This window comes from Gossypium hirsutum, chromosome D04 (genome assembly GCF_007990345.1).
Source record: "Gossypium hirsutum isolate 1008001.06 chromosome D04, Gossypium_hirsutum_v2.1, whole genome shotgun sequence".
Taxonomy (NCBI): Eukaryota; Viridiplantae; Streptophyta; class Magnoliopsida; order Malvales; family Malvaceae; genus Gossypium; species Gossypium hirsutum.
The window spans coordinates 14,040,651-14,112,739 of NC_053440.1; the positions used below are offsets into that span (position 1 = coordinate 14,040,651).

Sequence of the window (72,089 nt, forward strand, 5' to 3'; positions counted from 1 at the left end):
TCAAATAAGCAGAGCAAATTTATGGGAACGAAGCTTCGCCAATGGCGTTCTCTCATCGAGTTCAAGTTCCAGAGAGAGCTTATTGTTGTTTTTTTTTTTTTTGCTGCGAGAAACTTCATTACAGAGAAAATGAAAAAAGATGAAAGACCAAAAGATCACCATATTTGGCCAAGAGAAGCTTTGCGAGCAAGGAGCTCTCTAGAGTAAAACATTATGTTCTTCGGGAAGAGAATAATTAAAAGAAAAAAAAACGAGAAAACAAAGAAACAGAGCTTTTGGTTAGTTGAGATTTTGAGAGAGCAGTGCGCAGAGAAAGAGAAGCGATTCGCGCGGGTCTCAATTGCATTGCATGCAAATGTTGCAATATATCAAATGATGGCAACGTAATTGGACTCCAGAGTAATCTTAAACTTACGCTTTGGAGTATCAAAATTTCGGTGCTACTTTTGTTTTTGTACGGTTCGGACCTCCTGGGACGGATGGTTTTCACATAAATATTTTTATGATTTAAATATTTTGGAATTTAAAATTTAATTTCTATATTTTACTTTTGAGATATTGAATTCAGTTATTATTTTTATTTAAAAATATTAGTTTTTTATTTAATTACTCCGTTAAAGTTAATAATTTTAAAGGTAAAATAATTTTTTATGCCTTTAATATTCATATTTTTATCAATTTGGTCCTTACCTTTTAAAAGTACATAAATTTTTTTATATTTCAAATGAAAAATATTTTTTAATTTTTAATTTTTAAAAATAAAAATTATGAAAAAAATAAAAAATCTTTAAAATTTCCAAAAATAAAAAATAAAAATGATTTTAAAAAATAAAAATAATTCAATGTTAACTAAACTAGATCGAACTGGCCAATCGGACTAGTTGGACTAATAACCAATTAGGATATCAGTCTATTGAGAAGTAAAAAATCGGTTAACACACAAACCAATACGGCTTGGTTGAATCAAGCTAAAAAACGGATTGAACCAATTTCAAATTGGTCTAACCATTTGATTCTCAGCATGACCGGTTAAAAGTAAATAAGTGATTAAAAAATAAAAAAATCAAAATATTTAAAAAACTATAAAAATTGATTCAACTATCAATTCAATTGGTTTTTTTAACTCAGTTCAACCAATCCGTATTAGTTCACGAGTCAACTAGTTTTTTTTACCTCTCATCAGATTGATACCCCAACCGATTTATAGTTCAGCCGGCTTGGTTCGATTTAGATAATATTGAATTTTAAATTTTTTATATTTTAAAAATAATTATAAATTCTTTTCATTTTTTTAATTTTAAATATTTTTATATTTTAAAATATATTTTTTTAAAATCAATTGACCTACAAACCGATACAAATTAGTTGAATAAGACTAAAAAACCAGTTAAACTAGCACCTGAACCAATTTTTATAATTTTTATTTTTAATAATAAATTTGCTCTGAACTCGTCAGATGGATCTTTTAGGAGCCAATTGGTCAGACCAGTTCAAAATCAGTTCAACTATTGGCTTAATCAATTTTTTACCTCCTTTCAATCAGACCATATTGATTCGCAAGTCAACCGGTTTTTTACCTCTCACCGGATTGATATCCTAATCGGTTCCCAATCCAACTAGCCGGTCTAGACTGGTTTAGATAATATCTAATTTTGGATTTTTTTTGTTTTTAAAATCATTTTTACTTTTTGAATTTTAAAAAGTTTTTATTTTTTTCATAATTTTTTTATTTTTAAAAAAATAAATTTTCATTAAAAAAAGTATAAATTTTTATGTAAAATATGAGAAAATTTATATTTTTTTAAAGAGTAGGGACCAAATTTACAGAAAACTATAGATGTTGAGAGCTAAGAATGTTGTTTTACCATTGACATCATTATTTTTAATGGTAAAATTAGACGGAAGGGCCAAATTTTTTAAATAAAAAAAGTATAGGGTCTCAATTTCTCAAAATTAAAGCATAAAAATTAAATTTTAAATTTCAAATTAGTATAGAAACCTTTGACAATTTTAAATTAATTTATATATATTTAACTGCTTTTACTTAAATATTTTAAAGTGTGCTTTAAAATAATTTTTTATGATACCTCTACGTTTAAGGGTATTGAGTTGATTAGCAGAGTATATGCAAGATGAAAGTAATGCAAAATATAATCGGTCGACTAGTAAATTTTGAATAAGAAATTTATTTGATAATTTTACTAAGAAAGGCCCATTTCCTACTTTATTTACGAAAATGAGCCATTTTATTTATTATTTATCGGAATGGGTCGAAAATACTAAAACGCGTCCACGTAGGAGCGTTTTAAGAAAAAATTTCAGCAAAACGCGTTCCTGAGGGAGCGCTTTTGCCATGTCAGCAAAAAACGCACTGGCATGGACGCGCTTTGTTGACATGGCAAAAGCACTCCCTCAGGGACACATTTTAGCCCGTGTTTTTGACCCCCAACGGTCATTTAAAATTTTGACCGTTAGGGGTCCAATGGTAAAAAAAAAACTATAAAACCCCCTCCTATTTTTTTCACACAAACATTTCTTCTAAAATTCTCAAAAAAGTTCTCAAATTTTTCCCTAAATTTCTCAAAGTTCTCTTTAATTAACTATTTCCTTTAATTTTTTTTTCTAAATTAGTATTTTTTATAATATCTAAGATATTTGATCGTGTTAGTAATGGCCAAGGAATTAATTCGTCTTGATCATAAACATATCTTCGTCGAACAAATGAAAATGGTAAGGGTTAATTTCAAATTTTGAATATTATTTAATATTTTTTTCATTTATGTAATTTTAATTAATTTTTATTTTATAATTTTTTATAACAGTCTGTAGATTGGGTGTTACAATATTACATTCGTAATATGTCTGGTCCTCTATCACCGTTGATAGAAAATTACTTGAGGGAAGCGGGTTTTTGGCACGTGGCCAATATAGGCCAAGGGTGTAAGCTGGACTCGAAACTCATCAACGCGTTCATAGAGAGGTGGAGACCCAAGACGTGCACATTCCATCTTCTATGCGGGGAGTGTACTGTCACTTTGAAGGATGTGCAGTTACAATTGGGATTACCGGTGGATGAGTTTATATTTACTGGGTCCACTCAATCTGCTGATTGGGGAGCCATATGCTACGATCTTTTAGGTGTGATTCCGGATAATATTTACGGAGGTCAGATCGAGATGGGATACTTATAAGACACATTCCCGGAGCCGAAGGATGATTCAACTGAAGTAGAAAGAATACGATATGTTCGGGCATACATCCTTGAGATCATTGGAGGTTATCTGATGCCAAGCTTGTCACGAAACCTCGTACATTTGAGGTGATTGCTGAAACTCATTGATTTTAGAATAGTTGACGAACTTATTTGGGGGGTCTGTCGTGTTGGCAACATTGTATTGAGAGATGTGTGGGACGACGAAACCAAATAAATCTAAAATCGGAGGTTGCCTATCACTACTACAATCATGGGCTCGGTTTCGCTTTCCATTTTTACGTCATCGAGTAAACCACCCATATACATTCATGCTCATAACAAGGTAAAATTTATATTAGATTTTACAATTATTAAATAGATTTAAAATATAATTTTATGCTAAAATTTTATTTAATTAGGTAGAACCATTCGGCGAGTTATGTTGGAATACCTACCGCTTTTGAAGATATATGACTTTTATTAGACCAACGGTTGGAAGTGCACGTAAGTATTAAATGAAATATATATACATAACATAGTTGTTTCATATTTAGTATTATGTATATAACTAATATTTTTATCACATTCATATAATTTCAATAGACACCATACGAGGATTCGGTAATTCGGGCAGTAATTCCAGATGAGTTCTTTCAAGATTTAAACATTTGGCATGTTAAGGTCTCATTGATCAACTACGCTACTATCGAGATGCACCAGACGGATAGAGTGTTGCGACAATTTGGATTTCGACAACCGATTCCCGTGACACCTAAGGTGTTCAATGATGAGCACAAAATTGACTTACGACAATCGAATATGCATTTGTCGCTATTCTTCTCGAAATATATCGAAATGTGGGAAAATCAATATGATCATATACCTACTCGAGAACCGATCATCGTTCCAGAGTTAGCGTGTGCGCTGGATTACATGCCATGGTTTAATATCCATGGCAAGCCATATTTGTTCTTGGAAGAGTAGAGGCGTTGGCAAATCCGTGTCAAAAGGGAACAACGGGGCTCTTTAAATCTAAGGAGAAGGGATGACAGGGCGAATCCTGTTAGAGTATGCCCAAAGATCAATCATGAGATGGTTGTAATAACATACTTGATTTATCATGTTTATTAATATAAGGCGTTACCATTATTATTTCAGTTTCTTTACTGTGTGTATAAATAAACTGTTTTATAATAATGTCCTGAGAATAATATGATTATTCTTAAAAGGTCCTTAGTCAAGTATTATTGTTGGATAGGACAACGATAATACATTAAGACTAACATGTAGTTGATTTGTGATAAAGAGTTGTCATTGATATTGAGTGTCAGAATTGATACATGAATATGTGTGTTAGAGAACAACATATTGGACTGACCCGTTATGAGTATGTTTCTTGGATTATTGTGTAATTGTCACGACATTATCATAGTGATTAATATGTATATAATCCTCAGACTTGAGATCATCATAATCTCAACATCGTATACAGTCAAACGTACACCGTAACTGATTGTTCTATAAAGGCTAATGTTGGATATACCACAATCTATGTAGAGGGATATGGTTTATCAATATAGGATAAGTCCCACCTACATAATGAGAGTAATATCTTAGGCCACTTGATTGAGTGAGACTAGAAATGCATGGCCATGCTCAAATAAGCTGATATGAGATGTCATACTTATTTGTATATCATAGTCTACTTAAGATATCAAGGAACATGGAATGGACTATACAAGTGTGACTATTCGATGACTTGTGTTCAATCCAGAGATAAAGGACTTAAGGATTAGTGCATGAAAAGGTTAATCATAAAAATGTTATGTCGAATCATGATTTCTTGTGACTTAGGTAGCAATGATGCATTGCTAGGTGCCACTCATTGTTTGTAACATTAGAATCGTTCTAACATTACTGCTAACGTTACAAGAACCTACAGGGTCACACCCTATAGTTAAAATGAACGGAATAAAACAAAATTGGTATTGTGTTTGGTTGTTGCATGAATTAAATTAATTATAGAATTAATTTAATTAGGTAATCAAATATCGAACACATTACATGTACAAGGTTGTTGTACATATAATGATAATATGATTTTGGTTCGTATATAAATAAATATAGTTTACCGAAATCTTTATTATAATTAATGTAATTATAATTTTTGGTTTTAAAACATTATTATATTTATTTAATTTTGAGAAACCCTAAAAAAATATAAAGATATAAAATCCTGTTTTTCTTTGCTTAGTGGGTCTAGTAGCCATCAAAGCAAAGTCTTCTCCAAAACTGTTTGGGGATTCCTTCCGTTCATAGTCAATTGGGTGGATTACGTAGAGGTCGAAGTCATCAAAGATTGCGGCTTAGTTCAATAATAGATCAGATTACTCGTTGCCGAGGCATCACTGTCTACTCAGAATCACCATTCGGTAATTTCAAAACTATTTTTCACCCCGATTCGTTTCTCACACATGGATCCATGGTTAGGATCGCCGGGTGTTTTATTTTTCCGCTGCACCGTAGGGGTGCCGACGTTCCAATAGATCCATCAACAATGCCCACACAATTATCGGGCCCAACGCCTCAAGCAATGATGCCCACACCACAGCCCCTTCAGATTATGCCAGGTGAGTATCTTAGCCCTTATATGTATCCTAACCCTTATATGTTTCCTTTTCTCAGTCCCATGCCAGGTTGGAATGCATGGCCAGGTGCATCTCCTTTTCTGATGACTCTGACTCAACCGACGATATATAGGTCATCGTTGTAGGAGGGATCGCACGAGGCACCATCGAGGAGCTCATCTAATTTCCAATCCCCATAGCCTTATGGGATTCAAACACCTCTGTTATGGGTGATGCAAACACCTCTGCATTATTTGTTCTATCAAGGTGGGTCATCCTCTCAACATCCACACCCACAATCAGAACAACCACAACCCCCACCGAAAGCTGAACTAAGAAGGAATCCAGCATGTAACTGTCGACCACCCCCATGTGGCACTGATTCTAACCGGCACATGCATTGATTTTTTTATATATTTGTACAATCTATTTTTATATTATTTTATTTAACAAAATAAAAGTTGTTTTGAATATTTTAATAGTCAATTATTTTTATATTTTATCCTATTTAATAAAATAAAAGTTCGTTTGAATAAGGCAATAGAAATAATGTAATATAGTTTCATTTAAGCAATTATCAACTATTTCAATTTGGACATGTTCGAATTGTATGAACTGGGTTCCTACACCATCCGCACAACTTCTATTGGTTCGTTCTTTCTCAGATATCCATATTATCACGTATTCTACTCGAGCAAGGTCGAATTTTTGGTTTGCGACGTAATTCTCTATCCGGTAACAACTTAAATGAAACAAGCGATACAAACGGCCAAACGGAGATTCTGACAAGTTGCAATTGCATGAGAGCATTGATAACGAAGTGCATCAAACGTCCCACAGTCGCAAGTCCTATTTCTCAAGTGTACACGATACTACCCGCCAGTAATATCTTGGTTCGGCCTTTCGACCTTCATCACATGAAACCATAGGTTGTCGCGATCGTGACGCACTGTGTGTATGGTATTGGCCTGCGCCTTCGCCTTGTTAATTTCTTGTAATACCTTTAGGTACTATACATGACTCCCGACATTTGGCCTTTATAACTCACTACTCGCTTTGGAAATAGTACCGCCAAATGGAAATGTCTCCCACACAACTAAGGTTATCGACAAATGACACGTTCCTTTTAGAACAGAATTTATGCATTCAGCCAAGTTTGTTGTCATATGACCATATCGTAGGTCACCGTCGTATGCTTGTGTCCATTGATCGAAAGGATATTACAGAGGTAGATTGCACCTTCATCGTTAACTGACCGCAAAATCGCCAACATCTCATGAAAACGGTCCTTATTGATCTCGTACCCTGTCAATATAAGTTGGTAGCAAAAATTACATATCACTCTTCCATTCAGAATAAATTGAATATTACAAACAAAATTATATTAGTAGAGATTAAATACCCATGTTGGTCACTTGTCGTCGTTCAGTGGTAGATCGATATTGCCTGTAGTAGTTGGACGCAACGTGTCTTAGACAATACTAATGGTGTGTGCGATCCTATAGGCTTCCCTGTTGTTTAATTACAGCTAGTATTCCAGTCCCCCAATCTGATATAATGTAGATATCAAGTTAGGGACAGACATGTCTCGTCAACCTAGAAAGAAAGAAATTCCAGCCGTCATCTGACTCCCCCGATGACATGTCAAACACAATTAGAAGGATTTTCCCACCACCATCCTGTGTCACAGCTAGCAATAGCCGATGGGTATATCTACCATACATAAAGGTACTGTCAATTTGTACCAATGGCTTGCAGTACACAAATGCGTCCCGACATTGCTTAAAGCTCTAGAATAGACGCTTGAACACTTGGCATCCACGGGGTAAGTGATCCTTGTAGTACACAGGGCCCGTTTCAAGGTCTGTTACGCAACCTAGGACATACCTCTCCAGCACCTGACAACACTACCACACCTCATTATATGAAGCGTCCCACCTACTATGCATCTTTTCCAACCCCTTTTGCTTAGCTATCCAGGCCTTGCGGTAAGAGGGCGTGTGTAACACCCCTAACCCGTATCTATCACTAGAACAGGGTTACGGAGCATTACCTAGCAAACAAAACAGTAAACCATTCAATTCATATATCAATCCAAATATAATCTAATTTCATTTAAATACATTCATAGTGTCCCTTAATCGAGCCCTTGAAACCCTAAAAATACAATAGAAATAATCAGTGACTAAATCAGAAACATTTGGAAAGTTTAAGAAAAAGTTAGAAAAATTTGGACTGTAATGGTCACACGGTTGAGACACGCGCTGTAATGACCTATTTTCAGTAAATCGGAATAGTGATTTCGTAACCACAAATCCGAGCTAGAAAAAAATTTAATTATTTTAATATTGTGGTACGGTCTATATTATAATAGGAAGGTTGCATGAAAATTTTGATAAGAAAATTTTATGGTTAAAATTGATTTAAATGGATTAAATAAAAAATGCACTTTCGGGACTCCGTTTCAGTAAATCGGATTCATAAATATTTATTAAAAATATTTGCGAAGTTAGTTGTATGTCTAATTAGGTTTTGATTAGGTGAATTTGACTTAATTAGAAGTAATTAGGAAAAAAAGTATTAGATTGAAATAAATGTGAAAATTTAATTATAGATTAAAGAAAGAAAAAAGGACTAAATAGGTAAATATGCCATTATTATAAATTGAGGCGGTTTAACGTTGAAAAAAAATCTAAGATATTTTTTTAATTTAAAATATATATTATATTATATTTACTTAATTAATAAGTATGCTATTATATTATATTATTATATATATAAAACAAAAGAAATAATAGAAAGAGTAAAGAAATAGAATCGAAACAGAGAGAATAGGGAGAAAGAAAGAAGAAAGAAAAAGAAAAGAAAATTTGGGATTTCAAGGGTTTAAACTTAAATTGGTAAGTCAATTTAATTCCTTTTCTTGTAATTTTTGAGTTTTTATGATCCTAGAACAAAATACTATTAGGTATATGTTGAAATTTTGAAAATTAGTAGAATTTTTGAATGTAGTTTATATTGAATTAATGGATGAATTAGAGATTGAATTGATAGAAATTCAAACTAGGATTGGGAAAAAGATTAAATTGTGAAATAAGTTATAAGTTTAATGTAATGAGGACTAAATTGTAAGAAATTTGAAATTAGGATTTATTAGTGAAAATTTGAGAGTTAAGTTATAAGTAGAATTTAAGTAAAAATAAGGTATAGATTGTGATAGAAATAGAAATAATTGTAGTTATGAATTAAATTGAAATGTGAGCTAAGGTAAGAAATGATGAATTTATTATATCAAACATGTTTATTTTTGTTAAATAATATAGGAAAGTTATTTGATTGTTTTTCTCTAATATATAAATGTTATATGTTTTATATGAAATTGAAGAGAAAGAAAAGAAAGGAGAGGACCTAATTGAAGAAAAAGGAAAAGAGAAGACTAAGGAGTGAAGGAAGACATCATCTCAACCCTTTTGTTGTAAGCACTACAAGATTATTTTTTTAAAATTATTTTATTTAAATATCTATATTATAGTATAGAATTATTTAGAAATAAAATAAAATAATGTAAAATAAAAGATTATGGAACTATGAAATTTGTAAAGAAAATTATAGATGAAAATATAAGATGGTATATTGTTTGAACATTAAGTAAATGTTGTGACAAATATATATATATATGTGAAAAGGTGTGATATTTGTGAATTGTGAAATAAGCACTAAATTGTAATGATGGAGAAATGAGAAATCTTTTTTGAAATAATTCTGTAAAGTATTTAAATGAATAAGATTCAGTTTTAATGCCCAAGTAGATGTAATTTAGAACTACTAGGATATTAGTGGCATGCCATTAAGGAACTCTAGCGCGCTCTCTGATATTTAGCACGTCAGTGCTCTCTGTTTAGCACATCTGTGCTCTCTGATATTTAGCACGTCAGTGCTCTCTATTTAGCAAATTTGTGCTCTCTGATTATTAGCATGTCAGTGCTCTCTGTTTAGCACATCTGTGCTCTCTGTATAGCACTTTAGTGCTCTCTGTTCATTAGTGTATAATAATGCACCTCTGTATTTGTTCCGTATATCCGGTGTGTTCTATAAAATCTACTTTGGGCTAAGATTATGAGTTGTGAACAAAAGCTAATCATTAACATATTAAGGTAAGTTTTATAATTACAAAAGATATATTAAATTTTATTAATATATGGCATAGCTAAAGAAATTTATATGTTTGTAAATATGTATTAATGGAATGATTTTGAAATATTTTATTAGGATTTATTTATCTATTTATTCTTGTAGTGCTTACTAAGCCTTTACCGGCTTAACGCGTTTAATTTTAACGCGTAGGTACAGTTTGACTCGAAGAGGTAGAGTCGAATTAAAAGATCTCTCATCTCATCACATCCTTAAGAGCTTCAAAAGTAGGTACCATATTTTGAATTAAAATGGCATGTACATAGACAGTTCAGTTATGTTCCCATGTATTAGGAACTAAAATGTAAACTCTTAAACTTCTATCTATTTTGAGGTGCTTGAAATATTTTGATATATATATGAAATGAATTAGTGAAACTATAAGTATGTTTGCAAATATGGTTAGTAAGTTAAAATTCTATGTATAAATGCTTTAATTAAACAATATCTAGCCATAACCGTTCTGGCACCAAATGTAATAGTCTTATACCAGGTCTGTACGATTAGACCAGGTATAGGGTTGTTACACACGCCTATGTATCAGGCCGTGTAACACTGAAATAGGGACACACGGCCGTGTCCTAGCCCGTGTCCGTGCTTGTGTAACTCACTGACTTGTGCCACACGGTCAAGCCACACGCTCGTGTGCTAGGTCGTGTAACACTCGAAATGCAACCTTAAAAACCTACAAGGGACACAAGGTCGTTTCGCATGGCCGTTTGTCATACACGGATGAGACACTTGCCCGTGTCTTAGGCCGTGTGGACAAGAAATAGAAAATTTTAAGCCATTCCTTTCACCCAAATTAACCTTGAACCTACAAGCCAAAAACATCTATGAACAAAACACCAAAACATGACAAAACATGCATAATAAGACCACTTTCAATATGCCATAAATCCATACAGCCAATATGCGATTTAGGCACCGCAAACACAATTCATCAAATTCACCTAAAACATATGCATAATTGATCATTCATTTGGCATTTATATCGAACCTATTTCCATACCAAAACTTACTTCAAATGACCACAATGAAGCCTCATCATCACATACCAAGTTTGGTCATAAAACTTTGCATCAACTTGACAAAATAAACATCAACCATTTAGCATCAAAGTACCACAAACATACCAACCATCATGGTATGAAAATACCATTAATTCCACACTTCAAAATAACATTACAAGTCATAAACATTAACTAAACCTTAAACATAAGTCCACCTATACATGTCATTATAACTATGACCTAAAATGTCAAAATCTACCAATATTATAGCTAGATAGTGTGATAGATCTCCGACAAGCTTCCAACCTGACCAAGCTTTCGATAATCTGTAAAGTAAGGGAAAAACAACTACGTAAGCAATGAATGCTTAGTAAGCTCGTATAAACTTTAAACATAATATTCCATTTCAACAATGAACTTTATAGATAAATATAAACCTATACGAATACCTTAATATTTATCCATTACATAACCATCAACTCATAAATGAGTAAGTCTATCAACATCATATATATTTTTCATTCCTAACTTAATAGGATTTTATAAACATTATGCATTATCATTAACTTTTTCATAAAACTATGAATTATTTCCTTTACTTACTTTCCATTCCATTTACTAAACATAAACTTAAATAACAACATCAACTCACTAATTAGTATATTTATTCACATCATAGATAAGTTCATCCATAACATACGCAATTTCTCATATATAAGTACATCATTCAATTCATCAATCCCTTTTTCGTCATATCACATTTAAATAATGAACTTACCATTTCATTACCTTTTCTTACCAGTTTCATTTGTATAATACCAGACATAAGCATAAACATCAATCATAATCTCAAACTTGACATAAGCCTAATCACCATCATCAATACACAAGTTAGTACATTTATATATACGACTCTTTCGGAGTCAATCACATGATAAACCATTTTATAAGAAAATAAACCTTTTGAATCATACCAGCTTTTCATGAACATAAGCATATTCCCATTTTTGTCATTGACCATTTCATTGTATATCATTAATATTAAAAATGATATAATATAACTATAGCTTAGCATAAATTTAAGCATCATCCACAATCTCAACTGTTGAATTCATTTATGTTCAGATCAATATTCAATAAATAACAAATCTTTCAAATTCATTAAACAGATTACCTTAATAAGATTTTCCATTCGAAGAACGACTTACGGATAAGAGTACATCGTCAACAGCAGCTTCTAAGAGCTAAACAAAAGCTCAAAAAAGCTGATCCACCCAAATCACGCCAAACAGAAAGTATAACACGAGAGTTCGCAACAAATGTTGAACCTCAATTTACTTCGGTAATATGCCGATATCTCCCTCCAATACCATCACCACTCCATGTAATACCCCCTACCCGTATTTGTCGCCGAAATAGGGTATGACGCATCACCAGATTTTACCAAATAATTTTTTCGTATTACGAGTTAAATACTATTCATTTATCGAAACATGTCATGACGTCCCTTAGATGGACCTTTGAAGCTCAAAACATACATCGGGACCAAACTGAGATTAAATCGAAACCATAAGAAATTTTTCGCAAAATTCCAAAGTTTTTTTTTGAACTCAATATAACCCCTTTATAAATATCTAATCTTCCCTACAATTTTAAACCGAGACCAATCCAACACAACCAATCCATTTCAACATATTTTCAAGATAGGTTTAATGTATTCATAAGATAACCTCATCACATACCAAAACCAAAATTTGTTAGTCATACCAATGACTAACCATACATTCATTTCACATTAACATTTACTTTACTAGCTTATACATGCCATTGATTTCCAAAATAAAGTTTCTTTATATACCGAGATCTTGAGGTTGATAGTGTGATGCATCTCCGACCAAATCCAACCTCCGAGCTTTTAACACTACAACACAGGGGAAAATGAAATAGGGTAAGCACTTTGTGCTTAGTAAGCTCATGTAACAAGAATTATACTTACCTAATATTTTCAATACAATGCAATAAACATTCATACACCCATTCAATACATTATTCCCCTATCATGCACAAACTCAACATTCAAATTAGTCCAATAATTTTCATGTATCAATAATATATACCATGATTGATGAGCTGATCAATTCCATGATTTCCATTCCCTTGTTATTTTTCCATATTTATCCCGTTGAATTTCTCGGAATTTCGATGGATTTTTAGAGGTACACTTTAGTGTACAAATCCGGGTCCGTCAATTCATATTCATGTGCACACATTTCTATTTCAGAGAGCACACTCCCGCGAACCTCATCCTTACAGCGGGATTACCAGTCCAGGCTAAATCCCCTATAATATAAACTCATAGAGTATTGTCGGGATTACCAGTCCAGGCTAAATCCCCTGCAATGACAATTACTTTAATGAGCTTGGATCTGAATTACTAGTCCAGGCTAAATTCAGACCCTAATTCGGATTACCCGTCTGGGCTAAATCTATTTTCCACATATTCTTCGGGAGGGCTATATCAGGATAGGATCACCCATCCGGGCTAAATCCTTTTTACCGTCAATTCCTTTTCAAAGATCCATCGAATTTTCCTTCCATTCAACAGGGATTTCTTCCCATTTTTATCAAATATATCAATGTTTCATCAATTTTCATTCAATGAACATTCAAATCATATTCACATCAATAACAAAAATTTCAAACATTTAAGAAAATAATTCAAGTTACACGAACTTACCTCGATACTTGTTTGTAAACAAAAATCTACTAATCCCGAACTTTTTCTTTTCCTTGATCTAGCTTCGTATTTGAATTTTTTGGATCTAAATAAATAAATTTAATCATTAATCTACAACATTTCATGTTCATATGTAACATTCTCTATAATTCCATTATTATTTATAGTTCATTCAAAGCTGTCTCACTGAGTCATAGTCACTAAATTATTTATATCTTGAGATACAGAACTTCAATTTAAGATCTGATAATTTTCCCCAAAACTAGACTCACATATATTCTTACCATAAAATTTTCAGAATTTTTTGTTTAGCCAATAAATACAGTTTATTCTTTAAAGTCTCCACTGTTTCACTATTAGACAGTTCCGACCCCTCTTCACTAAAAATTAATTATCTCATTGTACAGAATTCATATGGTGTTCTCGTTTGTTTATTTTAAAACTAGACTCATTAAGGATTTTAAAAATATAAATTTAATCCCCTAATTATTTTTCTCCAATTTTTTTATGATTTTCCAAAGTCATAACAGGGGAACCCAAATTCATTATGACATTGTCTCACAAAATCTATTATATCTCATGATTTACAATTCCATTGCTTACACCGTTTATTTTATAAGAAATTAGACTCAATAAGATTTAATTTAATATTTTATTCATCCTCTAATTCAATCTCTACAAATTTTGGTGATTTTTCAAAGTTAGACTACTGCTGCTGTCCAAAACTGTTTTAGTGCATGATGTTAATTACCATTTTCCCCCTAAGCTTTCAATAAATGATAATTTCATCCCTACTCAATTAACCTCTCAATTGAGCTGATTTTTCTCAATTAAAACTTTATCCCATCACTTTAAACTACTTTATAACCTTTGGAAATCATAATTTTAGCACTAGACTTTAATTCCAAACCTTTTCACAATTAGGTCCTACAAATAAATTTCTATTGAAATTACCTAATAAAATCATCTCATAAACAAATTAAAGCTTCAATTTCATGCTATTTCATCATAAAATTCCAGCACATGTTCATAGCAACTTTCAATTTAATTCATAAAATCCAAAACTAATGAATTTAGTAATAGGACCTAGTTGTAAAAGTCTTAGAAACACAAAAATTACAAGAAAAAGGCAAGGATTAACTCACTTGGTGCAAAAATTATGAAAAAATAGCTTGAATAAACCCTTAGGATGTTTTTTTCTGATGAGAATGCAGAAAAATAAAGAGAATTCTAGATATTCCAATTTGGTCCCATTTTTATGTTAGTAAAATTTGTTATTTTCTCATTTTACCCTTATTTCACCAATTCTCCTAATTTTTCTTAGCTTATGTTGCCCAAAATATCTTCTTTTGGGCTTATTTTCAATTTATGTCCCTCATTATTTAACAATTGAGCTATTTAATCCTTCTAGTAACTTTTACACCTTTTTCAATTTAGTCATTTTCACTTAATTGACTACCCAAACATTAAAATTTTCTAACGAAATTTTAATACCATATTACTAACATTTCATAAATATTTATAAAAATATTTTTGACTCGGTTTTACGAGATCAAGGTCTCGATACCTTGTATTTACCCAATTTCTTCAATAATTTTATTTTTAACTAACCACTAAACCGGTAAAATTTTTCTATCTATATTTTCATACGATTTTCCTATCATACCAATATTCATGCAAAAATATTAAAATAAATTTATTTTTAAATCGAATTTGTGGCTACGAAACCACTGTTCCGATAACCTTGAATTTAGGCCATTACACTCCAAACCCCCGTAATACACCAAAACACGAATGTACTTTATCCCGCGTTCAATTCAAAACGAACATCAAAATTCAATATTATAACTCAAATAATGATTTATTTCCAACAATGGAATATATATACATATATACATCATGTTATACCATTAATAAATTTAAATAAATATTAAACTTTTAAATGTACGAACTTACCTGGCAAAATCACAGAAATGTCAAAGTATAGAGGCTATTTGGTAATTTTCCATTCTCCTCGATTTTTTCCACTCGATCTTGATCTAAATTAATAACTTAATTCAATTTATTAATTTAGACAATAAAACAATGTATTTTATGGAATTTAGCCATTTTTGATATTTTACAAAATTGCCCTTAAATTTTTACTTTTATTCAATTTAGTCCCTGAGCCTAAAACATGCAAATTAACCATTTTTATTGAAAGTTTCCACTAGAAAAATATTAATAGTCTCCATTTCAGCCCATTTTTGTAATAATTTCACAAAATCCTTATAATTTTATTATTTTAGCAATTTAGTCCCTAATCGATAAATTCATCAAAAATCACTTAACAAAATACTTTTAAATAACAACTAATATTTCAAATTCATCATTTAACATAAAAAATCACTAGATTCATCAATGAAAACATTCAAAATCTTTAATAGTTTCAAAATCGAAGATACGGGCTAGCTGGACCTAGTTGCAACAATCTCAAAAACATAAAAATTAAAAGAAACGGGTAAAAAATAGCTTACCCTGCATAAATTTTACCATGGCCGAACTTGAATGCTCTCCTATGGAACTTTCGGCACTCAATTCTCAAGTAAGAAGATAACCATATTTGTTTTCTTTTAATTTATGTTACAATTTTCTAATTTACTAATTTACCCTTTAAAAACTAACCAAATTTCAAGCATTTACTTAGCCACAACCGACCACTAATAATATAATTGGTATAATTGCAATATAAAACCTCCCTCATTTAATACTTAATCCATTTAATCACTCAAATTAAATAGTGATCCAATTTTACATCTTTTACGATTTAGTCATTTTTAATTAATTAACTATTGAAACGTTAAAATTTTTCAACGAAACTTTAATACCACCTTAATGACACTCCGTAAATATTTATAAAAATATTTACGGCTCATTTTATAGAAACGAAGTTTCGATACCTCATTTTCTAAAACCACTTGACCTTAGGGTTTTACCACTCGAACTTAAAAATCGCTTAAATAACATAAATTATTGAATAAAAATCTTTTTAAAATCACATTTGACTCGTAAATATTAAATAATAATATTTACGAACTTATTTATCGGATTTGGTGGCCCCAAAATTACTATTTTTGACAGCACTGAAAAATGGGCTGTTACAGCGTATACCTCAATTGGCTACGAATATTGGCAATTAAGACCGACACAGAAGTTCTGGAATCCAGCTTCACCATCGGTAGTATTAAGCCAGCTATCATATCTGAATCCATCTTAGGATGATCTTATGAAACATCTGTCAACGAAATACGTTAAATAATGCAACATCGAGTAATAACAGTACTATTCAAAAACCCTAAACACCAGTGATACTGTACCGACAACACACATATGTGGACCTTTGTACTTCTTTATCTCTCACAACCTTGTCTTTTTCCTAAGCAAAGCCATGATTTTCCATTAGCATATATCGTCTTGCACTGCACACTTGGTCTCGAACTTCTCGAATTTAGATTTAATCATGTGGTAGTTAACCCTATTCATGATGCTATATTGTTTCAATGCACCAAGAAAACTATCTTTACTAGAAAACTCCTTACCAACTTCTAATTCACCCGAATCCAACGACGAACTTGTACGGTCATGCCTTCTATGTGGTAAATCTGGAAACTCCAACGCATCATCTTCCAATAAATTGACATTATGCATGCTGGCTGGAGGCGAGTACGCCATAAATCGTGGATCTTCTTCTTCTTCTTCATCTGAACCCCTTCCACCGTCTTCAAGTTCGGTTGGAACAGGTTCCAGTTTAGAAAATAATGCAACTTTTGCACCATCGGGGCCGAGCTCTCGAGGTAGATTCATATCGGATTCATCATCCAATCCACCATCATCTGCAACGTATGAGGTCCCCTCGCCAGTGGACGTCATAGGGAGTACATCATCCCTTCTTGTGGACGTTTCATAACGTCCCCAATTAGATGTGGATTACCAATCACTAGAAGTTGATGTTATTCCCTAGTACGTATTTCCAGCATTGAACATCGACCCACGAGGTGCATGTCCCATCCATTAACCGAGTGTCGTGTAGGGGTTGTGTATTCTATACTGCCACCAAACACAGGCGCTTCCATGTTCTTCCTCTCACTAACGGAGTGTCAGACAGGGGTCGTGTATTCCTCTCGAATAGCAGTAGATGTTGAAGTAGCAAATGCTTCATTTGGCGATGAAAATTGTACATATAACTCAAGATAAGGTGATCCGCTAGCTAGATAAGTCTGCACCATCTCCTCCAAGCTACGACCACCTTTGATATCAAATGAGTCATATGTCACGGGATCAACCGAAGCACAAAATTGATACTTAATAGACGAAACTCTCATTGGCGTCATTCCGAAGATTTTGAGCGTAATTTTTTTACGAAGTTCTGTCAAATCTATGTTCTGGTTAAAACCAGTCGCACTGTGTTCTCCGATAAAAAAAATGTCGTTCTTGGTGTCACGGACCTCACCATCATAGTAAATAACAATACTAATACGTTCACTCATCTTCAATTTCTATTTTGCTTAATCTCTCTAATTTTTTCTTGCTGTAAATTATGCAACATGAGAACGAAATTTGGCTCATTTATAGCCTAAGGCCAAGCACGAACTACTGTAGAAAAAGAGTGTCCATGTTGGAGCTTTTTTCAGTAATTTTACTGACAGTGCATCCTGCTTGAAGCGTTTTTGATACTATTTTTTCAGAACCATCTTCTCAAAATTATTTTTTCAGGAACTACTGCAGAAAAAGAGCGTCCACGTAGGAGCTTTTTTCAGTAGTTTTGTTGACAGTGCATCCTGCTTGAAGCGTTTTTGACACTATTTTTTCAGAACCGTCTTCTCAAATTTATTTTTTCAGAAACTACTGTAGAAAAAGAGCGTCCACGTGGGAGCTTTTTTCAGTACTTTTGCTGACAGTGCATCCTGCTTGAAACGTTTTTGTCACTATTTTTTCAGAACCGTCTTCTCAAAATTAATTTTTCAGAAACTATTGTAGGAGAAAAAACAAAATCCTTCTTGTCAATATAATTTTTCCAAGACTCAACCCTAAACCCTTTTACAAAAACCCTAAAACCTAAACAAAATTATTTTCAAAAAATCCTAAACCTTAATTTAAATAATTTTCTTAAAAACCCTAAACCCTAATTTAATTAATTTACTTAAAAACCTTAAAACCTAAATTAATTAATTTCTTTAAAAAATTCTAAACCTTGATTTATTTTTTAAAATCCTTAAACCCTAAACAAATAAATTCTTAAATTATTTTAACATAACCCTAACCCTAAACCACCAAAACCCTAAACTCATAAACCCTAGGCACTAAACATGCAAATAGCCCTAACCCTAGAAAAACACGGGCTAAAATGCGTCCCTGAGGGAACACTTTTTCCATGTCAGCAAAGCGCGTCCATGTTAGCGCATTTTTTGCCGACATGGCAAAAGCACTCCCTCAGGGACGCGTTTTGCTGGAATTTCCCTTTAAAATGCTCCTACGTGGACACATTTTAATATTTTTGGCTCATTCCGATAAATAATAATTAAAGTGGCCCATTTCCGTAAATAAAATAGGAAACGAGCCTTTCTTGATAAAATGGTCAATTTATTTACCCATCCAACCTATTTAGTACAAGGAAATTGACAAGTCTATAAATACCCACCTATTTCTCTTTTCTTCTTTCTCAAAATCAATAAAATTTCCATCTCAATTGCTTTTTAATTTTGTAATTTTTATAAAAATACTTCTAAGATTTTGTGAAATTAATTATTATTTTTGTGATTATTGAACCGTAAAAAGATTAAATTAGTTGTACTCAACATAATTTAAAATTCTGAAAGGCCAATGAATATAGTGTAGATAGCTTGAAGATTATTGACTCATATGTGATATTTGCAATAATAAAAGTTATATGATACTAGAGTTGTTTGCCTGGAAAGATGTATACAAACTCACTGAAATTTACACTCATTGGTGTCACTGTAACTTTAAAAAAATAAACGTAAGATATAATTTGATGAAATACAAGAAAAAGATAAAGCCTTAACAACAATACGATTAACGCGACTTGATCCCAAGTCGGTGAACATCCTGACCTTCAGGCCAACTAAATAATAAACGCAATAAGAAAATATTATATTTAACATTAAATTTAGTAGCTTAAAAATACCAAATTTATTGCTAAACATATTGATGATATAGTTAAAGCGGTTGTTAGGAATTTTGTCCGAATACACTAAAATATTTACTAATTTGATTAATAATGGATACTGTTTAAAAAGTAAATCACTACATAGCTTAGTTTTAGTTGCACTGGATAGAACCTGAAGAAGAAACATAAGGTGAGTCGTAGCCCCTGGGGTCTCTGTTTCCGTTTCTGTGAGCTTTTTCAAAAACCCATTGGGGATAAGTACTTCTATTGCTAAATTAAACTGCACAACTATCTCTATCTCTATGTTTGCTGTTATTGAATTCAAGTATTTTTCTCAGGTAAATACCTCCTAACCAGAAGAGGGAGAAGAGCAAGTTCCTCTGTTGAGAAGAAGCTGTGAGATATGATCATAACCCATAATTTTAGCCATGTATAGAGGAGAGACCCCTGTTTTGGTCTTGGCATTTGCATTGGCTCCATTATCAATCAATGCTTCAACCACCTCTACATCCCCACCTTCCACGGCCATATGCAAAGCGGTGTGGCCTTCATTGTCCTGGCGTTCCAAGTCCAATCCCATTTCTACAAGCACCAACACCACATCCGTGTGGCCTTTTATGGCCGCCACATGCAGCGGTGTCAAGCCGTATTGGTCTTGGAAATTCATGGAACCACCATTTTGTAAAAGGGATTGCAGCCGCCTCTTGTCTCCACATCTTGCCGCCATCAACACTTCCTTTCCACGTTCCATAATCTCCACCATCTCATCCTGCCATCATCAATAACAACTCACTTTTCCACTAAAAAGCTTCCATTGAATTTCCAAGGTGCCCAGACGTTAAGATGATTATTAGTATATTTTATAAAAATGTTTTGTTAATGCTAAAAATATAACAATTTCGATATAGAATCATAAATGCAAAATTAATTATTTTCAAAGGTGTTAATTACAAATGAAACTATATTTTTTATATTCCCAAGTTTTTGATCGAGAAATGGAATTCCCTGCCAAATTTTAAAAACCAAAACTACTTACATGCCCCTTATCACGAGCGTTATCAAGAGCTGAACGGCCACGATCGTCGCAAATTGTGGGGTCCGCATCCAATTGTATCAACATTTCAATCATCCTACGGTTCCCATTAGCTACAGCTCTGTGAAGTGCAGTCCTCCCATCATTGCTCTTTGCATTCTTCTCCGCACCCGATTCTAACAACATCTTAGCACACTCGATATTTCCCTTAGTCGCCGCCAAAAGCAACGGCGTTCTGCCTTCTTTGTCTCTCCGATCCAACGTCTCCCGTCTCCCCTTCCTTAACAACGTCTCAAGGTCTGCCGTCCGATCGAGTGCTACTGCCACGTGTAACTCATTCCATCCTTTCGATTCCCACCGTGGGTCCACCTGATAAAATCCCACATTGCTGTTATTTGCATCTTCTTCTTGATCCTCACGCGAGCCTATCCTTAAACCCGCTTCGAGCAGCAAATTCACCATGTTCTCCGAATTGTTATCCAACTGAGTCGCGACTCCGAGGAGTGACTCAGCTTCTTTCGTAGATAAATCATACAAAACCGATTTCTGCCGCTTGATAATGTTCTTCACTGCCTCAAAGTCCCCGCGGCTAACAGCATGTTGGAGAAGAAACGGCCCAACAAAGGCGACCTTGAGCTTGATGTCCTGAGTGGGTCGAGTTGAGAGCCAAGAACTGACCAAGCCGTACTGATTTGAGCCATAAGAGTCGAGGTCGAAAGGGGCAGTTCTGATGAGGAAACGATCGGAATGAGAGCGAGGAAAAGTGGGGGGGATGCGGTCTTGAGGTTTAAGGATGATTTGGAGGGCAATATGGGAAGAAGGGGGAACGAGTCCACTGGGGGGATTAACCAGGAATTTATGAGGTGAAGAAGTTTGGACTTTGAAAGCAACTGGGGAAGAAGGGCAAAGGGATCTTAAAACAAGGTTACAACGGCATTTGGTGTTGAGAATGAAGTTTATGCGTACTTCTGACTCTGAAATTTCAACCAAATTTTCCATTGCAGATGAAGTTTATATGTGTTATTGCGAATAACTAACCAAGCTGTAAATTGGCGGTGAAGGAACAGAGATATAGCAGTTGAAATTAAGGGAAGTGTCGACTGAGAATTGTTTAGCTTGCATGTGATCTTTGTTTAGGGACGATATTTGTTGTTGTCTGACACATTGTTCCCACTTAAGCTTGCATGTGATCTTGGACAAAATGGGTCGTCCTTATCAAATATATTTTTAATATCTTTTAGAAAAGAGAAATTTATATCAGACAAAGAAATAGAAATTGCTTTTAAATAATAAAATTGTGCCAATCAATTCTAAACCATTGTATCAGTATTTAAAAAAACAAAAAAAAGATAAGATGCGCTTGAGGAATTTTATATCAAGTAAAAACAAATAAATTGTGAGGGAGGCAGCACAACCATATTCATATTAAAAAAAAAAAACAATATGTAGATATTTTTTTATTCCTTTAAAGATGTAGAACAAAATGTCCAAATCCCTCTATTGGATGACCTTTTCTATACGGTTTACACCAAATATTATAAAAAAAAATAAAGAAGGTAAATGTCAAAAGTCTAATCCTTCTTCCTTGCAAATCGAAGAATAAAGTGGGAGTTGAAGTACCTTGGTCCGTGTTCCTTGCATTTAGTTTTTGGGACGCCAAAACCCCTTCTTCCCAACAAGAAATTGGCCTTCATAAAGACTTGTCGACCACTGTAGTGATCGCAGTACTGGATTCAGCTTCTGAATGGTTTCCATGGTGTCTTGAAGTAACAGATATCCACCAGGTCTCAGTATGCGATCCATTTCCACAGCTACATCTATAATGTTACATCTGACAGACAGGTCCAAAATCTTGCATCACCATTCTACATTATTCACTCTTTTTCAAGTACAAATCAGAGCAATAGATCATTACTTATATACCTCTCTTTACGGTTTTTGAAGAGAAAACTGGAATGCAGTAGATCATATGTTCGAGGGTATGTACTCAATGACTCGCACCAGTCATGATAGATTCCGATCAAGCCCCTTTCGAAAATAATGGACAAGGTATCTTGTGCATCAATTGGTACAACGTTCATCACCCAGAGAGGAAGCTCATTAAGTGCCGCCGCAAACCTGTAAAACCACTGCCTATAGTGTTGTAAGATTTCTTTATGATAGAAACCTGTAAAAACATTGTTCTATTTCTTACCCTCCATAACCAGCATTCATATCCATCACATTTCTTATACTAGCCCAGTTTATAGCTAGAGCATCAAAGTAGACATCAGATACAAGTGCAGCCCAATGTTTGGTGTCCTCATTGAATATAGCTTCGGCATCCGGTTCAGCTGGAAGGCTTTGAGGCTTATTCCTAAGCCTGTGGGGCCATGGTGAGGGCCAGCCAAGCAAATTACCGTTGCTATCAACTGGAAGTCTGGAAGTACAATGCCTAAGAGGCTTGTACCTGTCATTGTGAATTAGAAATCTCAAGAAGCAATTTCAACATAAATAGAGGGTAGCACCTTTTATGCCAACATTATTTTAGGACAGAACACTCTGCCTACACATAACAAGTGGCACACAGAGCTGTGAACATGTTGAAGCATGCCTTTCGAGTGTAAGCAATGTAATAATATTATATACTAGATCATAAAAGATTACCATGAGACTTCCTTCTTAGTTTTCCGATCACATAATGGTGGACGTTTTGTTCTGTCGTGTGCATAACAGGAATATGAGGAAGGCTTTTGATATATTACAAGCCCAATTTCAGTTGAATCAAAATTGTCACGTTTAGCCACAACCTTCCAGCAGATTGATTGTGTCAAAGCCACCATAGCTGTAATATATACAGAATACCAGAACAACATCGCACATTCAGATTCCACTAACAAAACGGCGAAAACAAACAAGAGGGGAAACGCAAATAATTTTGGACTTCCCCCCATGCAGAGACCAGGGAGTTGTATCCTCACACTTCCAAACATAACGATCTCTCTCATCGTTTCGATAAACTGGTGTAGCAGACCATACAAAGAATCCCCCAGGCCTCAGAATCCTGTTCAGCTCCAATAATGGTTTCCCACCTGCATTTTGCATTTAAGTCTCAACAATTACATCATATGATAGAAAAAGGAAAACTGTAACAACGAAACTAAGCATAATAACATGGTACCATCCTCTTCCCAATGAACTCTGCATCGTGCACAATGTATCAAGTCATATGCATCGTCTGGAAATGTCAACTTTTTTGAACCGATGACAGAAAGTGTAGCTGGAATTCCCCTCTCTAAAGCAAACTGTATCTGAGCTTCATGTTCATCCTTGGGGGCAAATGACATGGTAACCACATCTCTGTCCAGCAAATAACCACCAAAGCTGGCAACACCACACCCAACATCTAAAACAACCCTAATGTGCTCTCCCCATTTAATGGCCGGTACTGTCTACAGAAAACCAAAAAAAGAAACTCATAAGAAGGTATTTATGGAGTTGCAGTCTTCAATCAAGTTCAGACCAAGACAGATGAACAAATGAGTAATGAAGTGTTAATATGCAAAAGGATAGGAAAACTAGAGTTGATACCTCTGTAATGAAATCGATATAGGCAGTAACCCCATTCTTAAATTGAGTACCACCTCCAGGGAAAACAAAATAATCATCGGATTTACGCACCCAATTCTGTTCCTTCTTGTATTCTACAAGCTTAGGATGAGGAACGTTGCTATACCAAATCTGTGGATGAGTAAGAAAAGTCGTATCACCAATATATTTAGTGAGTAAAAGCAAGCTTAAATTCACTCAAATTTTCAGAAAAAGGAAAAAAAATTAAGATTAATATCATAAAAACCCAACTTTACATGTCATTTAGCTCTTGGAAACTTGCACAAATAAATCAACCATTCAAGAGCTGATATTTATTAAATAAATAAATTCCCATAAAAGAACGTGTTTAACTTTTATTTTTCTAGAAAGAAAGTCGCGTATCTTTTATCTATAACTTTATTAACATATTACAACATGATATGACATCATAGAATTTTCGTTTTTCAGTTTAATAAATCACTCGGAATTCAAATTTTAGGAATGATTAAACCTAATATCAGACTTTTAAAATGATTTAGAGTCAGTGATTGAAAATCTAATAATAACAACCAATTAAACAGATACAGGAAAAAAAACAAAATCTTACCAAAAATAAAAAGTAGTAGTATCAAGCAAGCTCAAGCTCACCATGTCCCTGCTCTGGGGCCATTGAACCGGAACCTTATAACTTTTAGGCAAAGGCACCAAACACCTTGGAGGCGGCTTCGGACAATGCCTTTCCCTGTGTTCCAAGTGTTTCTTGGATTTCAATTGCTTAATCGCTTTGGAATTATCCAAACAGGGAATATAATCCACTGTCACGGATCCTAATCTACAGGCCCTCCACCTTATATTCAAACTGACGTTTAAGTCGAGGTGGTCAGCTGGCTGGGTTTCGAGCTCCGGTTCCGTCGGGAATTGCAGGGATGAGGATCGTGAAGGAGGGGGAGGTGAAGATACGGAAACGTGGACGTCGGAGGGGAGAGGGAAAGCGAAAAAGAAAGGGTAAGAGGTGTAGGTTAAAAGGAGGAATGCAAAGGAGATGAGGAGGATGGATGCAAGGCAAAGGAATGAATATTTTCGTTCACTCAACAGCACGGATATCGGCATTTCCTCGTCTTTGCTTTTGTTTGGATGGGAGAGAAATTACAAAAAGAATGAAAGAATGTTTGTTATCATTCAGAATTGAAAACGTATATTTATTTGGTGCTTTGATTCGTTCAGAGTGCTGCAGTCGCTGCCTTTTTTTGTTTTGTTTAACGGAATTCAAACAGAACGAACGATGAGTAAGAATAGTGGGCTTTATGATTATGGATGCATTTCCCCTTTTAAGGCTTATATAGAGCAAAAAGAAGCCCAAACTATTCTTATTCAACCAAGCACCCGAACTCGTAATAATCGTTAAGATAGCAATTCAGACGGCAGCCAAGCATATATTAATTTGGTAGTTTCCTAGCTACGCACTTCCAAGCAACAAGTTAATATTTCCTTCATTTAACACAAGAGAATACATATGTTGAATTTCTAGCATTCAATTCGGTTGAAACCTATTTCAAATGTTCAGTTTTGTACAACTTCAAATTATGCTTTGGATATCAACAAATCTTCAACATTACAAGACATAAAATCAACTTACTAACATCACATTCAGACCATTTTATTAGCTCCACCTGGATAGCCTAATTAACGCAATATGGCAGCATAACAATATGACAATTGGACAATGAAATCAACACGTTTGAACAACTTAACTAAACAAAACAACATAAATGCCAACACATTTAAACAACCTTTTTATGTAATTCATGATAGCTTTGTGATTTCCATTTGAATAACATAGCTAATCAATGAATCAACATCATTTTTCAACACAAAATAGACAACAACGTTAATACTCATTAAATAAATCTCCTATTTCAACGCGAAAGCATAAATCAACATTCGAACAACATTGTTAAGGATGATTTGAATCACTATTATTTAACACGAGAATGAGCAACATGTAACACCCTTTAAGCAACATAGCTAAACATTGGATCAACTTCAACCATTAACACAAAGAATGGACAGCATGTAACACCCTTTAAACAATATTGCTAATTATTAAATCAACCTCATTATTCAACCTGAAAATGGACAACATGTACACCATTCAAACGACATTTTAAATAGAAAATTTTCTAGCCAAATACTATCATTTTGGGTAAGCCATAAATTAATTATAGGACACATCTAACAATTGAGATAATAATATAGCTCAAAACACTATTTCCAACCCAATTTTCATATTAGTTTGGCAATTAATAAGACATATAAATTTAAAGAAAACACTTCAATTTCCAACATTTAAACACCTCAAATTGCAACACCTAAACACTTCAATTTACAAGATTTGAACACCTCCATTTACAATAATTAAACACTTCAAATTTATAGCCTTTAATAAACTATTTATAGCATTTAAACGCCTCCATTTACAACAATTAATTTGGAAAAAGAACATACTTAATACGTCATGTTCGGTCAGCATAAATTCAGGCAATATACCTAGTATTAATCGGTAAAAACACATGTAATATGTTCCTGATTCGAACAACAACGAAACTTAGATAAACGAACAACTAATTGAGCTACGGTACAACTCAAGATGCTTCCACTCCGGAAGTAACCTATTAATTTCCACAATTTATAAACATGAGAAAAAAAATTGAAGTCTAACGAGTTCCCCAGAATTTTTCCAAACTGCTCCTAGCTTCTATTGTTCTTTTCCTTCTTCTTGTTACAACCCCCTCCTACTCCTTTAGCTATCAAAATTAACTTTATGTTACAATAGAGAAACATTTACAACAAAATTAACAGCAAGGTTTATGCCAATCATTTAATATTTCCATGTATTTACATTCCATGCATTTAAACAACTAAATCTTCCTTCATCCAAGCTTTTGGTTTTTTCTTTTTTTTTTTGTCAAGCTTCACCACCGTTTTTACCCTTCAAAGAATTTTCTTTTCCTATCCAAAAAACAACACAAGAACAACTATAATCAAGAAGGAAATTAAGAGGATTACCGAATGGCTTGAGAAATTGATTCTAACTAGCTCAAACCAACGTTTTACCCTCCATGCATGCGACACCAAGCCTTCTTCCAATCGATTTTCCAGCAGGTCAAATAAGGAAGAAGAAAAAAAATAAAACCTCATTCCCCCTTTCTTTCCAAACAATGGAGACAAAAATGAAAGTGGAAGATGACACCATTTTTTTTTTGTTTTATTCATTTCTTTATTATAATTATATAAAATTTTAATTTTATTCCCACCTAATTCCATGTTTCTACCGTACATTAACATAAGGAAATGGTACTTTGTCATTTTAGGCCTTTGGTTAAATGTTATTTAACTCTATTATCAAATAAAATCAATAGAAATCAACTTTTATGATTTAGGATAGGTTTGGATGGGCGGTTGCGGTTGCGGTGCGGTGCGGTGCGGTGCGGTGCGGTGCGGTGCGGTGCGGTGCGGTGCGGTGCGGTGCGGTGCGGTGCGTTTAGCTTACTTTTTTTCTCATGCTACAGTATCGCTACAGTATCTAATCTTACCGCCACTGCTGTTTTTACACTAACCGCAGGTAAACGCACTGCCCATCCAATCTCACCCTTAGTCCTTGTACCTTAATTAATAACTAAATCGGGAAAATTACTTATCCAAAATCTAACCCACTTACACAATAACTCTTTAAATATTTAATAAAATATTCATGGGCTCGGTTTAAGGTAACGAGGTCCCGATATCTCAATTTCCAAAACTACTAACTTTAGGATCATTACACTTGTACCTTAATTATCAATTAAACAAAATTACTAGACCAAATTTTAATATATTTCTATACTACACTCATAAATATTAAATATTAATATTTACAAAAATGGTTTACGAAAATGACATTTCAGAATTACAATTTCTAACACCATTGGAAAACCAGGTATGACAGATACACTTGTGTTGACTCTTTTATAAAAAATGAACTTAAGATCCATGTGCCATATATTAATAAGGAGTTAGGTCTATTCACTAATTCTTTCTTTAATAAGATTCAACTATAGTTCGTTATTATTTCATATTGCATTTTCTTTGTCGACCCTTTACTTCTGTCACACATTCTTTTAATTACAATTCCATATTATGCAAATCTTCCACTGATAACTACATAGGTTCCTTTATTTTGAAACTTATAAGTGTATCACTTAAAATTTTCTCACTTATTATTCACTTTTTATCTATTCAAACAACACAGGCTTAATCCTGAATTTAACTAACAAGTTGCCATCACAAATACCGAGACAAGCAAACATTGCTGGCAATTTAAATGCTTCCTTTCTACTCAGAGCATCAACTACAATATTTTCTTTTCCTAGATGGTAATCGATTATACAATCATAATCTTTCAACAATTCGACCCAACGACACAACCTTAAATTCAACTCCTTTTAGGATAGAAGGTATTTGAGAATTTTGTGATGTGTATAGATATGACACTTTTCACTATAAAAGTAGTTCCTCAAGATCTTTAAAGCAAACACTACAATGATCGGCTCTAACTCGTGTGTTGGGTAATTGCATTCATGCAATTTCAACTGCTGGATACATACACAATCACTTTACCATCCTATACCAGAACATAGCCCAAACCATTCAACGAAGCATCATTGGATACCACAAATTCTTCCTCGATTCGGGTAGGGTCAAGATCGGCGCTATCAACATTGCCTTAAGCTTCTCAAAACTTTCTTGACTCTGATTGTGCTATACAAATGACACCTTCTTTTGCAGGAGCTTCGTCTTTGGCAAAGCTATTTTGGAAAACCCATCCGTGAACCTCCTGTAATATCTGACCAAACCAAGGAAGCTTCAAATATCTGATACATTTTTTGGTGATTTCCACTAGAGGACAGCTTCAATCTTTTTAGGATCATCTTGAATTCACTTTTCTGGAATAACGTGCCTCAAAATTACCACTTTAGATAGCCAAAACTCGCATTTACTGATCTTCCTATAAATTTTCTTGTTACGTAAAACTTGTAATACAATTCTCAAATGCTTATCATGACCAACCTCTGACTTCGAGTATATCAGGATATCATCAATTTACACTACCATAAACTGATCCAAATAAGGCTGGAAAATGTGGTTCATGAGATCCATGAACACCACAGGAGCATTAGTCATCCCGAATGGCATCACAAGAAATAGTGATGCATCTTTCAACTGATCGAACAAATCAATCTTAGAGGATGCACCTTTCAGATGATTGAACAGATCGTCGATACGTGACAAAAGATATCGATTCTTGAATTTAGCTTATTCAACTATCAATAATTTATGAAGATCTACATTGATTGTAACAACCCTAACCCGTATCTAACATAGAAACAGGGTTACGGAGCATTATCGAACTTATAACACAATTAAACAGACATCTCATGTACATTTCACTTTCAAATCAATAACTATTCAAATATATTCATATAGTCCCTAATACGAGCCTTCGAGACACAAAATAAACATTAAAAAGGGTTTGGGACTAAACCGAGTACTCAAGGAATTTTTAAGAACACATGAAAAATTTTCAAAGGTACAAGAGACACACACGCTTATGTCTCAGGCTGTGTGAACATTTGAAATGGGGCCACACGCCCATGTCATTGTCCGTGTCCTACCCCGTGTCCAAACTAGTGAGCATATTGACTTAGGTCACACGGCCAGACCAGGCGCCCGTGTGTCAGGCCGTGTACCATTCAAAATGGCCTCACACGTCCGTGTGTTAGGCTGTGTGAAAATTGGAGGGTATACTGACTTGTGCAACATGGCCAAGCCACACGCCCATATGCTAGGCCGTGTGAAAACTGGAGGGTATACTGACTTGTGCCGCACGGCCAAGCCACACGCCTGTGTGCTAGGCCATGTGAAGCTACTGACTTGTTTTATATAGAAGTTACAGGGGACACACGACCGTGCCACCTGGCCGTGTATCACACATGGCTAAGACACACGCTCGTGTCTCTGCTCGTGTGGACAAAAATAGGCCATTTTCTAAGCCATATTTCTTACCCAAATTGGTACCAACCTACACACATAAATATGTATATAACCATGGCATAAATAGACATTCAAAACCAACCAATATCAAGTTTATAACATGTAATATCAACACATACAAGTATGATACTAGTAGGAATCTGAATTAACCATTTAAAAACTTGTCAATTGTGCCTCCAAAATCTACCTAAATGGTCAAACACATATATGCATCATTGTGCCTAAACTTATCATGCATACCATTTATCAATCTCAATCATTTGGTACCCAAAATACCAATTCACAAATAAGGAATTCACATGACAACCATACATCATATAAAATAAAGCCATTTACATATTTACATAACAAAATATACCAAATTCAAGCCAAATCAAATGGCTAAATACACAACAAAACATATAGGCTTCTATCCAAAAAGACCTATACATGCCATTTAACCCAAAATATAAAGTCAAAAGTACCAAAATAAAGTTTGATAGTGTGATGAGATCCTCGACGAATTCCAATCCAAACGAGCTTCTGAAACACTATTAAACACGGAAAAATAAACAGAGTAAGCAATTAAGCTTAGTAAGTTCGTATAATAAAGAATTAAACTTACCATTTAACTACAATTTAGGTAAGTAAATCAAAGCATAACACAATTCAATTTGGCCAAAGCCTACCACATAATCATTAACCAAGTTAGTCATGTATTCATATAAAAACCGAGAATCATGTATGAATTCATCAATTATTAAATTCCATGTACATGTAACATCTATACCGTGTATCCGTATATCATATATAAACTATTTCCATGTAAATACCTGTACTAGTTCGCATTGAACTTGTATAGTCTCGTAATAACACTATGCCCATTGAACCATTTAGAATATCGTTAGATAGCGGGTGGTATACACGAGGTGTACTGAATTGTAATCCGTCAATTCTTGTACATGTATGCTCATACGAGCGATAAACGGTAAGCTCCTCCGAGCTGAATAACGGTAAGCTCATTCGATCTGAGTATTGGTAAGCTCATAAGAGCTGAAATTAGTAACCCTAATGACATGTCATTTGTATCCTATGAATTCCTAAGGTTCAAACGGGGCTCGGTATTCTTCGTATATTGTTGGTTATGCGTTCGATGATTATAAATAATAATTAAACCATTCACATACATATATTTCAATTAAATCATATAAATACGCAATTTAATTACACAAACTTACCTCGAACATGTATGACGGAAAACAATCGTTCAATCTAATACTTTATCTTTCCCCCAATCTAATTCTGTACATTGTTTTTCTTGATCTATATAATCAAATTTAACTACTTTAATCATTATTCTAATCAATTCAATCCAAAATTCATGTTTTGGAAAAATTACTATTTTTCCCTTATACTTTTAACTTCATTACAATTTAGTCCCTAGGCTCGTAAAAATGAAATTCATGCAATTTCACCACACCCAACCCTAGACGAATATCCTATATGCTCATAGCATCCCATACAATTCACAATTTCACACATTTAACATACAATTTTCACATTTCTCAATTTAACCCCTAATTGACAATTTCATTAAAAATCATTTAACAAAAGTTATTTAACTAACAAAAAGATTCATTTTATTCCATTAAAATTCAAAACCCTAACATATTCATCAATGGTAAAACCCTAAACCTTCAACCATTCTGCAAATTAGTCCCCGAGCTAGCTAGGTTAAGCTACAACGATCCTAGAAACATAAAAACTATTAAAAACGAGACAAAAATGCACTTACATGCAAGGATGAGCGTGGACGAATGTTGAAGCTCCTAAAATGGTGTTTCTTTGTTGTAAATTTCAGTTGGTGTTTGAATGAAAAAGATGATCCTTTTGTTTTATTTTATTTTATTCATTTATTACCTAATTACCATTTTAACCTTACCTAACTTTAAAAATTTCATAATTTCCATTATCACCTTTAATGGTCTAATTACCATATAAGGACCTCCACTTTAAAGTTATATAGCTATTTAACACCTTTAGCTAATAGAACACAACTTTTTCACTTTATGCGATTTAGTCATTTTCATCAAATTGAGCATACAAACAGTAAATATCTTAAAAAAAAATTTATTCTATAATACTATCATGCTGTAGATCATAAAATAATATTAAAATAAATTTTTTGACTTCATATTTGTGGTCCCGAAACCACTTTTTTGATTTCACTAAAAACGGGCTGTTACATTGACCCATCTTTCTTCTTAATGAATAATACTGTCTATTTTACAAAAATGACCCCAAAAAATTTATTATTTACATAAATGATCCTGGTTCAAAAACAATCACCTAAATGATCTGAAATGAACAATGGCTAGGGGTGATGGATACTAGATGGCCGACACCCACTTAATTTCTAACACCATCATTGTGTCAGGGATTAAAAAATTAATTTTTGGTTTTGGACACCAGATGGCCGACACCAATGTATTTTTTTCAAATCACATCATACTAGTATATATACTAGTATTTTTAAAAAAATTAGGGTGCTGGGACACTGTTGGTTGGCACTCCTTTATCTGATAGAAATTTTTTAGGGTGCTGGGACACTGATAGTCGACACCCATTTTATCAGATTTAAAAAAAAATTTGGGGTGCTGCACACTGATGGTCGACACCCCCTTTATCTGATTAAAAAAAATATTTTTGGGGTGTTGGGATACTGATGGTTGACATCCCTTTATTTGATAAAATTTTTTTTGGGTGCTAGGACATTAATGTCCAACACCCCTTTTATCTGATAATTTTTTTTTGGGTGCTAAGACATTGATGGCCAGCACCCTAGTAGTCTATATATATATGGAAGCTTTTTGGGTGGTGGTATTGTAATTAGAGGGAAAAAAATTATTGAGAGTATCCTGCTGAAGAAAATGCTATTATATTCACTCATCATTTGACAAGCAAACAATTTATCGTCTGAGAAAATTTGTGAAAGGTTAATTGTTTGCTTGTTAGATGACGAGTAACTATAATTGCTTGATGTGATTCATTTGAAGACCATCAATTGGAGATATCGATTTGTAACACCCTATATCCGGCCTAGTCGCCAAGCTCGAATACGAGATGTCACACCGCAGTCTCATGTCAAATACAACAAGTAAAAGCTCATTCTCAACAAAATGTTTTCCATTTTAACATTCGAACAGGTTTAGGGTCTATCTTAAGCTTTACTTATCGTCGTTACATGCTAACATACATTAAATAGCCTTAAAATAATAATTAAACATACATATGGTCCGTTTTAGCAAAATCTCGAATCATCAACGTAGGTATCGATACTAAAGACATGGTATCGATATTTTGCTCAAGCGCTTGGAAAACTGGTACCAAAGTTGCTTACTATTTTTCATTTAAAAACCCAAACTTCAAAAATTATTGGTACCCCCGCCCAAGTATCGATATTTCTTCCTTGAGTATCGATACTTGAGATAAGGTATCGATATCAAATCTCTATTCTGTTTTCCTGCACGTTTGAAAATATAGAGGTATCATTTTTAAAACACGAATACCAATACCTTGCTCCAGACTAAAAAAATACAATATTTTTAAGCATATAAGTCATTCCAACTTGTACCAGTTCAACATGCTATCATATCATCATCAAATAAACACCAAAACATCCATAATAATAGTTTCAAACATCAAAAGAAAATCCAAGCAATAGTTAACATATTACGAAGCAAATCCCAAAATCCTAAGAGAAATTAAATCATGGAGACAACTCAAAATATCTTATCCAATACTAGCACAAAGACTACCACATGGCCTTATTCCCAAGCATAACCAAATAATAAACACCTACAAATAACGAAAATGGACTTGCTTGGATCACCTCTCTAAACCACACTGCTCACACCGGCACATAACTAATCTACAAAGTTTAAGAAGGGAGTGGGTAAGCTTAACAAGCTTAGTGAATGCTCAGAGTAACCACAATGTACACACAATATCAAAGGTCAATCAAGAGCATACTACAACACATTCACAAGCATATTTCATTCAAGTTAGAATTACATGTTTGTGCTTCATTAATTCATTTAACAATAATTCGTCAAGACTAAAACAACATATACATGCTTTAATAACTCACAAGTTTAACTTATACATTCACAAACATTCACAAGTTATATGAAAACAACCCAATCCACAATTACATATGCAATTTACTATAAGAACATACTAATATTTTTGTGTAACTTAAATAAATTTATTTAACATATTATTCACAATTAAAAGCATTTGTCTCTTATCATATTATCATAACATATAAGATCATATTTAAACGATAAATTGGCACGTGAGGCTATGAAACATAAAATGAGCTCTATCATCACTCATCGAATACACGAATCTCCAACACACCAATTGACTCATAGAGTCGAACATATCAAAAAAGTGAAACATAAAGCTAGCACTCTCCAACACAGCAAACATGTCCTGTTGAATGGAGCTTAGCTCACATTCTCTTATCTCTCCAACATGTCCCAGGGCCTTAACGCTCAAATCACATAACACATATAAGTGAGTACTCACAATCTTATGACATGCCAACTATATCTAATGGTCTCTTAAGGTCACAAGGACAAAATATCCACATCATAATTACAAATTTTTTAAATATTGATTTGATGCACACCATCTCTGTTCATATTCATCAATTCACATCACAAACTTGTACACAATGCATGCTTATCGAATTCATAATTAATTGCACTTAAAGTGCCACAATAACGCTCATTGAGCTATCATATATTCGTCAACATATGAGTGCATTAATATTAGTTTATCACATACGAAAACCTGTTACATTAGCATCATATTCCACAATGCAACACAATATTTAATATCTTTATATCAATAACACAACATCATTACTGTCATTCAGCATATTTAATATACCCATAACACAATACGATTCACAATATTGCATCATAATAATTAATTCATAATTATTTACATATTCGCATAATTTGCCAAAAATAAAACAAAGAAAATAGAAAGCTTACACCCGGAACTTAGGATAGAGGTTTGGGCTATTCCTAAGCTCCTAATAAATACTAAGAATCATGTCTACAAGTAGCAATTCTAAACACTTACCGATTACGCTTTTGTCGAAAAGTCGAAAGCTTAAATTAGCTTTTTCTTGCCTTTCGCCTTGCTCGAAGAAGGTTCCAACGGTTCTGATGCTTCACACATATTAACCACACAATATATACAATCAATATTCAGCCAAGGGCTCACTTAAACCAACCAAAAACACAAGCCTAAGCTATATTCCTCAAGAAATTGAAATTTCAACTACCAAACTTGAAACTCAAATATCTCGGTCTATACTTAATCTTTTTGCCTAAAACGAATTCCATTCATCTAAATATTCACCTACGATTGATTCTCAACCTTTAAACTACTCAAAACTACTCAATTCAAGGAATCAAAATTTTCAACATGTTTATAGCAATTTTTATGAAAATTCATTAAATTCTTAGAAATCTTTAACGAAACTTTAAAGTAAGTTTAGAAACCTCTTAATCATGTTAAAACTAATTGAAAAACACTTTGAAACCACTTTTTATCCACAAACCCAAAATTCACCATTAAAGACTCGATTTTTGGCTTTTATTTAAAACATGCGTTTCAATGGCTAAAAATTTAGTTTAAGGGACTAGATATCATTTAAAACTCAGAGAAAGTCGAATGGTCACCTTCGATGGAAGAAAATGAACTTTGACGCAAATCTAAAAAAGCTCATGTTTGGAGAAGATGATGTAGATGATGAAGTTTTTGGGTGATTTTCTTGGTTTAAATGGAGGTTTTAAGGTTCAAGGGTGATAGAAATCAAAGAGGATTATGAATTAGAAGTAAAAATTGATTGGGAGGGTAAAGGGAAAACAAAGGGACGACACCAATATGGTGGAGGAGAAGTTGACGTGAAAACTATTTGGAAAAGGGGGTTTTAGGTTGATTTTGGACATTTGGTCCAATTCCTTCATAAAAACTCTTAATTTTGACTATTTTGCAAATCAGTCCTATTTTCAAAATTAAAGCTATTTAAAACTCATTTTTAGGAATTGATTTAATTTTCTAAAAACCATAATTGAAAACATTATTGATATGCCATGTCATAGAATTCTGAACACTCGAAGGCTAAAATTTCTAAAATACCCTTAAAACTCCTAGGCCCTATTTTGGGGTGTGACACGATTATAGTAAAATAAAAGGCCATTATAGTTACTCTTTAACATCCTATACCCGGCCTGGTCGCACCACTGTCTCATGTCACATACATCAAGTAGAAAGCTCATTGTAAACAAAACATCCATCAATTTATTGATTGTATAATTTTTAAGTCAATCATTCAAGATAGTTACTATTGCTACATGCTAAATTTACAATAATTAGTCTTATAAATAATTTTAAACATGCATAAGGTCCATTTAGCAAAATTCTTAAAACATGTCCGTAGGTATCGATACTAACACTAGGGTATCGATATTTTCTCTTAGTGGTATCGATACAACCTAGAAAAATGATACCAAATTTAAATTCTATTTATCGATTAAAAACCCAAAGTCTCAAAAAATTATCGGTACTTGTTGTGACATATCGATATTTTAACCTCGAGTATCAACACTAGAGCAAAGGTATCGATATCAAATCTCTATTCTAACTCCCTGCATGTTTCAAAACACAGAGATATCAATTTTAAAACTTGATTATCGATACCTCTGATCCAGACCTCAAAAATGCAACATACATAAGTAATTAATCCTTTCCAATTTAGTTCCTAAACATCATGCATCAATTACTTCAATAAATAATCATTCAACGACCTAATTAATAGTTCAATATTGCAAAATAGTGTTTGAGCAAGTATCATCAATCCATCCACATGTTCATGAACCCAAGCATAACAATAACATGTAATCCTTATAAACCGAGCCAAAAACCAGCAAAATGTCTAGGGGTTAACATGGTTGTAACAAGTCTACCACATTGCCTCATTTCCCAAAATGTAAATAAATATAGAACACCTATGAAATAATAAATAGACTTGCTTGGATCACCTCTCGAAACCACACCGCTCACACCATCACATTATTGATCTGCAAGGGTTTAAAAGGAGTGTGTGAGCTTAACAAGCTTAGAGAATGCTCAGAATAACCACAATGTAAACAATTCATCAAACATCAACGAAAAAACCATATAGTATAACCTCAACAGTTCCAAATCCAGTGTCATATTATACTTACTCATGTATTATTACTAGTTCTTTTACATGGTAACATATTCACTTAAAAGCATATATCGTACTACACATATAATCGCCTAATGTTCAAGCATATATCACAATATTCAAAACATCTTTATAGATAAGTTGCACAATGGTCACATACTCATATAGACATACATCACATTACACATATATACATTTTAAGATAATTTGGCACTTGAGTTATGAAACTTAAAAGTGAGTTCTATCATCACTCATCGGATACGCGAATCTCCAACACATCAAACATAGACTCATAGAGTCAAACATGTCCCAAAAGTGAAGCATAAAGCTAACACTCCTTATTTCCCTTCACATGTCCCGTTGAATAGAGCTTAGCTCACATTCCCTTATCCCTCCAACATGTCCCAGGGCCTCAACTCCCAAACTCACTATACATATAGGTGAGTACTCACAATCCTATGGCATGCCAACTATATCAAACGATTTCAAGATCACAAGGCCAAAATATTCAAAATCAAACACATATCACTTACTGGAAACACGAAAATATATAGACTTTTTCATGCCCTCTTTAACTCAAATTCATACATTTTAGTAGTAATTCTTGTCGAAAAATATAATAATTATAAAATAATTAAATTTAACTTATATTATTAACATATTTAATTTTAATTAATTTTATAATAAATTTCCATAAATTTTAATGTATTTTTGACAGATTCCACAAAGAGTGAAAATTGGCTCAATAAACACTACTAGAAGCACAAAACTGTGAAGTGATTTTTGAAGCATCGAGGTGAATTAAATTTTCAGCCTAAGACAGACCAAATCATGAATATTAATTCATAATATAATTAAATTTAATTATATCCAATTTATTTTAGGTTAAAAAATTATTATTAATTATATTATAAAAGGAGGCTCAGTTGTGCTAAACCAAAAGACTAATCCAACCGAGCAAATAGGCTACCCAAAACCGTCCAACATGCTGACCCACTCAGCTTAAATTAGCTGATTGTTTGACTTGCAAATCACCCCTTGAAGTTTTCTCGAAATTTCATTCAAACCCCTCCACTTTTTGTGCTCTTAAAGATTCACCAAGCTAAATTTAGCAAGTTTGAAACATTCAAACGTGCCACATGTGTGGCTGGCCAAAAAGGGGCATATGGCTGCTGATTTTTTGCTATTTTTAGTAGCCAATACCACCTATAAATACCTCCATTCACCTATTAATTTCAACACAGCTCTCATTCCCCACATCTCTCTCTCTTTCACTAAATTTCTCTTATTCTTTCCCATTTTTCTTTCTTGTCCCTTCCTTTCCGATTTCATTCTTAGGAAAGATCCCTTCAACCACCTTGGGTAGCAACATTCAAATGCTTGTAGAAGCCTTGGTTCAGCAAGAACGAGCAGAGAAGGAGGAGTGGAGCAAACTAGTCAGACTTCGGAGAAACACCAGATTTGATTCTAGTTTCCTATTCTTTAACTTTTATTATTGTTGTTGTTATGAACATGTCTATGAATATTTTTTATGTTGTTGTTATTAAAACATGGCTTAAATTTAATTAATGTTAGGTTGATTGCATTTCGTCTATGTAAGTTATTAAAATTATGTTTGTGTTGTTATAGGTCTTGGTAAATTGTTTGATTAAGTAAAATCATGATTATGTTATACTTGCATTATAATTGTAAGGTAACTAATGAATTAATTATTAATCGTGTTGAAATTGTAATTAATTGACACAATACTTAATCAGTTCTTGTTTAATCTTCTAAGGTAGTTGAGGGTTAAATTAGTGACGGTATTAAACGGTACATTAGCCTTTCATAACTTGCAAGATTATTGTAATTAAACTGTTTCAATGTAGGAATATATTGTTACCTCACTTAATCTTTTACTTTCTTAATTAAATTGATTAATTGTTTGAATTGGCATAGTAATATGTTCAAGAGATTAGTTAATTTAGTAAGTCTATATGTGCTATATTTAACAAATTACCAAACTACCGTGAATTTATTCGTAACAACATGAACATTGTTTTAGTAATATTAAGTTAAGAAATGTGATTGATCTAATACAATTATGTCATATTGATTAAACTTATTTTTCACAAATCGTGCTTTGGAATTTTTACCTTTTAATTTTCTTAGTTGATTTTCTTAGTTAAAATCTAGTTTTATTAAACCCTTTTCTTTCAAAAAAAAATCCTTCACCAAAGTGTTTTTAATTACATTTCGTAAATATTTTCTTACACAGTCCCTGTGGGTACCATAACTCGACATTTACTTGTCAGTTTATTACTTGATAACGATTGTGTACACTTGCACATTTCCATCTTTCTAAGTTTTTGAAGCCGTTGCCAGGGACTGTTTAAAAGTCATTATTTGTGAATTTGTGAATTTTTCATTTTGGTTTATTTTTCTATTCAACTTTAACTTCATTAATTTTTCTGTGTTCGTTTCAAGTGTTTATGAGTATTGATTGAATCATCGATTTACTCCCCGTAGATCCAGAAATTGAAAGAACTTTTTGATAACGAAGAAGATAAGCAGTTCAGAGAAGGACCAAAGAGATGAACTACAAATATCTGAATCAAGGAATTAGAGCAAACCCTACTCAATATCCTATCCTTACTGCTAATGATAGGGATAAAGTTCTAAGACAGTATGTCGTGCCAGTGTTTCATGATCTTAACCCGGGTATTAAGAGACCTGAAATCGAGGCACAACAGTTCGAGCTGAAGCCAATTATGTTCGAAATGCTTCAAACAGTAGGTCAATTCATTAGAATGCTTGCCGAAGATGCCCACTTTCACTTAAGGTTGTTTATGGAGGTGAACGATTCTTTTAAGTTAGCCGTAGTACCCGAAGGTTTACTACGATTAAAGCTGTTCCTATATTCGTTAAGGGACAGAGCTCGAGTCTGGTTGAACTCATTGCCACCGCATTCCATTACCACATGATAAGAGTTAGTAGAAAGAATCCTCATGAAGTATTTCCTGCCTAGTAAGAATGCTATGTTGAGGAACGATATCACTACTTTCCAAAAAATGGATGACGAGTCCTTGTATAAGACATGGGAAAGGTACGAAGAATTATTACGGAAGTGCCCTCATCATGGAATCCCGTATTGCATCCAACTTGAGACATTTTATAATGGTCTCAATGCTCACATGAGAATGGTAGTGGATGTTTCTGCTAATGGTGCTCTCCTTTCTAAGTCTTATAGCGAGGCTTATAAAATCATTGTGAGGATTGCTAGTAACAATTATCAATGGCAAACCAATCGAGCAGCGTCAAGAAGACGAGTTGATGGAGTTCTTGAAATGGACGCTCTCACTTCACTTGCATCCCAAGTATCCTTAATATCATTGATGCTTAAAATATTTACCACTAATGGGTTTAATAGTTTTGCAGTACAACTACCCAATCAATTTGAAAATGTAGCCTATGTTTATTGTGGGGAAGGACATTATTTGAAGAATGTCCATCAAACCTAGAATCTGTGTATTACATGGGTAATCAAAACCAGAATCGAGGAAGGCAAGGACTACAATCCAATTTTTATAACCCATCTTGGTGAAACCACCCTAACCTTTCCTAGAGTAATGATCAATTGTTTAACATCACAACAATAATGTGCAAGCGTACACTGTCGATGCAAGTATAGTAGACAGATGTGAGTCTGTCAGATATCGATCCCACAGGGTTGGGTTTCTTTTGTCTATTAATTTCAATGCAATAATTAAATATAAATAAGATGAATTGTGAGGTTAGTTGTCGATGCAATAACTTGAAAACAATAAAATAAAATAAAATATGATAATGATAAACTGGGTTCCCCAACATGAATCTTCAGCAGAATACTAAGTGCTCACAAGGTATAAAAGGATAGTTGATTGTCAAGGCAATGAAATTCAATGTATATCTTACCCAACATCACTCCTATATTTAATTTGAGACTTAAACATGCACATTAAAATCATCTTCCGATGATGGCAACATGGCACTATTAAGAACAAGTGGACTAGATTCCTCTAATCCTCACTCAAATTCTATTGTAATGCTTGTTGGCTCGAATTGTCACTGCACTTTCCAGTGCCAGTGACTGCAATAACACGTCCGTGTTAAGAAACATTCAAACCCCAAGGTTAAATAATAAAAGCAAGATTGAATAAGATAACGTTCAACCAAGAATTCATGTGTACTTCCATACAAACAGAAAAAAAAGAATAATCACCAGCATTTAGAAAGAAATAAGAAGGAATTGAGTGGAGAATATTATTCCTAGACAACTAGACTGAATCTCTCTATTCCCTTTCATCTCGCACTTAGGTCTCCTTATTAAAAGCTTTTTTGCATCAATTTTTCACGTTGGCTCACTCGAGAGAGGCTCAAGCTACAATAGCTGCAAGCTTTAAGGTAGGATGAAGAAGATGATAATCAAGAAAAAGCTCTTTCCTTTTCTTTTCACGCCAACCTTTTATGTCCTCCTCCAATAATACAGGTGTCCTTTCTTCAAAATTATTTTGTCCTTGTACGTATAGGTTGGTTATACCAGATTGGATAGCTTACACAATTTTAGTTCTTATCCGGATAGCTGTCAAGTGCGGTGACAATTCTGGACGCAATTTGGAATTAACTCATGCAGCGACATTAATGCAAAAAGATAGCATAATTAAGGATAAAATAGGCTAGGATTCATTGAGTTATAAAATGTAATTTACTAAACTGAAAATGCTAAAATATTTGCTAAGGATAACTAAATGGGAACAATTTAACCATTAAGTAATGGGGGAAAACCTATGTTCTTTCTAGTGCTATCAAGTAACCAAGGGTCTAGAACCAATAACACTTATGCACAACCTAGATCGACCCAACCACTTGTTTTTACCCAACAAGTTTAGAAACCAACTCAAGCTGAACCTTTCAATAGCTTAGAGAACCTATGGAAGGCATATATGGCAAAAAATGATGCCACTTTAAGGAGTTTAGAGAATCAAATGGGTTAACTTGCTACTGAACTTAGGAATCGATCACAAGGTGCTCTGCCTAGTGATACGAAAAATCCAGGAAATCTAGGGAAAGAGCATTGTAAAGCGTTGGCATTGAGGAATAAAAAGACATTAGAGCCCAACACTGTCGAAGTTGAAGAAAAGCCAGCTGATGCTCAAGACTCAGTGGAAGTTCAATTGAGTGTTGAAATTCTAGCTTCACTGGAACTAGAATATGCAAAATCTGATTAGATAACTTCTAAACCAGTCAATTTTGATAAACTAACAACTTCATCAAATGCAGAATTGCCACAAAGATGAATCAACCAGCTCCAGTAAAGAATCCTCCACCACCCTTCCCTCAAAGGCTTCAAAAGTAGATGTAGGAAGTCCGGTTCAAGAAATTTCTAGACATACTCAAGAAACTTCATATCAACGTTCCGTTGGTAGAAGCACTTGAACAAATGCCGAATTACGTCAAATTTTGAAGGATGTCCTGTCCAAGAAACGGAGACTTGGAAAATTTGAGACGGTAGCCTTGATGAAGGAATGCAGTGCATATATTCAAGACAAACTACCCCTAAAGTTGAAGGATCCTGGATGCTTTACCATACTTTGCAACAATGGAGCAACGTATTGTGGTAAGACACTATGCGATTTGGGTGTGAGCATTAACTTGATGCCCATGTCCGTATTTGAAAAGTTAGGCATAGGTGAAGTTAGACCTACTACAGAAAGGTGTGAGCATGTAGAAAAATCAACGTATTGTCGATTTGGGTGTGAGCATTACCATATCGATCCTTAGCACATCCAGAAGTAAAAATCGAGGATGTATTGATACATGTAGACAAATTTATTTTTCCTGTTGACTTTTTTATTTTAGAATTTGAAGCAGATAAAGAAGTGCCAATCATCCTAGGAGGCCTTTTCCTAGTAATTGGAAGGACCCTTATTGATGTGTAGAAGGGCGAGCTTACTATGCGTGTTCATGACGATCAAGTAACATTTAATGTTTTTAAGTCTATGCGATTTCCTGACGTAGTTGATGATTGTTCTGCAGTATCTGAGTTAGAGGAATTAATCATGGAAAAGGAACTCAACTATGTTGAGGACCTATTGGAGAAAATTTTGACATTGGACCCTCCAAGTGATGAAGAGGGGGAGGAATACTTAGCTTTGCTAGAAGCTAATCAAAGGGGATTTAATTCGCAATCTCACTTTGAATCTTTTAATTTAGAGAGTAGAGGTTACGTTCAACCAAAAGCGTCAATTCAGGAGCCACCTAAATTAGAACTGAAAGTACTTCCCTCACATTTAAAATATGTTTATTTAGGTAACGCTTGTTCTTTGCATGTGATTGTTTCAGTGGATTTGACTGAAGAGAAAAAAGAGAAACTCATCCTAGTATTGAAACAATTCAAGAAGGTTATTGGATGAATTATAACTAATATTTATGGAACTAGTCCGTCTGTATGCATGCACAAAATCATCTTAGAAGATGGTGAGAAAGGGACGATTGATGGATAATGAAGATTGAACCCCATCATGTAGGATGTGGTAAAGAAAGAGATCATAAAATGGTTAGATTAGGGTATAATTTACCCCATCTCAGATAGTTTGTGGGTAAGTTCAGTCTAGTGCATGCCAAAGAAAGGAGGTATCATTTTTCTTTGCTGTTCTTGGACCAGATGTTGGATAGACTCGTAGGGCAAGTCTATTATTGTTTTCTTAATAGATACTCGGGGTATAATTAGATTACAGTAGCGCCAGAAGATCAACACAAAACAATATTCACATGCCCATATGATACATTTGCATTTAGACGCATGCCGTTTAGTTTATATAATGCACCTACTACATTTCAAAGATGTATTATGTCGATTATTACTGGTATGGTTGATAAGTATTTGGAAGTGTTTATGGATGATTTTTCAGTATTTAGAGATACATATGATGATTGCCTAGCCAAGGTACTAAGGCGATGTCAAGAAACAAACCTTATACTTAACTGGGAAAAGTGCCATTTCATGGTACGATAAGGTATTGTTCTAGGGCATCGAATAACGAGACATGGGATTGAGGTAGATAAAGCAAAGGTAGATGCTATTGAGAAACTTCCACCTCCAACATCTTTAAAGGGTGTTAGGAGCTTTTCAAGCCACGCTGGTTTCTAATGGAAATTTATCAAGGACTTCTCCAAAATTGCGAAACCTTTATGCAAATATTGGAGAAGGAAACGATGTTCAAATTTGATAAGGAGTGTTTAAGAGATTTCAAAGATTTGAAGAGTCGGTTAGTTTCAGCACCCATCATCGTCACATTGAATTGGGAATTGCCATTTGAATTGATGTGTGACGCAAGTGATTTAGTGATAAGAGCTATCTTGGGCCAAAGATGGAAAAAAGTTTTTCATCGCATCTACTATGCAAGTCAGGCTCTAACGGGAGCTCAATTGAATTATATGGTAACATAGAAAGAATTACTTGCTATTTTATTTGCTTTTGGCAAGTTTCAATCTTATCGTTTAGGTACCAAAGTGACGATTTATACGGATCAGTCGGTAATTAAGTATTTACTTGCCAAGAAAGACGCTAAGCTGCGATTGATCCGATGGGTCCTTCTACTCCAAGAATTCGATCTAGAAATGCAAGATCGAAAGGAGTAGAAAACCAAGTAGTAGACCACTTGTCTAGATTGGAGCTGGAAGAAGGGACTTCTCTAAGTATACCCATTCAGGAGACATTCCTAGATGAACACATACTTAAGGTAAATCATATCCATAATACCCCTTGGTTTGCTGATTTTGCTAACTATCTATCTTGTGGTTTGATTCCTATAGATAAGTCATATCAACAAAAGAAAAAGTTTCTTCACAATGTGAAGTACTATTTTTGGGAAGAACCATACTTGTTTAGAAAGTGTGCAGATCAAATGATCAGGAGATGCGTGGTAGAAGATGAAGTACCTAAGATTTTATATCATTTCCACACAGCTTTGAGTGAAGGACACTTCAGAGGTACACGTACTGAAGCCAAAGTATTGCAAGTCAGATTCTTTTGGCCAACACTATTCAACGATGCGTATGCCTATGTAAAGACTTGTGATTGATGCCAGAGGATTTGAAACACCACCAACAGAAATGAGATGCCCCAGACAAACATCATTGAGGTAGAATTATTTAATGTTTGGGGTATTAACTTTCTCGGTCCTTTCCCTCCATCTTTTGGTCACAAGTACATACTGGTAGCAGTAGACTACGTGTCTAAGTGGGTTGAGGTCGAGTCATATCCGACAAACGATGCCAAGGTTGTGATAAATTTTTAGCAAAAACATGTGTTCACAAGGTTTAGAACTCCTAGGGCCATCATCTGTGATGAGGGGTCCCATTTTGTGAACAAATGGTTGAAATGGTTACTCGACAAACATGGAGTGAAGCATAAGGTTGTCACAACTTAACATCCCTAGACAAATGGGCAAGCTGAACTAGCAAACAAGGAGATAAAAGGCATACTCGAGAAGGTAGTTTGTCCGAACTGATGAGACTGGTCCAAAAGACTGGACGGTGCTTTATGGGCCTATAGGACAGCATACAAGAAACCTTTAGGGATGTCACCTATAGGTTGGTCTTTGGGAAAGCCTGTCATTTGACCTTGGAGTTAGAACATAAAGCTTACTAGGCTCTCCAACAACTCAACTTGGATCTTAATCTTGCTAAAGAGAAACAGATGCTTCAACTCAATAAGTTACAAGAGTTCCGAATTTTCTCATATGAGAATGCCAAACTATTCAAGGAAAGACTTAAAAGTTGGCATGACAAGCACATTTGAGTTCGATAATTTGAAGCAGGTTAGCAAGTCTTGTTACTCAATTCCAGATTAAGGTTCTTTCTAGGCAAGTTAAAATCACGTTGGTCAGGTCCATTTACGATTCACCAAGTTTTTGTATATGGTGTTGTCGATCTTCAAGGTAAGGGAGGTAATTTTCGAGTTAATGCTTAGTGCTTAAAACATTACTGAAGAGATAAAATTGAGTGGGGGTAAAGTTTAGTTATCGGATACTTAATCTTTCTCGTTTTCTCTTTAATAAATGAGTTAGGGTATACTTTCAAGATTAGTATGTTAAAATAAATTCTGTTTAGGAGATTGGAACTTAAGTGGGATCGCTTGTGACCCCCCCAATCTTTTCTAGGAATTGATTTTAACATAATCTTTCGAGAAAGTATTCTCTAAATTGAAAAAAAAAATTAGTTTCTCAAATAAAAGGGTCAATTTTGATCCAAATTTTAATTGTAGCTCAATTTTGGAATTTTCTTTAAGTTTGGATACTTAATTGAATTATTTAAAAATTTTGGTTGTTCTTTTTGTAAATATTAAAATTTAGATGTCTCTTTTTGTAAATATTTTCAAAGGTATCTAAAATAAAAGTTTTTAATTTAATTTTTAATAAATAAGGTGATAATAATAAATATACAATTATATTTATTATAATATATATTAATTATTATCAATTTTATATAGAATTAGGATTAGTTTAAACTTTATCATAGTTTAGTAAAATTCATTTTAATAAATAAAGTAATAGCAAATAATATTTTAATATACATCATATTAATTATTAATTGTTATTAACTTTAAGTGGAATTAGGACTTAGAATATTTTACTATTAAATTATTCTAAGAATTCTAATTGAATTCCTTCCTCCCTTCACTATAAATTCTACCAACCTTCTCCACCATTAACATCATCTTAAAACCTTCCAACCTCCAAGCTATCTACTACCGCAGCAGCTACCATCACGCGCACCTTGCGACCTGATCCCTTGCACATGTCGCCGGCCTTACCTGCGCACCATCCTAGTAGCTGCTTCCTGTCGCTACACTTGCCTGCACGCCCAGCTCCAAACTTGCTTAAGTAAGCACCTGCCTCCATCGCACCACATTGCAGTTGTTTGCTGCCCAACCGATGCACCTACTTACTCCAAGGCCACGCACTGTTGTTGTTCTTTGCTTGAAGCTCGTGTGCACCCTTGTACAAGCCACATGCCCTTATTACTTGTGCACCACACTTCCATTACATTTAGCCACCAACCGGTCACCCTTCATACCAACTCTTAATTAAAATCTTTTACTTCTAATTTTCTTTATTGAGTAATTAATTTTTATACAAAGGTGGTAAGAAAATTTTTCTCCTAAATTTCAATTTTATATGATTATTTAATTTTTCAATTTATTGAATTATTAATATTTTATGCAAATTGAATTTTTGAGAAAATTTGTTCTGATCTTATGTTCAGGTTAATCATACTTCACAAAAGAACTCGTGCCTCTGTCTAAATTGAAGAATCACAAAAAAATTTCACTATGAAGAAGCCAAAGCGAGATACGACAAAGTTTTCAAGAATCAACAAATGTACCCTGAAAAATGCTTTACACTGAAAGAGAGCAATTATATTGCTTTCATGGCACGCATTCGACAAATTGCTGAAGCTCTCAATTGGGAGTCGTTTTGTGAGAAAAGACCTAGTGCAGATGAAGAGTTAGTTCGTGAATTTTATGCGAATTTGACCTCAAGCGAATTAACGAAAGTTTCTATCCAAGGAATCAAGGTACCAATAAGCTCAAACGCTATCAATGATTTCTTTGAATTACCTGATTTTGAAGATGATGAATATTCTTCCTTGATGAGAAATATTGAGGCCAGAAAATTGCAAGAGCTTCTCAAGGAACTTACAGTTCCGGGTTCTAAGTGGACTGTGTCAAAGCATGGTACTCATACTTGTCACAGAGAATATTTGAGCCCGGTCGTGAAGGTATGGTTCTATGTCTTTCGGTTCATCCTTATGCCTATATCACATTGGACCACAATTTCATTAGAGCGAATGATCTTGTTATACTTGATTTTAATAGAAAAGACCATTGGTGTGGGATAAATTATTCTGAGAGAAATGTGGAATTGTGTTGCTAGACGTTCTGGCCCAGCATACTTTCCCTTTACGATAAAAATTTTGTGCCTGAATGCTAAAATTCTTACAAACGTAAAGAAGACAGGTTATATCCAAGGCACAATCATAGATTGAAACCTCTATTGAATAGCCAAAGATTCTATTCTGCAGCAACGAGTTGAAGAGAGTGAGGATCGCGAAGAAGAAGAAGAAGAAGAAGAAGAAGAAGAATAAGAAGAAGAAGAAGATCCCACAGAGATCAAACCAATACAGTCAACTGAAATCCTTGATAGTGTAGAACCAATGGAACTAATAACCAAACCTGACATGGCAACCTCAACATTTAGAACTCAATCGCCTCGCCCAGATCTTCGAGATAAGCTATCATAGTTGATGGACATAATGCAACATATGTAGTGACAACAACAAGCTTACTGAAGTATTTAAAAATACGAGATGACTCAATGAGAAGAGCTCTTACGAAAATATTCAATGACCCATTTATTTTTGTGCCTGAGTTTCCAGATTTTATATTTGAACTATGAAGTCCAATATCAAAGAGGGAACGAAGCAGAAACAAAGAAGATGGAGCAAAAGATGAGTCAGATTCTGAGGGATCTGCAAATAAATAAAATGGGGGATGTTTACTTTATTTTATTTTCTTTCCTAGGTTATTTAATGTTTTAGGATTATGTTCTATTAGGATTTTTATTTATCGCATAATAAAACAACAACAGAAAATCACAAATAAAAATTAACAAGTTGCAAAGTACAAAGTGTGGTAATAGATATATACATGTCTAAGATTGGATCCAGAGAGGGCTTGGTACTTAAGCAGTCAAATTGACTCACCTCCTCTTTTCTAGAGTCTTATTTAGTGTATAGTATCTATTCACTTCTAACAATGAGGACATTGTTCATCTTAAGTAGGGGGACCAAAAAATTGAAATTATTTCCTCCTAGAATAAATTTTTCTTTTAATTATGGTTAGGTTATATTTTGTTCAAAAACCTCAGTATGAATAAAGTTCTATTATTTCAATAATTGTTATGTTAGCTGAATTATGACATAAATGTACTCTTAATAAAGTATGTAAATTATACCATAAAATTTTTAGTTCCTTAGGAAAGCTAGGCATGCATGAAAGTTTAAGTCTCTAGAATTGACTTAGTAATTTCTTAAGGAAAAATCCTAGGAAGCATAGAATGTTGAAAATGATTTAGGCAACTTTTTTTTGGACTGTTTGAGCCTTTCAAGCCAACCTTGATGAATTTTTATCCTTTGAAACTCAACTTTGAGACTATATGGCCTAATTTTATTTGAACCTTTGCAATATATAGCCATCACTTCTCTCATATTTATTTTTAAATTGTCTCAAACACTAGACTCAGTACTATTCAGAATATTCTTTGAAGGTAAGTATGGGGGAGTTGAAAAGAAATATCAAATGCTTAAAAAAATCTATTACATACAGCAAAATGTTGGAAAGAAAAGAGAGAGCATATGTACTCAGAAGAAATAAATTTACGAAAGAGCATGTAAAAGCAAAATGAGTTGGTGTATTCAAGGTAATTATTCCAATGGTTCGATGCAAGCTGAGTCTAGGGTATTCTAGCTGAAATTTATCTATCTTTTACCTACCCCTAGCCTAGCCACGTTACAATCTACTTTAAAGACCTATTGATTCAAGTTTTTGTGCTACCTACATTAGTGGTGAGAAATTGGTATGTTCAACATATGAAGGCATAAATTAAACTTGACGATTGCAGCTTAATCTTAAATAAGGGAATAAAATCAAATTGGTAAAGATTTAACATGTCTTTATTAAGAAATAATTTAGTCTAATTTTACTATCATAATAAAAATTGAGATTAATTTGAACGATATGTATTCTTAAGTAGCATAAATCTCAAAATTTTTGTTCTTGAGTATAAGTATACTAAATTCATAATTTTGAGAAGAATGTTTTCTGAAGGATTTTTTTTTCAAAAGTGTTTTCAAGAAATTATTTTCAATTTGTGCATTACTCGGGACGAGAAATAAATTAAGTTTGGGGGTGTGGAAACACAAAAATATATAAAAATTTTCAGGCCCTTTTTAACTCAAATTCATGCAGTTTCATAGTAATTCTTGTCTAAAAATATATAATAATTATAAAATAATTAAATTGTACTTAAATTGTTAACATATTTAATTTTAATTAATTTTATAATAAATTTTCATAAATTTTGATTTATTTTCGACAGTTTGCACAAAGAGTGAAAATTGGCTCGGCAGACACTGCGAGAAGTACAAAACCATGAAGCGATTTCTGAAGCATCGAGGCGAATTAGTTTTTCAGCCTAAGGTGGTCCAAATTATGAATATTAATTAATAATATAAATAATTTTAATTATATCCAATTTATTTTGGGTTAAAAAAATTATTGTTAATTATAATATGAAAGGAGACCCAATTGTGTTAAACTAAAAGACTGATCCAACCGAGCAAATGGGCTGCCCAAAACCGTCCAACATGCTGACCTAATCAGCTCAAATTACCTGATTATTTGACTTGCAAATCATCCCTTGAATTTTCCTTGAAATTGCATTCAAACCCCTTCACTTTTTGTGCTTTTAAACATTCAAACTTGCCACATGTGTAGCCGACCAAGGGGAGGCATATGGCTGCTGATTTTTTGCTATTTTTAGCAGCCAATCCTGTAACACCCCAAACCTGGCCCAAACATTATGGTCGAATTTGGTATGTCACATCAAAACGTCGATCAAAAACTGAGTTTTTCGTTAAAGGTTCATTTCTATGTTTAAATCCTTTTGCTCGAGTTTAGCAAATCATCTCGTCAAAAACGTTTACTTAATGACTGGCATTGATAATTTAGGTTATTCCAATCGTGGAATCATCTCGAGTTTAGCAATTTTTGAAATGTAAAACGTCTATTTTTAAGTGTTTTTGAAAAATAGTTGTTAAATTTGAAAATTCGTGTTTAGCAGTTTAAAATAAGGAAATTTAAAGCCCTTTAAAAAAATAATCCCTCGAAGGCCTTATAACAGAATTAAAACTCAAAATATAAAATTCAAATGAAAAGTCTACAGTAGAGTGTCAGCAGTCGTGTGGCCACCTCCGGCTCTCTCGCGGCTCCAAATCGCCTGAGGCTGGGGATTACCTGCACAGTTAGACAAAAGGGTGAGTTTACAAAACTCAGTTTATAATTCCTTATAATAGAAACAGTCAGATATACTATATGCAGAAACAGACTGGGCCTGAGCCCATTAACAGAACTAGGTGGACCTAAACCCATTACAGAATTAGTATCAGATGCAGATATGCAGACAAAAATCCAACCTAATCCAACCAATACATCACCCGTACCAACCAACACACCATGTGGGGATAAAATCGATCCACCCAGCCAACACACCAAGCTTAGCACTGGTTGCGGCACTAAGTCTACAGAACGGCTTGGCACTATAGATAGAACGGCTAAAAGCCATAAGTATAGCAGCAACGCTACCAGTTAACAGAACAGCTAAAAGCCATAAGCAGAAAGGCAGTAAGCCTTGAACAGAACGGCTACAAGTCATACACTTCCTCCATCAATATTAACCCAACCCCATGCAAGATGACATGCCATAGTAACATACGTGAATGCAGGATGTCATGCTCAGTATCAGTCATATAACTTTCATACATACATCAGTCAATCTACCACTAGGGGTGTAGCGGTCATTTCGTCAGTTGCGGGTAAAATTGTAATTTTGCCCCTAGGGGTATTTTGGTTATTTTACCCTTCGAGGGTAATTCAGTCATTTAACAACCTTTCCAATGGCCTACAATCACCTTGAGCGACATAGATAACCTAAATGGTCATAACAGTGCAAATGGGCCCAAGGCCTATATCCGGCCCAAGTGGGCCCACACGCTCGTGTGGCCCATTTATCCCAAATTCAGTCACGAATATGCGAACTACATAGCCCAATCCAGTATTTTTCACTTAACATGGAATATATCCATGTGGGGCCCACGAGCCCTTTGGGCCCACACGACCCATTTCAGCCCAACGAGGCCTATAACGACCCAAGAGCACGAGAACGCTCGTGGTGGCCTCTACAGTCTAACACCATGTTTGTGGGCTCGGTTCACCATACGAGTGTTCACACGCCTATGTGGCCTCAATCGCCATATTTTCGGCCTTTCAGCTTTTGCCAATTCACAGAAAAGACAGTGTGAATACACACCTTTTTGCGAAGTCGTTCCAAGATCTACGAGCACCTAAACCTATTTGAATGAGGATGACCTTAACCCATCAATGCTCGCTGTTCAGAAACCAACCATCCCTTTGCTGCCTCCTAAAGTACGGTTAAAAATCGATTAGAAAATGGTAGGGCATATTCGGCCATCCCCAAAATCAAGAGGTAAACTTATTACCTTACCAAATGTTTGAGATCAAAAGTGTGACTCCTCCAACCCGTTCACACTTCACCACTCCTTGAGGAAGATCCTAGAATTCCAAAAGGTGAAGTATAAGAAGAATGAAATAACAACTGGTTAAAGGGGTTGTTCGGTTTTGGAAAAGAAAAGAAGAACACAAGTGTACAGGGTTTTAAAAGAAAAGCAAAAAGTAGCCTTTGATCACTTACTGATTGTAAAAGCCGTTCTAGGATCGAAACAGAGAGGGAAGAACTTCCGGTCACAAACCGAACAAAAGAAAGAATCCCAACACTAGAGTGATAGGTTCGGCCAAAAGAATCAATGGTCAAGAAGGGGTGATCAAGCAGTTGGCCGAAACTAGAGAAGAATAGAGAAGAGAGGGGTTTCGATAGAGATTGATACAAAAGAGAAAGGAATTGCCAATTGCAAAAGTAAGAATAGAAAAAACTAAAAAGAAAAGATACAAGAGTGGTAAATTGCCAATTCGACACTAGAGAGAAAAGGGAGAAAAAAGTCCAAAACTAGTGACAAGAATTGACTAAAATGAGGAGAGAAACCCCCCAGCCGAAATTCATAGGCTCCCCTCTACCCATTCGGCACACACCTCCACTTCCTTGATTCTCTCTACAAAACTCTCCCTTAATCCTCTCCACAATTTGCTCCAACAATCTCTCCATGACCAATTCAAACTTCACTTTACAGAGTTCGAAACCACCACAAACTCCTGCTGCCTCATACTAGCAAAATAAATATCGTTTTTGCTTGTAATGGGATTCAAACCTAAGCCCTCCTCAATAGCTCAACACACCACTTGCCTCCTTGACATAAGTTCTTTTGTGACACATTTTATCTTCAATTAATAAAAAGGTCTAAAGGCCAAAGTCCAAGTTCTTTTAAAAGAAAAACCAAAATAAATTGCAAGAGCCAAGACTTGAACCCAAACTCTCCTATAACCTTAATGACACCACAACCACTAGACCACATGCTTCCTTATGACATTTTTTTAACACAATAATTTAAAAGGCCTACAACCAAGTATCCAGGGTTTTATTCACTTAAAACCAAAATTTTTGCTAAAGCCTAGGTTTGAACCCAGGACTTTTCCAACTCCTCTCAGGGCCCTTAACAACTAAAGTAGACATACTTTTGTGCACAATTTCCTAACCATTCCCTTGATCAAGGCCCAATACTTCTAGGCCCAAACTCCGGGGTGTTACAAATCCCACATATAAATACCCTTTTCACCTATTCATCTTAACACACCTCTCATTTCTCACATCTCTCTCTCTTTCACTCATTTTCTCTTATTCTTTCCCATTTTTCTTTCTTGTCCCTTCCTTGCCAATTTCCCTTTTGGAAAAGAGTCCTTCAACCACCTTGGGTAGCAGCATTGAAGTGCTTGTAGAAGCCTTAATTCCACAAGAATGAGCAGAGAAGGAAGAGTGGAGCAAACTAGTCAGACTTCAAAGAAACACCGGATTTGATTCTAGTTTCCTATCCTTTAACTAATGAATTAATTATTAATTGTGTTGAAATTGTAATTAATTGACACAATACTTAATCAGTGCATGTTTAATCTTTTAAGGTAGTTGAGGGTTAAATTAGCGACAGTATTAAACGGTACATTAGCCTTTCATAACTTGCAAGATTATTGTGATTAAACGGTTTCAATATAGGAGTATATTGTTACCTCACTTAATCTTTTACTTGCTTAATTAAATTGATTAATTATTTGAATTGGCATAGTAATATGTTCAAGAGATTAGTTAATTTAGTAAGTCTGTATGTGTTATAGTTAACAAATTACCAAGTTGCCGTGAATATATTCGTAACAACATGAATATTGTTTTAGTAATATTAAGTTAAGAAATGTGATTGATCTAACACAATTATGTCATATTTATTAAACTAATTGTTCATAAATCGTGCTTTGGAAATTTTAACTTTTAATTTTCTTAGTTAAAATCTAGTTTTATTAAACCCTTTTCTTTCAAAAAAAAATATTTTCCTTCACCAAAGTGTTTTTAATTGTATTTCATAAATATTTTCTTACACAGTCTTTGTGCCTACGATAACTCGACATTTACTTGTGACTTTATTACTTGACAACGATTGTGTACACTTACACATTTCCGTCGTTCAACTTACCGATTATTAATACACTATCACTACATATTTGCATCATAACCACCTATCACATGTTATAGCATCTCATCTCAATTCACATATTCACAAACACATAAGCACATAGTTCAGAAGATAACATAGGTATGAGAAAGCTTACACTCAGAATTTAGAGTAGTTTATGGTACTACTAAATTCCCAAATAACGCATTGAATCAAGCCCACAGGCAATTATTCCAAACACTCACCAATTACGCTTTCGCTGAAAAGTCAAAAGCTCAAACTAGCTTTTCCTTACCTTTGTCACTACTCGTAGAAGGTCCTATCAAATCTAGAACTTCAACACAATAATTCACACAACAATACATTCAATAATCAGCAAAGAACTCACCACAAGTGATCAAAAACATAAGCCTAAGCTATGTTCCTATGTAACCGAAACTTATAACATAGCAAACTTTAAATTCAAATATCTCGATCTATACTTAATCTTTTCACCTAGAACTAGTTCCGTTCAACTAATTAATCATCTACGCCTAATTCGCAACCTTCAAACTAGACAAATCTACTCGATTCATGATATCAACATTTTTTTACATATTTTAGGAAATTTACACAAAATTCATTAAAACATGAGAAATCATTAACGAAACTTCAAGGTAAGTTTAAAGATCTTCTAATTATACTGAAACAAGTTGAAAAACACATTGAAACCATATTTTTATGCAAAATACCAAAATCCACCATTAATGGCTCAATTTTCAGCTTTTATTTAAAACATGCAACTTGTGAGCTAATAAATCAATTTTAAGGACTAGATATCATGAGAAACACATATGAATTTGAAACGTTACCTTTGATAGAAGATTAAACGCGTTTTGACGCAATTCTGAAAACCCAAAATTGGAGAAGATGTTGAAATCTATGGAGTTTTTTCGTGTCTTAAAGAGATTCTATGGAGGTAATTAACTTAAGAATGGTAGGAAATCAAAGTATTCTAATTTAGGAATAAAAAAATCAATGGAATAGTGAAGTAAAATTAAGGGACAACTTTAAAGAGAGGAGAAGAGACTATTGTGAATTATGTTGGGAGTGGGGTTTATTAGGTTCAATTTTAAAAACTGGTTAAATTGTTACATAAATGCTCACTATTTTGACCTTTTTACAAATCAGTTCCTTTTCTAAAATTAAATACATTTGATACTCATTTCCAAAAATTGACTTAACTTTATGAAAACCATTGTCGAAAAAATTATTGAGTACCAACCTTACGAAATTTTGAGCTCATATAGGCCAAAATTCCTAAAATACCTATAAAACACCTAGGCCCTATTTTGGGAAGTGACATGCTCATTGTCCGATATGCAAACAATGTCACTGTAAGGTTAGAAACCTTCTAGGTTTTTAACGATCTGAAGTTGTTTGCATATCAGGTGAGGAGTAACTGTAATTAGTAGATGTGATGTAGTGGATTCCCTGATTGTTTGGGAGTGTACCATCAAATGGAGATACCAAATTTCGAGGTTGAATTATATATTGACATGTGTTAATGAAGTTGAATTATATACTGTCATGTGAATCATAAATGTTATGCCATCAAAGGGCGGAGATACTGATTACAGTTTACAGAAGTTGGTGATAGTCTTCGTCGACGATGACTAACTCTGTAGACCGGTTACGGTTTACAGAAGATGGTGGGCGAATATGGTCAAAATTACTAAATGCAACATAGACCTGATTCAAGTAGAAGATGACTAACTACGGCGAAACTACTATTTGAAATGTTCGTATTATTTTTGTATCTGTAAATCAATGTTGGTTCGTATTATTTGTTGTATTTTTTCGTCTATAAGTTGTTTACAATATTCATTTTTCAGTTGGGCTTCATATATCAATTATCTACAATATTCATATTTTTTTATATGTAAATAAATTTTGGTCCATATTATTTGTTGGTCGAATTATATTTTTTATGCACTTAATATTTTGTAATCATCTATGCAAACAAATAATTATGTTAAAAATTTATTTTTCATTTTGGAAGAATATTTAAAAAGTAAATAATTACAAAAAATCAGAACTGTCTGGACCTTGGCGATGTCCCCGGCCCCGGAGTGTAACAGCCAGGCTGCCTCTGTCGGTAAGGGGATGCACCTTTATGTGGAAATTGGTAATTGCTTGGGCCAGCCTCCAATGTTCATACCGGTGTACTAAAGAAAGCGGTATAATCATATGCCCCATCATCGGTGCTGACGGGGTATTGCCAAATATCTCCTCAAATGAAAGAGGTTGTTGTTGGGGATGGAGGGGTATGTGATGACGATCTGGATGCTGAATTTCGTGTCTCACTCCATCCCAATCGAGAAGGTTACGGTTGTGAGTGTTCTGGGACCACCATGTAACGACCCTGTATATGAAGGGCATCCCGTTCGCCACATACCAACTTGCGTACTCAGGTGTAGGCATGACCCCTATCTCAGAGAGATACAAGGGGGTGCCTTGGCCCTGGTATATGAAGAGCATGTTTGGTCGCCCAATTTCTTGTGTCCTTAGCCTTTTTGTCTATCCTATGAGCTTGTTTGAATTCTTGTGGAAGGTCCGAGATATGTTGCATGCAATCGAATTGTCTCAATACCCGATCTGCTGTGTGCCACTCGACCATGCTGAAATTGATCAATGAGACGTTTGTCACGAACAATATTTACTGCTCGTGAACCCATGACGGTATGAAGGCCACAATTTCTCCCCTAGAATACGATATCCATAGAAGCTGCACAGTGTAGATAAATTACATAGTTATTTTGATTTTTTTGCAAATGTTAAAAAAATATATTTATAGTACTTAAAAATTGTAATGCAAAAAAATAATAATAATTTGGAAGCAGAGTTTACATTTTCCCTAGAAAAAGCCTCTATCATCTGGCGGTATATGGGTACCGTGTACTATTTTCTAATTCCTGGTATCATTGCCCATCTGAAAAACATAATCAATTTTTAAGCATATTTGGCATGCTAAAAGCATGATAGTATTGAAAAAAAAGGTAAAATTCAATTTTACTCACCTATTTACGAGTAGCCACACCAACGGTTGGTAGTTCACAGTTGCCAAAAACGACATCCATATAACGCCCATGCTTGCAGCAGAAGGCAAAAACTACCCATGTCCTTCGTATTTGGCCTTGTCGCTTGACAAAGCTCGCGGTATAGGCATGTCAAAATTACAGAGCCCTAACTGTAAGTCTTGACATGGTTCAAATCTTCTAGTAATGGAAAGTACATGTGGATTTTATTGTGATTGGTGTCCGACATGAGTACCCCACCTATCAGTTGTAGAAGATACACTCTATCAATATAAATAATGTCCATCTGCATTGGATGGTTCGATAGCTTTTCGAAATTATTCCTTAACTAGGTAAATTTAATACCAGTTAATCTTCATTTGCTATCATTGGGGGGCACTCGTCCAATTAATCATTCGTAAGTGGCCCAAGGATTGACCACTTTTCCTGGCCCGGTCACTGGTAGTCCATCAATAGGTAGCCCTAGCTGGATTGCTACATCTTGTTGTGTTATAGTGCATTCCCCACACGATATGTGGAATGTGTGGGTCTTCGGGCGCCATTTTTCCACTAGTGCTGATACTAAGTCATCCATAAGGTCCAAAATCTGAATGAATACGGTCGCCCCAAACCTAATGGCATTCATATATGGCAAACCCTTTGATCAGGAAAATATCTCAGATCATGGAGTCGAGGCCTCACAACCCAATACTTTTCTTGGAAAAATAGTAAAAATTATATATTTTATTCTCAAAAAAGAACAAATTATATGGATATTATATAAAGCTCAATTGAATCACATTTACGGTATGGTGTACAAAATTTTCTATGTGGTTTTCAATATCGAGAAAAGGTTGAGGGTTCATTCTGATATTTTCATAAAAACTGAATAATTTATTACGAACGATATAAAAGATGAATAAATTTTTGAAAAATACATTTATATTAAAAAAATTTACATTAACTTACATTTTTTATAAAAGGAAAAAATGGAAAAAGAAAATTCGATGAACAGCGGTGGTTAGAGGTGATGCTTGAGATGGTGGAAGGGTGGGGGACCAATGTGGCTGGTAGGCGAAAGAAAGAAAGCTTGTCGTGACCCATCTTCCACTGATCCGATGTAACCTAACGGTCACGGGTCACTGTTTATTTTAGAGGTTTCTTTCTTTCTTTCTTTCCTTTACTGCCAGTTCTTTTTTCTTTCTCTCATTCTTTCTTTTGCTGCAGGGTTTTTTTCAATCATTTTTTCCTTTCTTTTTTTCTTTCTTACTTACTTTGATCATTTTTAAAAATAATGTAAAGATAATTTATATGTTTCCCATTTTTTATTTTTATTTATATGTATAATATACATATAATATAATGAATTATTTTAAAAGCCATTAAATTAGATTTTTTAGCATGTTTTTTATTCTTTATTAAATATTGTAAATGTTTTTTTTCTTAAAAATTCTTTTACAGAATAAAAAAACTGATTTACAGAATCATAAAAAATTACTAATCATCTTCCACTCCGAAATTACGAGCAGATTGATCGGCACAATAGACACGATGTGGACAAGTAGATCGGTTGTGGTCGAATATTCGGCAAACTCCGCACCATTTGGGTTCGCCTGTCTCCATGACATCCATGTTATTTTGAATGTGGTTGACCTTTAGAATGTCTATGGAGACTGCGGTTTGGCAGCATCTCGAAAGCAGGCGGTGGTACTTCTCAGGTCGAGACATCCAACATTACGGGAAACTCATTTCCCCATATACACAATTGGCATTGCAGCGTCTAGAAATCATTTCTAAAATGTTTGACATTTAGGTTTGCTGCTACACATGCTATGTAAACATGCGCACACAGATATTGAAGACTCTAGAACTTCCCACACTCGCAACGCCTATTTTGCTTATCAACAGCGTATGACCTGGGCGACGGTCGATGTACTCTTGAACCAGAAAAGACTCCAAGTCTCGGGAATACAGTTCTGCGTTCACTGTTTGCACCCTCCAAGTGTTGACTACCATGGCCTTTCGGTCGGCCTCGACGTGCATGTAACTAACCTCTATTTGATTTACTTGACTCAGCCCGATCCTTAGCATCAATGTGGCAAGCCTATAGAGTGTTGCCGAGAAAACTGCAGAAATTGGCAAATGACGTGTATGCCTCAAGATGGAGTTAACAACCTCTATGAGGTTGGCCGTCATCTGACCATAACAAAACCCATCATCGTAATTTTGATTCCACTTCCAATGTTCCATTCTACCCAACCACTGTCGGAGATTTGTTTGTAACCCTGTCATCTGAGCTTCAAGCCTCGTAAACCTTTTCCTGAATTGTCATGGTTTTAGCTTGGACTATGCGTATGCAATTTTGGAAAAAAATGTTAAATATTAAGTTTGAACAAATAATTTTTTGTGGAAATATTTTCAAAAATAACTAGAAAATTTCAATTTTTTAAAAAATAATTTTTAAAAAATGCTATCTAAAAAATTTCGAATCAATATTTTAAAAAATTACAGAGTGAAATTTTGGAAAACATTTTAAAAAAAATACAAACTGATAAATTTTTAAAAAAGGTTTTAAAAAAATACATACCGGTGATTTTTGAAAACAAATTTTAAAAAAATATACACTGACAAATATTTTTTTACCCATGTACACAATTTCTTTGCACCATTCTTTATTCTTATAATCCTTGTGGAAGTTTTCCGCGATGTCTCAGATGCAATACACTGACCTTATGGAACCCCCAAATGCCTTATCGCAACCAGTAGTCCCCTCGATCTGTTTGAGTAAGGAAAATGTTGTATTGCCTGATAACATGCCTCCACGGATTTGACAAGAAAAATTCCTAAGACTCGAATTTCTCACTATCCACGATGACAAAAGAGATAGGAAGTACATTCTGGTTGTCGTCTTGTGCAACCGCAATCTGGAGTATTTGTGTGTATTTATCATAGAGCCATGTACCATCCACCTGCACCAACGACCTGCAGTGAGGGAAGGCCTTAACACATGGCTCGAGCATCCAAAATAATCAACAGAAAACTCATTTCCTCAATTGTATCTCACCGTCCAGACCTCTATTCAACCATTTTTTCCAATCAGTCACCATACAACTGCTGCATCGCCATTTGTTTCACCCACCATGTCTTCCTAGAGGAAACCCTATATTTGAATTGAGCTTGCATGTCCACAATAAGGACCGATACAGAGATAGTGGGCATGTCTTTCACCAACGGCATGATGTAGTTGCATATGGTTTCTGGATCCAATTTTTTATAGTCTTGTGACATACGAAGGACCGTGCATGTGTGAGGACCTTTTATTTTCCTGATTGTCCACATTTGAGTCCATTGCATTAATGCAGCTTGAACATGCCAATTACAACCACTTGAGGCTTTCCAACATTCTCCAACATATAAAGATTGTGTAGACTTCGTGACTTTGTAGTCGAAAAACAACTTTAAGTTGTATTGCTTTATTTCATTTACATAGTCTTTATTGTTATCGAATTGTTGTACCACAAACAACTCTTCAGCATCCGATTTTCCATCTAGTAGGTAAGCAGACACTATATCTGAATATTCAGGGAACTCACCTGCATGTGTCACATAAAGATTTACGTTAGACATGAAGACCCCTAGATTATTATAGATAACTATACCAGATCCCATGTTCCTGATTGAATGGGGGTGCACATCTTCACCCTCTACCACGCCTTCATCGTTTATGTCTTCAGGGATGTCATCTAAATTGGGATTACTAAAATCTTCATTATCAAGGTGGAATTGATCTTCATAATCGGAGCCTTCATCACCATCTTCTATTATGCCCAACACCTCTGGATGAATCTCTAAATGAGGACATGAGATTGGGATGTTATACTAACATCACCCGTAGTTTGGATCTTTGGGAGTTTGCAGTGACCCTCCACAGCCCGACTGATCTTCCCAGCTAACATAAAGATCAATATCAATTCCAAAATGCTGACTTACTGGAATTACAACTTGAACGGGACCCAGATCATCTATATTCACAAATAATTCAACCAGACTGGTATTATCCATCTCAAAGGGGCATATATTGCTATCATTGGGATTATCCATTTCTGAGAACTTGAGCGGATCTGTTGAGATCGAAAATTTGTAAAACAATTTCAACATTTGGCTCCCGCAACGAGTAGCTATCTTTATACTGATGTTCTGTTTCAAGTTCTCCAACAAAACACGCTTGTTGACTCTCATTCCGATTTTTTGCCAACTAACCACCTCCAGACGTACTAACGTCCAGAATGTGAATACTACACAAAAATATAAAATTACGAGGTGATACCTGCAAGTATATAGGTCTAGTTCTAATATATTTTTACAACGGAGTGGGTGAGTACTTCGAGGATCGTAACCAAGGGAGGCAGTTGTTAGATCGATTCTAACCTAAACACTAAAAGATTTAATTAATACTTTAAATTCAATTATAGTACAAAAATATAAAATAAAATATTTTTGGGGTTTTATAATAATAAAACTAAAACGACATAAAAAGATAAAATTCAAGAGATTAAAAAGGAAGAATAAATCAAATCTGATTATGGGTGATTAGCTCTCTTTGGTAATCTCCATCAACTGTCGATTTCGATTCCTCATCAATCAACTAGTCATTACCTTTCGATCTTCCACTAACATAACGAGTCAATAAGAACTACTTATCTTCTGACCTCACAGTCTAGACTGGTTTGGGGTTAAAGTGTTCACGGATGAGCAATACCAATTTTGGGTTAATTCCCACCTTGATGACTTTTCGAAGTTGTCAAGCCTAGGGTTTGTTTCATGTTCTCTCTTTTCCAAACAGTTGATCCGCTGAGTAACCCTACAAAACAGTTAACGGATCATACCTTCACTCGCTAATCCCTCATATAAGGATTAGTTCCTCATAGAGTTTATAAACAATATATAATTGATGTAAAGAGAAAGCATGTTAATTAAATCTACAAGATAGAGTAAATGAAAGAGCCTGATTGTATTTATATTAAGCGTAAATCCATAGAGTTGAATGATTCCACAATCTAGATCTCTTGAAAGAAAACAACAAACAAATAAACTAAACTCTAGAAACCTAAGAAAGAATACGAAACTAAATCTAAAGAAAGAAACTAGGTTGATGAAAAAAGGTCTTTAACATGTGCTAAAGAAGCCTATTTATAGCCTTCAGGTGGTCGTTGTCCTTAACCCTAGGTCAGCTGACACTCCCGAGCTTTAAGTTCAATTGTGCAGACCAAAACTCCCCTGCTTCGTGTCTAATTTCCATCTTAGAGTCGATGTCACGACACACCAGGACCTTTGTCGTGACATAACAACCAAAATGCTCCTCCGTAGCCATCTGTAAAGGTATGCTATGGCACCCTTAGTCTGTGTCGCGACATCGAAGGCAGACTTGAGTTTTCTTCATTATGTTCCCTATGTTGCGACATCAGACCTTAAGGTCAATAAAAGACTCAATTTGCACATTTTATTGAATGTAAGTAAAACTAAAGAAACTTAACTAAAATGTAATGAAAATACCTGTTTTTAGGCTCATTAAATGTGAAAACTAGTTTAATCTGCTACACTAAATTACGGCAGATCACCGACTTTAAAAGACACAACTTTCTTCAGTTGTATTTATCATTTTTCCATCGAACTGAACATACACTAACAAAATTTGAGAACTCATCTTCAAAAATGTCTGCTTGCTCCTCAACAAACAAAACATTGGTATGTTTAATTTCACTTTTCAACTAATAAAGCAAAAAAAAAGCTCAAATGGAAGAAAGAAAAACTGTTAAGGGGGTGCCGATCATCAGTGTCCCAACACCTAAAATATTATTTTATTAGATAAATGGAGAACCGGCCATCAGTGTACCATCACCCATTTTTTTAAATACTGGTATAAATGTATACCGGTGTGATACGATTTGAAAAATATACATGGGTGCCGACCATCTAGTGTCTAAAACCCCAAAAATTAATTTTTTAATCCTTGACATAATCATGAGACAATGGTTGTGTCAGATTTTATACCAGTGTCGACCATCTACTCCCTAAAACCTAATTTTACTATTCATTTCAAGTCATTTAGGTGATTATTTTTGAACCAGGATCATTTACGTAAACAATGATTTTTTTGGTCATTTAGGTTAAATAGCCAACAGTATTGGAGCTTCCCAAGGCGATTACTAGGACGTATAAAGCTACGATACAGAAGATCTTGCAACTGAATTTTTAGCTCTTTTAACTTTGTTTATGCCATACGGTGCTAAGCAATTGACACACGAGTTGTACAACAGAATGGCATGGAAGAGAGAAGGAATTGAATGTTCTTAGACATGGTTCGTTCAATGTTAAGTTATTTGAAGTTGCCAATCTCTTTTTGGGGATATGTGGTTCAAACGACTTGCTATATTCTGAATGATGTGCCAACTAAGGCAATATCAAAAAATCCGTACGGATTGTGGCGTGATAGGAAGCCAAGTCTAAACCATTTAAGGATTTGGGGATGCTTAACCTACGTACTGGATAAAGATATAAAGATGTTGGATTTACAGAAAAAATTGTGCATGTTTGTAAGATATCCGAAGGGAATAAAGGGTGGTTTTTTTATAACCTGAAAGAGAAAATTGTTATAGTGCCAACTCATGCTACTTTTCTTGAAGAAAGTTACATAAGTGACTTTAAACCTTGGAGTAAAGAAGCACTCGAGGAGTTTTTGGGAAATATAAAAAATCCTAGAAATGGTTTCAGAACCAACTCCTAATAGAAGACCCAGAAATGGTTTCAGAACCCTGGAAATGGTGACAGAACCAACTCTTAAGGTTTACAGAACCAACCCCGAAACCTGACTCAATCGTCAAGTTTGAATTACAAGATGTCAAATTCATTACCAAAGAAACTGTGATCAATCATAGTCAATAAACACTATTTAATACTTTAATACCGTAACACCCTATACCCGACCTAATCGACGGGTCCAGTTACAAAATATCACGTCATCTCTGAAACAAATTATGAATAATTTACAACTAAATTGTACGACTAACATGACTAAAATAGCCAAATATGCCTTCTTTTGTCATACTTAACTTAGTTTGCATATTGTCAGTAACATCTTCACATGTTTAATTCACTGACCTGCTAAACAAAAATACAACTATAAATTTCTAGTTTTTTTTCAAAAAATAAAGCTTAACAGACGGACTTACAAAAAATTAACAATAATAGCTCTAATATTTTGAACCGATTTCTCTTTGTTGTAAATAAAATACTACGGTTCATACTTAGTTATAAAAAGAATTATAACCCTGAGGCTTAGCCTATTGGTCACCCCACTATAAGCATGATACAGGTAAGAACACAAGTTCTCTTAAGCTTGAATGAATTCTAGCTTGATCCCTCTTCAGCTTCCTATATAAACCATTATACCTGAAAAATTTATAAGTTAGAACTTCATGGGTCTGCTCTCCTGTTTGACATCACTTGCACAAGTATAATTCACACATCTTCCTGGTGTACTCTTGTCCTCCCTTGCGTTGGCTCAACTTGAAATTTTGTACACTTTCTGCATTGTCACAATCCTTCATTTCTATCACTCATGCTATAGGACACAATGCGGAATGATTTCGCTGACCCATTTCAACTGATTTCATGTAAGATGGACTATTACCTCTTTTTCCAGAAGAACATATGTGAATTGCCTTAGAAATTATTATCATTTCGGATTAACGTGCGATAGATTGATTCCAGAAAACTCATGCATGGATATTCACACCTTGAGAATTTTTACATGTGGATTTATGCATAAAGTTTTATATACACAGACTGAAGCTTGGCGAATACATACTTGCAGATCATATTTGTAAATCTTTATATGCGGAATCATAATCACAGATTCATATATGCAGGTTCTTACTTGTGAACTCATTCTTAAATGATAGTCCCTGCCAGACTCTTGTTTGGTGGACTCCTACATGTAAGAAGATTCTTGTGGGTTTTAGCTTGAGAAATTAATTTATACGAACTCTCGTAGCTTAAACATAAGGACAAGCCCATGCGATCTCTTACTTGGATACTAGTTCATACTAACTCTTGTGAAAGATAATCTCTTTGAACTCTTAAACTTGCAACATGAATATAATATCAGTAGACTACCATAGCTTGAGCCATAAAGATAAATCCAGCAGACTGTCATACATACGAATTCATATAGATGCGAACTCATATATGGCAGACCCATGCATGTCGATCCATAAATGAATTATTTACATATAGATATGGATTCATATACGCGAATTGTTCCACGTACTTTTGCATAGAGAAATTCCACGTATAATTTTGTCATGAAGCTTAGAGAACAAATCCAGCGGACTGTTGTAACATGAATCATGAGATAAGTCTAGCATATTGCCTTATCTTGCATGTGCCCATGGCCATGGGACATGCTCACATACATGAGGCTTTCAGCCTTAGACTCCGTAAAGTCTTATACTTGAAAAAACCAACCTAGGGTTATCATAAACATGTGCGCATATATATACAATCCAACCGAACCTCCGCAAAACCAAATATCATGCTTATACATTATCTAAACAATTCACCAGAACCTCCCAAAACCAATAACATGTGGCACAGGGTGCATAACATGACATCTCTTCAACTTCCATATACCATTACATACCTTCACACTTCGCATATCATTCATTTTTACAATTGACATATAACAAGCATTCAACTAAACATACTATTAATAACACAACACATACCAAACTTATCACCTATCGAACCATTTCAATGATAACCTTTTCATAATTACTTTACTAGTAATAGTTCATGAAAACAACAAACTTACACATACAAATAGACATGTATCTATAGATCAACACTTTTTGTAACACCCATAACCCGTCACCGTTATTAGATTAGGATTACAGAGTGTTACCAAGCAAAACAAAACATTTCATTTCATTTCAAAAAAAAATTTAAACAAATAATTACTAAACATATAAAAAAACAAAATCAATTCATAGTATAAATACACTTATGGGCCTTAAATCAGGCTTACGGAGCCCTACAAAAGAACATAAATGAAACAAGTAAGTTTAAGAAGCTTAGTAAGCTCATAGTTTAAATATCAAACTAACTTACCTTGTTCAATAAACATATACAAAGAAATAATTTATAATTCCTGATATCCAAGTACAAATTCACAAATACATTAGTTCTTGTTCTCATGTCAAAATATACCATCATAATCCTCGCCTCAATTAACTTATCACTTTTACAAATAATGTTCCACCAATATAAAATGTACTCACATATAAACAAGTGGTTCATTAAACATTTAATACTTACTAGCATCTTAAACATACATTAACATTTAAGCACATAAGTATCTTGTAAATTCCATTAACATTTAGCCTGATGAACTAAGTAACTTGAATCGGATACTCGGGTAATTACACCACATCAAAGACATCATAGATGCATAATAGAGGCACCGAAGTGCAGACAGGGGCATGAATATGCAATCAGAGGCACCGAAGTGCAAACAGAGGCACCAAAGTGCAAACAGAGACACCGAAGAGCAAATAGAGGCATTGAAGCACACATTCTAACCCTATTGGCATGCCAATCATATCCTATGCGATTACTATGTTCAATCGAGCAGTAAACATAATTTCATTACTTTTATATGTATTCAGATGCACTTCGTCATTTCCATACTTACTCAATTGTACCTTTCAAACATATATATACTTAAATATGGAAGTTTCACATATTTATCTACTAATAATTAGAAAAAATAAAAAATCCCAAGCAATTTACATTTACATATTGAAATACTATGAACTTACCTACGGTCACTTCAGATTTCAAAGCAGGGACTACTCTATAATTTTTCCTTTTCCACGATTATTATCTTTTTTATTCAAGTCTTGATCTAAAATAATATTTAAATACAATCTATTAATTTCACATAAAATTCACACTCAATTTAATACATATGACCCTTAAATTTTCCTTAATTCTAAACTTCCCTAAACTTTTACATTCTTTATAATTTAGTCCCTAAACCCAAAAATTTCAAATTTAACAAAAGTTTACAATTTTTCCATGCCAACCAAATTTCATTCTAAACTAGGGTAGTCCACAATTATTCACTAATTACACAATTTCCATGAAATTTTAAATATTTTGTCATTTAACTCCATTTACTAAAACTATCAAAAATTCAATTAATAAACTAATCAAAATCAACAACTAACTTCAATTTCATCACTTATCATCAAAAATAAAATAACCTATAAATGGTACAATCCAAAATTCTTAACAGTTTTAAAAACGAAGGTATGGATTAGTAGGACCTAGTTGCAACGACCTCAAAAACGTAAAATTATTAAAAATAGGTGAGAAAAGCACTTACATGCAATGAACTAGGGTTAACCGAAGCTTGAAGGAATTATCTATGGTGGTTTCGATGGAGTAAAAAAACAATTGAGGAAGATGACACAAATTCTGTTTTTGTTTTCTTTCATTTATTAATTCAATTACTACTTTACCCTTAAAATTTTAACTAAATAATTAACATAGCAAGTCCATACTTGTCCATTAACCATCATTTAGGTTTAATTACTAACCATGTCCATTAATTTAGTTTTTCCATAGCAATCAAGCACATTTAACTAATAAAAGCTAGTTTAGCATCTTTTATAATTTAGTCCTTTCTGCTTAATTAACTAACCAAACGGTAAGATTTCTTAACCAAATTTCAATACAACTCTAATATAACTCTGTAAACACTAAATACTTAATAAAATACTGACTCGCTCATCAGAATTGGGGTCCTGAAACTACCGTTTTTGACACCACTAAAAAATGGGATATTACACTTTGTATACTTCAATAATATGAAAAACACCCTACAACAACACAATACTGATATACATAAAACAAACATTGAGGATTTGAATTCAGAAACTCACCAGCAAAATACCCGAAAGTGGGTACTGACTACATCTACTTAAATTTTCCCCTTATCGTTTGAGCCTCCTCTTTCTTGATTAGCTAAGCATAACAACTATATCAGAATCAAAACGAAGGCATACATATGTAAGAAAACCATGAATCATTTGCATGTAGAGAAACTTTAAAGGTTAATTATAACCTTAATCATCACAATATAAATTCAATGAATTAAACTGAAATCCTCAATTTTTCTTCTTTTTTCCTCAATCAAAAGATATAGAAGAGTTAGAAAGATTACCAGTTTACTAAATTATCAATTTCATAAGCTAATACGTTAGCTTCTCTACCCATGTAGAACCCTCCTTGATTTTTCTCTCTTACAAAACAAACCACAAAAGAAGATAGAAGAAAGAAAATGAATGCCAAAAAGAGAGTGCTCCTAGGAGAATGATGTCCATCTCCTATATAACCTTTCTACACTCGTTCACCAAAACCAATTCATCAGCATGAAAATTAATGTTCTTCATCATCATGTTTCCGACTAAAGAACATACCCAGTTCTAATGTAATGAGACTAATAGTTGAAATCTAACCAATGACCAAATCAGTTAGCTAGATTCACGTAATTACATTAAGGCATTCATAAATAGAAAGTTTTATAACTAGATACCTAGAATTATTGTTGTACTTATCCTTTAACATTTTCGAGTGTGACAAATACAAACAAAACATACAATCAATACAATAAATAAATATTTTCTGATCTTACACGAGCTTATAAAAACTCAAATTGTAACCCGAGGTTAAAGAAGGACCAAGTCGTAAAAGTTTCAAAATGCAAAGTTAACATCGTGACATTAGTATTTCCATGTCGTGAATTCGTCGAACAATTTGTAACATCACGACGTTAGACCATTCAACGTCGCAACGTCATTCACTGTTTTGGCCTCGTCGAGACGACGGGGTTCCTCGTCTTGCCATGACATTACAGGTTTTTTCTTCTTGCGACGATGTTCGAACAACGTCGCAACATCATATACTATTTCTGCAATATCGGTCTACAAAACCTACAATTTTCCAAGTATTACCACATATACTTCCATACTACAAGGTTAGTTATTATAAACAACAATCTAATACCAATTCCTGACACATTCAAAACTAAAGCACATTAATCTAAACCTTATCAATCATAACCCAACAACTAAAGAAATTCATTCAAAACTCATACATCCAAATACATAATCAACTAAGTTCATTATACTTTAACTAATGCATTTAATTAATTCATTTACCCAATTAACTATTGAGCTCACAACTACCATTTGTAGAAGTAACTTTTTATAATATACATACATATGATAATTCACATACCAACTTAGCCTTAATATGATTAAATCCAAATGCCAAACATATAAGTTCAACATCATCAAATCTAGCTAAACACCAAAATGACTAAACTAGGTACATGCCATTTAACAAACATAAAAAGATACACCAACATTGTTGAGTTCAAGATTTTGATTGGATGCTGAAGTCAATGCTTGATATCTTAAACTGAATCTAATCTACACACGAAAATCATACGTTGAGAGATAAAGCTTAATGGAAATTTCTATAATTCGAGAAGTAAATTGCAAGGTAGAATAATTAAAACACTTAATCTACATGTAATTCTAATCAAACATCCTCCATCATACCATAAGTACCATTTAAAGTATATGATTCATTCACTTCATATTCAATTAGTCAATAGAAGTATACATCATGTTAACATTCCAAATCTCGAATCGAATCGATTGATACATCTCATTTTTATATCTACCTTTGGACTTATAATCCGATTCACTTAATCATTTAGATCAAAAATTCAATTCATATAGGATTATAAATATTTCATTTTAATTCTCTATTAACTTGACTCAGACTCGGACAGATACATGGATACAACCAAAACACAAATCTGGCACCTAGTGCCTCATCAAAGAATCTGAAGTAAATATATTGCGCCCAGCACTCATCGGTATGATCAAAGTAGAAATTGTGCCATGCACTCATCGAAATGTGGTCAAAATAACCCATACTCAATCTATTCTATGGCATGCCAACTATATCCGATTGCCCAAACAGTTTATAGGGTAACAAATCATCACATTCATAATATAGCTACACTTTGTATTTCATATTTCAACTTCATCAACCAATCCATCAATATGTATAGAGCATAATATGATTCATCACAATTCCAAGCCAATTTCACAATTTCATCAAGTCATAATATTTCTAATTTTATTCAATTTAGTCCTCTATTTCGATAATCAATCAAATTCATACCAATATGATTTGTTCAGTCATATTTAACTTACCTCAATGTCTTACTATGCAAAACAATAGAATTATTCAACAATTTAAGTAATTTGAATTATAGAAATACAAACCAAAAAGTCCAAGCTATTCGTCGACGAATTTAGCTTTTCCTTTCCCTCTCGAGAAATCTGGGTCGACATTAGCTACGGATTAGCATCAACATAAAACACCTTCAATATTCCACCAAATTCACAATCAACTTTCATTTTATTCAATTTAGTCCCTAAAATCAAGACTAACATAACTTTCGATCTAAAGCTCCAATTTGCAATCCGATTTCACCATTAACCCTTA

At 34.1% G+C, this 72,089-nt stretch overlaps 2 protein-coding genes, 1 long non-coding RNA gene and 1 other non-coding gene across 6 annotated transcripts; 1 reads left to right on the forward strand and 3 right to left on the reverse strand.

Annotated features, from left to right (window-relative positions):
• Positions 1 to 19,813: 19,813 nt before the first annotated feature.
• LOC107955201 (protein VAPYRIN) lies at positions 19,814 to 22,387 on the reverse strand. The gene is made up of 2 exons (XM_016890929.2): positions 20,964 to 22,387; positions 19,814 to 20,696 (listed from the first exon to the last, which is right to left on the reverse strand). The coding sequence occupies exons 1-2, from the start codon at positions 21,957 to 21,959 to the stop codon at positions 20,277 to 20,279; spliced, it is 1,416 nt and encodes a 471-aa protein (XP_016746418.1). The 5' UTR covers positions 21,960 to 22,387; the 3' UTR covers positions 19,814 to 20,276.
• LOC107955200 (probable methyltransferase PMT23) lies at positions 22,388 to 27,772 on the reverse strand. Of its 2 annotated transcripts, none has more exons than XM_016890928.2 (8): positions 25,179 to 27,772; positions 24,531 to 24,680; positions 24,121 to 24,391; positions 23,921 to 24,031; positions 23,607 to 23,784; positions 23,155 to 23,409; positions 22,884 to 23,078; positions 22,388 to 22,791 (listed from the first exon to the last, which is right to left on the reverse strand). In XM_016890928.2, the coding sequence occupies exons 1-8, from the start codon at positions 25,638 to 25,640 to the stop codon at positions 22,602 to 22,604; spliced, it is 1,812 nt and encodes a 603-aa protein (XP_016746417.1). In that variant the 5' UTR covers positions 25,641 to 27,772; the 3' UTR covers positions 22,388 to 22,601. The 2 variants fall into 2 exon arrangements, with proteins under 2 accessions (XP_016746417.1, XP_016746416.1); XM_016890927.2 differs by having other exon boundaries at positions 22,884 to 23,093.
• LOC107955202 (uncharacterized) lies at positions 22,527 to 24,291 on the forward strand. Of its 2 annotated transcripts, XR_001699851.2 has the most exons (3): positions 22,527 to 23,103; positions 23,203 to 23,571; positions 23,676 to 24,291. It is a non-coding gene; the product is annotated as an uncharacterized lncRNA (long non-coding RNA). The 2 variants fall into 2 exon arrangements; XR_005912549.1 differs by having other exon boundaries at positions 22,529 to 23,571.
• Positions 27,773 to 40,910: 13,138 nt separating the features above from the next.
• Positions 40,911 to 41,017, reverse strand: LOC121216635 (small nucleolar RNA R71). The gene has a single exon (XR_005912816.1). It is a non-coding gene; the product is annotated as a small nucleolar RNA R71 (small nucleolar RNA).
• Between the last annotated feature and the right edge of the window lie 31,072 nt (positions 41,018 to 72,089).

Coding starts and splice junctions, on each gene's coding strand:
- LOC107955200 (XM_016890927.2), bottom strand. CDS start 25,640: ATGCCGATATCCGTGCTGTTGAGTGAACGAAAATATTCATTCCTTTGC. Junction 24,392..24,530: donor ATATCGATTTCATTACAGAG/GTATCAACTCTA, acceptor GGTTTTCTGTAG/ACAGTACCGGCCATTAAATG. Junction 23,094..23,154: donor ATGAATGCTGGTTATGGAGG/GTAAGAAATAGA, acceptor ACAACACTATAG/GCAGTGGTTTTACAGGTTTG.
- LOC107955201 (XM_016890929.2), bottom strand. CDS start 21,959: ATGGAAAATTTGGTTGAAATTTCAGAGTCAGAAGTACGCATAAACTTC. Junction 20,697..20,963: donor ACGCTCGTGATAAGGGGCAT/GTAAGTAGTTTT, acceptor TGATGATGGCAG/GATGAGATGGTGGAGATTAT.